We start from the raw sequence: 72,089 nt of genomic DNA, 5'->3' as shown, positions 1-72,089 counted from the left end.
GGGAAGTCTGAGACCTCCAAACTGGAAAAATAGTCAATATGTTAGTTTGTGCTGAGCCAGCTTGAGCTGTTCATAGGAGTAAAGACTTTCTAGTGTAAAGAGATTGACTTTGTTCTGGATAGCATGCCAAGGGTTATTGCAGGCATTGGGCTTAAGACCCAGAGAAAGCTTGGGATTTCTTGGGTCAAGTATTGAAAGGAAGCCAAACAAATGGATGGCGGTTTTCTTCAAATCCTTCAATGGTACATTGCACACCAAAGCCGTCAGCAGCTTTTCTGCAAGAGCTATCAACCTTAGTATAAAGCTAATTTACTCTATGGGAACTAATCTTCTTGTACGTACATAGAGCAGCTATATTCATGCGTTTACAGCTAAAGGTAAAACAGATTATTTCAATGTACTTGACTCTTTTACACCTGGTATTAGCGTTTTGGTCGATCGGATCACAAGTAGACGAGGGAGACACATACCTGTTTACACCTGACGTTTTAATCTGTCTTTTTTGTCCACTTTCAACCACTTCTGTCCTGATTTCTTCGAGGGGAGGGTCTATAGGTGGGTAAATGTATGTTTGTTTGTTTTTTCAGATATTTTGATCTAAAGGACAAAATAAGCTTGTGTAATTTACATATCAATACGCACAGAGAAGAAGGAAAACAAACGGAGAGCATCAGCTTTCGTTTCTGCTCTGAAGACCGTAAGATCACGCCGAACGCTGTGAGTGTGTGTTAGAAATCAGGAAAAGTGAGAGAATATTGTGCTTGGCTTCAGCCCAAACTTGGGTCTTCAGTCAACAAAGTTTAAATCCTGTCTGGCTAGAGCGCTTCCCATAATGTTTATGCATTAAGTCAGTTGGCGAAGAGTAGGCGGTCTTTAGTGGATGTTTGACAAGCTCAAGCTCACCCCATTTACACCTGTATTTAACGTTGTCCACTTGTGATCCCATCAAAACACATCTTAATACCAGGTGTAAACAGGGCCTCAATCAGTTGGTGTAAAAATCCCCCCGTTTGTGCTGCTGACATGAATGACACCACAAACCATGTGTCTACAAGAAACCAAGCACTTAAAAAGTGAAATGAAACCGCAGTACCCAACTGAATCAGATTCAAAGTTGTAAATAAAACAAAGATTATTGAACAATGTTTTGAAAGAAAATACTATTTATATACTATATATTATTTAATACTACTAATCCCATTTCAAAATTTCACATTTCATTTAATGTGTTACTTGCTGTTTCTGTGTAATCATTTGTAAAATTTACAAGCAATTCTTGAGTAAAAATTGATTAAAAGGTCCCCCCCCCCAGTACAGAGCAGATTTATTTCCTCACAGGCCAGTTTTATGCAGTGCTTTTCAACCTGGGCTGTGTTGCAAGAAAACAAACCAGCTTTTTACACCATACTGGAAGCCAGATAATTTAAATGACTGGGCGTTTAGCTGAACGAGTCTTTTAATCTAATAAAAAGGGTGCTCCTTGAAACTTTTAAACAAAAGGTCAGTTCCTAAAGAGCACTAAAACAGATAAGTGTCCAAAATTTCTGCTTTAAAGGAAATAAAACGAATGGAAACCACACAATGCTGCATAGAGTGCTACAGGGATGACTTATTTTTGTAGGCCAAAATCCAGAAACGAGCTCGCATTTTAGCACTTTCAGTTTCATCATCCTAAAGTCAACAACTTTTTTATTTTTATTTTTTAAATGCGTGAAATAAGGTCTGTGGTTAATATAGGCTCAATATATTTCCACACTTTATTCTATGACATACATCAGTAATACACACTAGTGATTTTTTTAAAAAGCTTTTACTTGCCTTGAAAGAGTCGATTTCTAACAAGTGTCTAAATGTGACTACAGAGGTTGTCGGGGGCATTAAACATCATCACTTTAAACAGGTGAACTTTTTGAAGTAATCCAAAATCCTATTGGGTTTTTGTCGAGGGAACCAGGGTGATATGAACTTCAAGGTTGGCCTACAAAAATACATCATTGCTACAGCAATTTATAGATCTAGAAAAGTATTCAAACTACAGAAGGCTTATGTATAAACATAAATATAATATATAATAAAAATAATCACAGAGAATATAATGTTTTAAAATCTGTAGAAACTGTAGAAGTCAAATAAACAGTTTTAAATTTTATGATATTGGACATTTTATTCATTAAACACCTCTGATGATAAAAAATAATTAAATTATTAGTGTTTGTATTTCTTAAATTCATATCATATCATTTATTAAAGTTTACATTTGTCAACCTTGGAAATACCACTTCAAAAAAATTATGAGGTCTTGAGTTTTAAAGAACACAGAATCATATTGAAGTGAAATATTAATTTTGCCCCTCTTCGCACTTTTTGGCCCCTCTTTGAAAAATCCTCGAAATGCCACCGGTAATATCCCATCGTTCTCCTCTTATGCTCTTTCTAGGCTTAATGTTGGATGGACTTTTTAACTTTTCAAAGAAGTCACAGTGTCTTTAATGTATTAAAGATCAAGCCTCACACTCCTCTCTTAGTTAAGGTAATATTTGTTTGAACTCAAGGCCAGAAATGTGTTTAATGTTAGGATTAAATGGATTAAGACAGAAGTAGGTCTTAGAAATGTGCGGTTTTTCTACCGACACTTGCTAACATCTACAGGGGCATCACATTCACATGATAGCGAAGACATCCGTTGACCAATCTAATTCTGCTTAATCATAAACTGACCTGCTCCTCAAAACACATCTTATACATTCCTATCTCCATCATTGTTTTCTCCAGTGGGGTTTTAAAGCAAAACAGATTTTAATTCAACAATTGGGACAAACAATCCCTGGCCAATCTCTTTCTGGATGACTTTTAATTCACGTAAGGATCTCTATGTCTACGTGCAGTGAGTATTGGACGATATACTTTGCCGTTTGCTTGCCAAGCTTTAATGTGAAGTCAAGTGCTGAGAGCGATGTTGTGGAACTTAATCAATGTTGATGTGGGCAATTAATGTTCACATTGCACTCGTTCAAAGATGATAGGCATGCAAAATGAGGATCATTCGGATGGATGCCTCCCCGCTGAGGTGAAGCGAGAGCTTCCGACTTTGAAGAGTTGATCCAGACACTGACGGAGAACTTCAACGTGTGCAGAATGACCCTACAACACATTATACTGTATGCTCGAGGACTGCATAAACTCACTTGAGTTGCAGGTCAAATAAGAGTCCATTTCAATATCTCAAAAGTTCAATAGCTGCAGCTTTACCTGCAGTATTTCCTTTGAAATATACCATCAGGTCAGATGAAGTAGAGTGAAGCTTCATTTTAGGGCCACCAGATTATGTCACCAATGGAGTTAAAGACTCCCTGTGGTGAAAATCAAGTTTTTAATGTTGTTTATATGTCTACGTGGTGTTTTTAATATGCTTTAAGACAAACCATGTGCGAATTCATCAGTCAATACCATTGCTGAGTATTCTCTCCTTAAAACTGCAGTCAAAAACGTACTTTGCCCGTTTCCTTCCGTCAAACATGTAACCAATCCCATCAACGTGCGGGGCGGGGCTTTTGGGACTTTCTATGATGTTCAAAGTATTTCTAAGCATGCTGATTTTTAGAAGGCAGCTGTCTGACTCATGACAAATGGGAACATGGTTTGTGTAATGTTAGCAACACATTATTAGCTGTTTGATAATGCCAAAGGGTAATCATATGTCTGATGTTGTAGAGAGCAATACTTAAACACATTACCATTCTGATACATCAACTTGTAGGTGACCCTGATTTGCTCTTTCTCTTCTTCTTCTCAATTAGTTTCTGTTTCAAACACATATGGATGAATTAAACCAATATTTCCACTTGCCATTGTATAGCATTTACTACAGCTGATCGAGTGGGTCAGGTAGTCCTGTGTGATAGAGTGGAGGTGGGGACTAATTTGCATATTCATGGTTTTAACTCTATATCTACCTCACAGTAATATCACAGTCTTAGTAAGATGATATTTTAATGCTTTGCTCTGTTTTCATTGTCGGGGGAAAACAAAGGATGTAATGCAATAATAATTGGGAGATGAACAAATAAACGTTCCTCAAAAGCCCAATGTCTCTCACATTTTAAAATGATTTAAAAAAAAAAAAAAAAAAAAAAAAAAAAGATGTATGGATAATCAAGAAACCTAAGATTTAGAAATAGATTATTTTCAACAGTAGCCTAAAACAATGACTAAATATTTGGCTATGGGTTAACATTAACATTACTTGATAGTTCGCATGGTGTAGGTGTCATTATTCTTTAGGAGAAGACAAAAAGTTATTTGTCTAAATTTATCACCCAAAATGTACAGAATATTATATCTCACAATGCAATATGCTTGACTTGACATTGCATGATGTAATGTAAACCACAATTCTTTTTACAAAAAGTTTACACTAATCCTTTTACACAACACCAGAAACAGGTATTTGTAACATGGGTGTTGTAGAGAATGCGCACAGCACAGGAATTGAAAGACTAATCAATAGTATTTAATTACTTTAAACAGAACACTCAGGAGATAAATTTTAGAACCACCACTTAGTTACAAACAATATCGGACAAAGGAACTAGGGAAACTCAGGGCTTATATACTCAGAAAAAGTAAAAGAGAATGTATCAAAGCAGAAACAGAACAGGTGCGTGGAATCAGGAACTATGGAAACTAATTAACAAACAGGGAAACTAACTAGGAACTAAGGAGAATAGGAACAGAGCAAACAGAGTGAAAACGAAACTAAAACATAGCACGTTACAGTATTATGAAAGTAAATAGTGTGATTTTAGATTTCATTTTGAAATGTTAAAAACATAAAACAATACAAATGCCGTTAATTATTCTATACTGGGAATACAAAATGAATGCAATTTCAAAGAAATTTAGTAAATTAGTGAGTAAAGAGTCATGACTAAAGGCCCATTCATACCTTTGTTATTATATACTGTCCTTCCGTGGTGTGAATGTTTGTTAATTCCAGGAATTATTTTCAAAAGGTCTATCTTCAAAAGCAATGCTGTTGCTGCCAATGAGGTAATTGACCTTGTACATTTTACCGCCAAATATGTCATTGTTTTCTGCTGTATTTGGCACAGTGAGCACATCTAAATGACCTGTACAAGAGCATGTACAAGCACGGACGACGGGTAAACAGAACAAATCAGCATTATGTGTTTGTTTCAGAAATGTCATTACATTTAAATTAGGTTGCATGTTTCTGCCCTGAAATATAGTGAAGAAAACTATAATAAGAATGGAAAAATGTGTTTATTTTATTAAGCCCTCATCAACTGTAAAGTATTAAAATTACAAAAATGCTCATTAATCTACTGTTTTACTTAATCAGGCTTGTATACGTTATGAATTATGTATGATCATGAACCTGTTAAATGCATCCACTGGTTTGGCCAAGCGCCGCAAAGTGAATAAAATGCCACACAATCAATTATGCTGTCATTGTTTATTAATGTAAATAAGTGTAATATCTCTCGCATGAAAGAACTGTAAGAGAATATTATTGATTTATTTGATTATTTTAACATATTTAATTTTAACAGATTTGAAAGGTTGAATTTTAGCTCTCAACACTATCCTCATGCATTATTCACTATTTGTGCATGCATAACTAACCTGCCAAATATTTCAAAGTCTCATATTAATTTTCACTCAGTCTCTAGACTATGCTGGAGAAAATAGTTAAGTGCAGGACCTGGCAGAAGTCTGGATAATGGTGCATCAAGTGCAAAATGAAGGCAGAGACCCGGAGCACAGAGGCATGTTACGGAGATGGTAAAGGTCTAAGAAGTGATTCACAACGTTTATCAAATTAGCACTGCATTGTGAACTCTCGAGTTGTGCTTTTATTTGATTGACTCTCATGAAAACTGTAGGGAAATTTGCGGGCCGCATTTCACTTAAAAAATAAAAGCAAGCAAGCAAGAAATTATATTTTGCATAAAGAAAATTAGCTCTTTTTTTTTTTAAGATTTTTTTTTTTCACATGCATTTTCACATTCTTTTCATGAAAATTAAGCATAATTTCTTTATTACTGTAATGCAGAAATGAATAAATAAATTAAACAATTTTACAGTTTATATATATATACAGTATACACACACACACACACACACACACACACACACACAGTTCATATATCAGGTATAACACAGTGGGAAGACTTCTGCTTTAACAGAATTCCCTGGAGAACTATATATAATTCACAATTTTCCTGCCAATCGTCTCTGAATCAATATATCCCTAAAGACAGTGATAGGCAGACATGGAACTCTACAGATTTGCTCTTTGACTCTCTTTCGTGGAGAACAGATCGGCCTCCTTGTGTCAACCCAAACACACAGGTCCACTGGGATCTCAGTGGTATTTCATGGAATTCCTGATCCATGCAGTCAGAATTCTTATGTGCACCAGTGAACTTCATTTCATCAGCTGCTGAGTGGAGAACTCCAGTACGGCTGTGCTTCAGTTTACTGCATGTGAAGAGACTAGAAACACATGAAATACCACACTTATGACAGAAACCGTATAAATCAACTGATTAAAAAGGCAAGCTCCAGTATTGGCATCTCACAGGACTGGGTTGAGCGGCAGAGGTGAGGATGCTGAGAAAAATAAATGTAATTATGAACAATGACATGCACCCACTACATGCCTTAGAAGTGTTTCGGCTGAGCACTTTCAGTGGCAGGGTGATTCCACCAAAATGTAAGACTGAATGTCATCTTAAGTCATTCCTACCTGCTGCCATCAGGCTCTTTAATGTGCAATAACTGTTTTTAGTTTTTGTCTGTTTTATATGTATTTATAGTTTTTTTGTTCATGTTTTTGTATTATCATAGGGCAGAGTATGTTTTTGTTATTTTGTTTGCATATTAGTTTTTAGTATTACTATTATAGGGGATAGTATGTTTTAGCGTATATATTAGAGGGTATTGTATGTTTTATTGTGAATTTTTTTTGTTTGTTTTAGTTATGTAGTCTGGTAGATAGATTGTTGTTTGTGTGTGTGCCAGGATTATGTGATTGTTGCTTTGTAACAAATATAATTGGATTAATAAAATATCCATGTATGTATCTTACACTTTTATCTCAAGATAACAGATTAAATAAACATGTTTAATGAATTCATTATACAGTATATGTCTCATTAAGGGAATCATTATTGTGGTGCTTATCTGTCAATCGACAAAACGTCACGGCAATGCAATATTTACATTGTTTCCGAGGATTCTGTCAAGCCTGTGATCTACAAATGTTGTCATGTATTTGATGCAGAGACTAGTTGTTATAACAAAAACATGCAGAGATATTTTTTTTTTTTACATTTCACAGACAGCAGGTAGAATATACCAAGTAATCTAGCAACGTAATAATGAAATACGCATGAGATAAATATCCATGCTATGTGTTATAACTCTAAACAATGGTCAAATATAAATATAAACAAATTTAAATATAAAATGTCAAATTTACAGTCACAGTAATGTTACATTAAAAATATAATATAATTGACTTGAACTTTACATATGGGGAATTGTAAATATTACATACTTTACAAAAGGGAAATTGAAAATCTGTCATGAAACTCTAGATGGCGCAGGCTGATAGGTCCTTAATTCAATCTGCTTGCAATAACAATTTTCTATAGGGCACAGCTGATTGGTTCCTGCTGTACCAACCTTCAAATACTTGGTCAGCATTTGCTGTAGCTTTCAGAAGCCCTCCACCTTCCCCAGCTCCACCTGTATAAATCTGCTACAGGTCATTAACGTATGCTATATTGTACAGCAGCAGCATGTCTTACTTGCTCACAGCAGTGTGTCGTGTGTGTATATATATATATATATATATATGAAATGTCCTCATATTTCATGTTTACGTCGTAATACCAGTGTAATACCCATGTCATTATACAAATTTGTGTCCTCATAAATCACAAAAAACACGCACACACACGCACACACATACACACACACACACACACACACACACACACACACACACACACACACACACACCATCAAAAACCCTAACAATAAAATAAAAAAAATAAAATAAAAAACTACTAAAAGGTAAAAGCAAATACAATCCACATTCTATATTAAATATAAGTTCAGTTGCAGCATGGATGAACATTGTGCCGGCCACAATGTATTTTGTGTTGCCGAGATCAAATTCAAGAGGCATTTAGAAAGCAACCACTCAAACTACAAACCCAAGCCAACAGGATCTGAACACATCACAGCAAATGATTAAAAAAACACCACATTCCTGCTGTTGTTTGCATTTACATAATTGTTCATTTTCCAGTTCACTCATATCATGTTAACAATTCAGGATAATGTTGGGCTTATGCAATTCATGGTAATATTAATGAACTTTAATATTTGATTTTAAGGACATCTTTGTCCAATGTAAAATCTGGATCCTGATACAAAACCAGCAATAAGTAATATATATGAATAACAAACTTTGAAGCACAGCTTCAACACAAACACATCTAATGTATTAAAAACTTTGTTTTCATTACAAAAAAACAGAATGGCTGAGATGAAGCATGACCTGACTCACATGACTGAACCCAGCCAATAAGGTCTTATAATTTTTAAAGTGACCTAACCATATTTTAAATACTATTATTTACAGTATATAAATATATATACAACCGTACAAATGTCTGGGGTCGGTACAATTATTATTATTATTATTATCATCATTTTTTTCTTCTGCTCACCAAGGCTACATTTATTCAAAATGCAGCAAAAACAGTAATAATGTGAAATATTATTACAATATAAAATAACTGTTTTCTATTTTAATATATTATAAAATATACTTTATTTTCTGTGATGACAAAGCTGAATTTTCAGCATCATTACTCAGGTAACACTTTAGAATAGGGAACATGTATTCACTATTAACTACGACTTTTTCCTCAAAAAATTCCTAATTTACTGCTTATTAATAGTTAGTAAGTTAGTTGTTAGGTTTAGGTATTGGGTAGGATTAAGATTGTAGAATAAGGTCATACAGAATAAGGCATTAATATATGGTTAATAATTACTAATAAACAGCCAATATTCTAGTATTATGCATGCTAATAAGCAACTAGCTAAAGAACCCTAAAATAAAGTGTTACCATTACTCATCATTACATTTTTCTTCAGTGTCACTTGATCCTTCAGAAATCATTCTAATATGCTGACTATGATATGCATTTTTTTCTTTTTTTTTTTTCTAGCCAACTGCTTTATTTACTTGCCAAAGTCAATTTTATCCACATTAGGCACTTGGCAAGTATTAATTCTGGACTCTGGCTAACTTCTGATCAGATTTCCAACAGCCAGTACAACTAGCCAAGAGAGTAAATGGAAGCTGGCAATACGAAGATCTCACAATCCACTGACAATTCCTCTTCAGTACATCTGGAAGATGGAAGGAGGCATAAAACAAGCCACGGAAGTACTACAGCCAGATAGCAGATGTCGTACAGGAGATTCACAATGGCTGCACTGAAGGACAACACAGGGGCACCATGGAGTCATGACAGCATAAGAATAAACACCCGATCAATACAGACAGGTTTCTATAACATTACAAACGATCGGGATAGTGCAAGGACACTCATGACACAATGCAGCACTTAATAGCAGGATGAGGATGCATGGTGCAGACAGGAAGATCACATGTTGTACACTTGATTGAACACTGAACAGCACAATAAAGTCACCAGAACTGTGTGCACAGATATCTGCACTAAACGGGAGAAAGTCAATTTGATTTACTCTAATTAGTGCTTCTCACAATGCACATAGCTTACGAGAAAATACTGCAGTAATCTTAAATTATATAAAGTTCTTATTAGCTTCATTACAAAAATTATGCCTTAATATATTTGTCTGTAATTTTTACCATTAGAGTGGTTATACAGACTATGGACACAAAATGATGTTCAAAAACCATGTAAAAGTGAATTTTGCATAACTGGTGCCCTTTAAATCTCACAACAGCATGTCTGGGTCATGTTAAACCTCTAAAACAAAAGAGATAAATGAGAAATTATGTTTTGCAAGCTGTTTTGCATTAAGAGTGTTATGACACTGTTTTCAGTATAATGAAGCACACTTAGCCACCATATTCTATTGTAATGCATACGTTTTATTTTTTTGATTATTTCTTCCTATAATTCTAAACAATGATTCTCATTAAATGTATATTACTGTAATGCTTTTAAATAGTTTATCTTTTTCATATTACAGTAATGAGGTATCAACAGAAACTTCAGCAGACAACTTTTAGTTAAAATACTACTTTATATTACAATGTTTTCTGTAAATCAGCTCTAAAATGTAATATAATTTGACTTGACCTATTATTTTTTATTTATTTAGTTAAACTTTACAATAAGGTTCCATTAGTTAAGGTTAGTTGATGCATTAACTAATATTAACTAACAATAAGCATTGTTACAGTACTTATTAATTCATAAACATTTTAGTTCAGGTTCATTAACTAATGTTACCAGATGCAACTTTTGATTTTAATAATGTAAATGATAAGATTAACATTAACTGAGATTAATAAATGCTTCAGGAGTATTTTTCATTGTTAGCTCATGTTAACTGGTGTAGTAAATTAATGTAAGCTTATTAAGCTTATTAAGTGATACTATTTATTACATTATTTATTTATCCATTTGCTTTCAATTCATGGAAACAGAGAGAGAGAGAGAAAAAAAAAAAGAACGACATGAGGTTTTTTTTTTTTGTTTGAACTAATAAGACACAGATTTATTAAATAAATGTGAATTGTAAAACATGAATGTCACTGTATTGTGTTTCATGAAATATTTCCCAATTGTCAAGCCCTTTGCATAAACAGCTGCTCTGTTTGCATCCATCTAAACACCTCTGGTTACCTGGAGCCAAGGTTTCATTTTCAGCAAACAGAATTCTGCGGCGAAACCCCACACCGGTTGATTTCCCTGGCCGGCGTGCTGAGAGATGGCTAATAAACAAATTGACCTCGCCATGAGAGGACAGGTTGAACGAGACACACTCATGCCACATAAATCTGTCAATTAGACACAATCAGTGTAATCAAGAACAACAGCGGTAGGTGCTTCGGCCTTGTAAACAACTCACTATGGTTTGATTTGGGAAGCTCTCCTGAGAACTAATAAGTGGGAAGCTTGCATAATACCTCTTCCGTTTCCTTTTGTTTTATTTTTTTATTATTATTTTTTTAACCATGCAGACTGCATAATACAGTAATGACTGTCACTTAAAAAACATAATATCTGACAGTGATAGACATGAGAATCAGTTGGAGAGAAAAATTACAAACGAGATCTTTTAAATAACTTAAAAGTTTCACCTAGACAGCAAAGAGATTAAATGGAAAATTACATCAGCATTTTTTATTAAAAATGCATCTCATCCAGTAAGAATTTACTCAGGAATATCTGATTTATAACATTAAGGGCCCTTAACGATCTAAGCACATGGTCTGAAGCACATGGTCTGAAGCGCATGGTGCAGGTGCACTTAGGACGTGTCCGAATCCTCTTTTGCTAGTTTAACGATGGAAAAAATGGTCAGCGTGCCAGGTACATGGTATAAAAAAGGGTGGCACCTAGTCTCTTAATGAGTCATGGGTGTGTTTTGGGTGTAACGTGCAATAAACCAATCAGAGTCTCATCTCCCATTCCCTTTAAAAGCCAGGTGCGTTTGCACCATGGTGGATTCGCTGTTTACATGGCGGAATATAGACACCCTCAACCTGACGAGTCAGTTTAAATACATGTGTGTATTGCCACGATTGGTCAAATAATTAGCCAATTTCATTACTGCAAATAGGTAATTCTGATACATGCAATGACTATCCATTATGACATGGAGGCATTTTTAACTTTATGTACACAATAATAATCTTTTACATTGTAATCCTTTTATTTTTAATATTCGGCATGTTTGTGTGCTGCTGCGTTTGTAACAAGCAGAGTGTACGTGCACCTATAGGCGCATATCACTAATGTGCTCTTTAAATAACAAAAACAAATAAAAATACTTGCCTCAAAATAGCAACACGCCAACAATGCACCTGAACACACCTCGTTTTCAGACCAGCACGCCCATGGGTGAACAAATGGGTGCGAGTGCATTTTCTATTTAAACAACGTGGTGCTGGATGTAAAAATGATAACTGCGTCAGGCTGAAATTAGCAAAAAAACACTTGCATCGCAAGTTTTTGCATCGCGTTTTTTCTAAACGTGCCATCTTGAGATAAAACAATGGCAGTGACAAATTTTAAGATAAAAAAAAAAAGTTGCTTTCAGTTAAAACAGCTCCAACATTCATTTTAGTCTGGAACTAAGCTTAAGCCTAACAGGAGGAATGTAAAAGTATATAAATGTGAAAGTATGTCAAGTATGAAATTTGAATAAATAAATAAATAAAAATAAAAAAGTATTTCTTTTACAAAAGAAAACAATTTTATTAAATTGTAATAACATTTCTGATCACAGACTTTTGAATGATCTTGTATTATTACTCATACCATGATCCAAAAGACAAAGTTAACACTTAAATAAAGCAACTGAGAATTAGATTAAGACTCCTAAGGTATGAAGGAAAAAAATAAAAAAATCCTCGGGAGGTACAGCTTGGTCATTATACAAAATTAGCAGGTGATTAATACACAATTGTGATTAATACACAATTCAATCTCTGAAAAACTTGCATGGAAATAACTTAAAATGAGCATGAAAGACAGCATTCGAGAATATATAAGAAAAGTGAACAAATTCCGAAGCTAAATTATCCTTATCCTACACATTAAAATGAGCGGTGCACTTAAAAAAAAAAAAAAAAAAAAAAAAAAAAAAGGTAAAACCCAGCTAACTACGTGCCCAAAGTGTTACACATGGGAGATTTACAAAGTCTAAGAAACTTCCAAGAAAGTTCTGATGTGTGAGTAAAGTGAAACCACAAAGTGAGCCACAGGGAGAAACTTCCCAGTTTGAAAACTTCCAAAGAACAGGATTCATGCCTTATATACACTGGATATAGGACTAATTAGCAGCATGGCTTTACTTTAATTCAGTGGATTAGGGACGTAATACTCGTTTAAATAGTAGACTTCCTGTACATCATCCAACGCTTAAAGTCTCAGCGAGTTCTTAAAGTGTTTCAGGGCACTAATCTGTTCCTTTCTTGTCAGTGCTTTGGTTCATATATTTCCCCAAAGCTTATAATTTGTGACAACAGTCTGCTAACCCAAGTAGAACAGGTGCTATCTTGTATGCTTTGCAAATTAGATTTGTTGAATATTAAACAGGGGGGCAGTCAGCTCAAGGTAAACATATTGCACACATCAGTGTCTCCCTGAGGTGCTTGCACAATGACAGCGGAAAGTGTTTAAAACTTTCGTCGCCTCTAATTTGGGAAAGTGTTTGACTTTTAATCTCGAACATCACAGCAGTGTAATGCATAATGTGATTATGCATTATGCCGTGAATGCTTAATACGGCCATCCGCAAGCTGAAAGGACACAAAGTCGGATTTTGCAATAAGCTGGACCTAATATTCATTTGTAAAAGTCAACCACAGTAGCTTTATAATAACTTATTATAGATGCTGATACGGTTTAATGCCAAAAAAAGACTTTGCTGTTCAAAATGGAACTGTGGATTAATGATTTTAATTTATCCTTCCCATCTTTTCACATATACAGAAGTTCTGCACTAAAGAACAAATAAACTACACCAGACTAATAGGTTTGTTTATCGGCATGCGACACATGCATTGTTGAACACCTGATTAGCTAAGGGAATTATGCAAATCAGGCTATGACTTCATTTAAATATGCATTGTTCAGGCCCACCTAGTTAGAAAGCAGTTTGGTCACATGCATCGAAGACCATCCAAGATTGTTGTTCACATTTATCAGCCAGGTTTTATCCATGTATTTTCATGCAAATTTTGGGATATTGCATGAAAAAATGCTGGATGGATATACCAAAATGCCAACAAAGTTTCCAAAATGCTAAAAAAAAAAAAACACGTGTGAGTATACATGATATATTTGACTCTATATGTTCAAAAAAAAAAAAAAAAAATCTTGTTTTGGGAGCACAAATTAAAATGAGAGTTATTGATATTTACTATGACATAAAGAAACACATATCTGTTCAATAAGGTGAACTACATTTTTTTCTTTTTTTTTTCTGTCTTTTTGTTTGTTTTTTTGTCATGACCGAGCGTCAGTAAACAATGTCTATTAAACTTTTTAGTCGAAAATGTTTGCTGAAGGCTGCAGGTAGTATATGAGGAAGACTTTTATTCTGAAATACTGCATAGTTTACTGCATAGTTTTTTTTTTTTTTTTTTTTTTTTTTGGAGTTTGGAGATCCCAGCCTGTGTTCACCTGATCTAGTGTGGACTTTTATGTTATTTCCTGTTCTGTGCCATGTTTTGTAGTCCTTTGTGGTTTTTCTTGTTGATTAGTTCTTTGATTGTTCCCAGGTGTGTTTGCCAGTTACCCCCTGTGTATTTAAACCCCAGTGTTTCTTGTGTTCCTTGTCGAGTCTTGTCCTATATGGATGTAAGTTTGGTGTCACTCATTCTGTTCTCTGGTTTCTACTGTGGTTTTGTTATGTTTTATTATTATTATTATTATTATTATTATTAAACACTTTTGCATATGGATCCAGCTCTCCCTTTGTTTTTTGAGGTCACCCAACGTTACATGAGTATTGCGGTATTTATTATAAATGATTTATCTGTGCATCATTTTTTTTTTTTTTTTTTTTTAATTCATTTGCCCATAATCTTTAATCAAAATAACTTTCCCTCCCTCTTCTCTGGTGACGTGTTTACTGGCTTGAGGGCGGGGCAATCTGTAACTCACATGAAATCCACCAATAGCAAACCACAACCATCCAATCAATTCCCATTGGACAAAATCAAGCCCTGCCCTACATTTTTTCTTGTTCGAGAAGCCTTTTCATTCAGATATATATATCGCAATAGGAAAGAAAAGACCATCATGACTTCCGTTTAATTTCAACTTTAGTGAAATCGTCTATAGGCTTATCACTTCTACTGCAACACTTCTACATCTGTTTGGTGTCGTGAATGGTGATGGAGACACATACAGAAAGATTTCTCAGACTATCGAGTGAGTTGATGGAGTAGAGCTCAGATAACAAACACAATCCAGTGTCACTGGAAATGATGTGCTACAAAGTATGAAATGTATTTCACCATGGGAAGCGAGCATGGCACCTCACAGCTCACTATTCTGTTTCTGTTTTTACACGCCATTGAGTCACCAATGGGCCGTTGCGAACTCTGGCTCCAGTCAGATTTTCAGAAGTGAGCACTATTGTGCGGGAGACTAAACACAGACAGTGATGTATCAGAGCGTTTAGACACTATAAAAGGACACTGTTCTGTCTCAGCTGTTGAGAAAATGATGCTTTGAAACTCACTGCCATTGAGCCAAATAATCACACCATTGTTGTTCCTGGAACAACATTCCTGTTAAACAACAAAGTACTAATTTTATCCTTAACACTAGCCATTAACTACCTTTGAAACCCAGCACAACTAATACTAACATCCATCTCAGGTGTTCCAAGCAATACATGAATATGCAAATGGCCGAATAATGTATGCCAGGCAACAGCGAAGGAACGTCTACTCACCTGTCAATCATCCATTGCACTAAAACAAAGTAATTTCACTTGGCGGCCATCTTTAAAACGCCTCTCAGGCAGCTACTTCAGTCATGCAAGTACAGCTCCAATCTCTTTGAATGGGGAAACATCAAATTCTCCAAAGCCGTTCACCAAACTTACAGTTAAATTTCATATTTGATATCACCAATAAAATCTGACAACAATTGTCTCATAAATTTTGTTTTTAAATGTGCAAATACTGCATTTTTCAGGCTGGACCAGCCAATGCGCATGTGCAGTCATAAGTGTGTGTCTCAGAACACTGAGTTTCTCTAAAGTAACCGGAGCTTCTAATGGCAGCTGCAGTGATGCAATGACTTTACCAATCAGCGATTGGCTCTTTTATTTAGAAGGCGGGACTTATTCCACCATACTGTCCATTGCACTTTCTCCCATTTCTCCCAGTCTTTGACTAAAACTAGGGTTTTAAACATACTGTGACACAAAGCATTTGACAAATGCAAATCTAAATTTTTAGCATTTTACTCAACATCTATTTGCAGTGAAATTAAAATTTGGAAGCAATTTCTGCCCCCCTTTTATACTCTAATAACAAGCAGTGACATGTATTAAAAACTTGTGATCATTTGTTCAAAAGAGTGGAAAACTTTTTCTGTAACTTTATAAATCTTTATTGTCACTTTTGATCAATTTAATGCATCCTTGCTGAATAAAAATATTAATTTCTTGAAAAAAATATTTTCTAAAGAGAATTTTTTTCTTTAATTCGAATTAGAGAATTTTTTTTAAAAGAAAGTCCTTTGTAGAACTTTAAGTCAGCATGAATTCAAAACTGATGTCGTACACTTTCTGAATAATGTTATTCAAGTTATTCATGTCTACAATTCATCAATGCATATTATTGCAAATGCAATGAAACAACTCTGAAACGATTTTCTTTTTTGCTTGACATCAACAATCCCTCTTAAATTTCAACCCCTCCAAACAATCTCCAACCTTCTGACTCTCTTACCCATTTTTCATGATCCAATCAATTGCCAACGGATAAAATTGCCTCCCACAATCCATTTTTTTCATTGAATATCCTGTTGCACTTACAAATATGTCACATTACAGAAGTAAAATGGCTTACATTGAACTAAACATACGGAGATTGGTATTAGAACATCAAATTCCCATGTTTACTAGTGTATGAAAAGCTGCCAAATGAATCTCAGACAACTGTTGTCTAACATGCCTTCAGAAATCAATCCTAAAATATTGTGAGAGACATTGAAAACCAATCTCTAACAAAACCGACAAAGATTAGCAATGACAAGCGCCTGGATTTTATGAGAAAGCCTCGGTTTTATGAGGCCAGGCTGCATGTGAAAAGCAAACCATCACCTGCATGACTGAGGATCTTAACTGAGCCGAAGACAAAAGGGGAAAGCGAATGTCTGAAATGTCGGCACACACACTCCGATTGCATATCAGCTATCAGACCTCATTAGCATATCCCTGCGTGCACCAAACAAGACGAGACACTTCCAAAAGTTTCTTTGAAAGCGTGGAGCAGCTTGATTTTCTTTCAAGATTTTTTGGGGGTGAAACAGAAACAAGGCTTGGGCGAATATGAACTGCCATAACAATGCGTCTATGATCTATTATTTCTCAGAGTCAGAGAGAAGTTTCATTTACATGATGAGCACTCGCATGGTGAAATAGTATGGAACCATCTTGTTGGTGTGGAAACTTAAACTCACATTTTTGAAATGGTTATGACATGTTTTCTACATGCAAATACCTGGCATGTATTCATTTCACGAGCTGCTGCACAAAATGGCAGTGTTTCGAGAACATATTCTTCACGTTCCAAAGGGAATATCGTACCAGCCATCGGTAATGAGATCTTGGCTGTATGATCACCATCCTCTATCTATCATATGTCCTCAGGCACTGATATGCTTACTATGGGGACACTTAAAATACAACCATATGTTTACTTATAGCAGCATATGAAATGTGTGCGTTTGCAAGACCAAGTCTTGAATAATAAAACGCCCCTTAACAGATACAGCAACTTCCCGCTGCTGCAGATTGTCTAAAATTGACAATTAGAAGCATTAGGATTGCTGAAAAGTATTAAATGGCCCTACTTTGGCTTGTTTTCCCTCTTTAGATTAATTCGATTCTCGGCACAGCATGTGGTTTTTGACTGGAACAAACCTTTTCATAATTTTTTTTTTTCTTTCACAGTACAATCTTAATGATGTGAATTCTCTTCAGCAGAAGGAGTCCTTCATTTTCCGCTTGGATGGCAGCAGAAAGTATTGCTGGATGAATCTTGCTGGACTTGTTGTTTGACCTGCGGGCAAATGCAAAGATCTGCCAGCTAATTGGCACATCTGCAACACATTTTAATCGAAAGCATACACTGTAACAGAAATGCCCTTTCAAACAGAAGGGGCACGTACAGCCAACTGGATGTTGAATGCAAAAAAAAAAAAAACCAACTCAGTTAATAAAGTTGCATTAATGTAGGTAAAAAAATGGTGTCTAGTCGGCGCCAATAGCCTAGTGGGCAGCAAACTGACAGCATAGTTGCAATTTGGGTGTCCCGAATTCAAAGACAAAGGCAAAAATGCAAAAAAAAAAAAAAAAAAAAAAAAATAGTGTCTAAAAATGAATAGCAGAAACATGCTTTTGCATACATTACCTACATTAATCTATCTATCTATCTATCTATATTGACACTTGATTACCAATGAATGAATGGACTAATGAATAATAATAATAGAGATGACACAATTATTTAAGTGAACACACCTAGAAATCAGATCTAAAATCATACGGTCCATGACATTTTTACAATTTTGCCATTAAACGTTGAATTGATATTGTATATGAGAAAATAAAGCATCTCTGTCTTCACCATGTTTCCATATTCTCTTAATCTATAAGGACTGATAACAGCATATGCTGATACATTAAGACAATCCATCCAGCTACATTTTCATGCTGCTCGAGGCATTAAAATGTGGTATAAAAGAAGAAAGAACTCAGACCCTGGAACAAGAAGAATAGAAGATGCAGACATGGCTGAGAACGCTGGTTATCATTTGATCAGTGCATGGGAACACCAAATGCGACATGTCGTCCCACGGCATGCCTCTTCCCATTACAAATCCAAATAATGAGTGTCTGGTAGAAAGAAAAAAAAAGTTTGCATACAAGCATATGTAATTCTAACTTTGCAACATCTGTTGCCCTTGAATCACTTGACTTGAAATAAAGCAAGACCCCACTGAGCCAATTATTTTGGATGTCCGTGGCACAGCGGCTCCCACATTAACGACGCTTTCAGAGGATGTTTCTGCCCAGTGAAGTAAGCGTTACAACGGTTACGGGGCGAAGGAGTTCATTCGCATCACGGTCACTGTCCATGAATTTCACTGTCACTTGAAAACTCACGCAGATGTAGGAGGCAGAATCAGTGATAATGATGCCATGATTACCAGTCGCCGCAGGGGGATTCGGTCTTTTGAGAAATTACCCAATTTCATTGTACTCAAAGTTTGGCTTGGAACTTTGCAAGTCGAAGCCCTTGAACGCTACTGATTTTAAATTAGTTAGCGAGACGGCTGGATTCGATGTTAACCCGTGATGAGTGGGGACTGAAGTCTGAAGCTTTAATCAGGATGTTTTAATTCTTGAGCTGCTAAGAGACTGTGTGTTTTCATTCTTCGGGAGTCACTCTGAACAACAGTGGAGGGACATCTGCTTTAGGCCAATTTAATATTTATGATGTGGCAGATGAGAAAGAGAGAGAGAGAGAGAACGATATATATATATATATATATATATATATATATATATATATATATATATATGTATCTCTCTCAAGAATCCAGTTACATGCATGTCATCTTGACCATTTACTACAGAATGCCACTAAAAACAAGACTGCACCGGTAAAGATTAACCTTCAATAAAATGCCTTGAAAATAAGAAAATAAAATAAGTGAATGAATGAATGAATGAATCAATCAATCAATCAATCAATCAATCGAGCAATAAATCAATACATTTTGCATGAATTGATATGCTGATAAAAGCCAGGGAATCGGCCCTGTAACGATTCACTCAACTCATGATGAGATACGATTCACAAGACTGGTTTCATGACATGATTTTCTCATTTTCTGATTTTTTTTTTTTTTTTTACAAAATGAAATTTAAGACAAATTATAAATGAAAAAGTGTTCTTTTATTATTTCTAAGACAAAATGCTACATATTTCTTTGTGAAATTGAAATATCTTGGATCAAATAACAAAACTAAATTAAAATTTTAGAACTAATCCCAAAAAAGTCCCTCCAATTAGATCTTCTAATGCTGTTTTCTTGGGAGGAGGTTTGTTTGGCTCAGCTCCTGCTGTGTCTGTCGGTCAAGAGGCTGCAGCAATAAGAATTAAAATCTAAGTACAACAGTGACAGAGGTTCCACATCATTATAAAGGTAAGATTTTAATATTTGCTATAATTTGTATCTTTATACTTTCAAGAATTACTTTTGAACACATTTGGAAAAAATGTGCTATAACAATCTACATGTTATTAAAAAATCTGGTAACATTTTACATTAAAAGGTTAGTTCAAACAAAAATTAAAATTCTGTCATTAATTTCTCTGTCATTAATTTTCATGTCGTTCCACACCCGTAAGACCTTAGTTTATCTTCAGAACACAAATTAAGATATTTTTGATAAAATCTGATGGCTCAGTGATGCCTCTATTGCCAGCAAGACAATTAACACTTTCAGATGGCCAGAAAGCTACTAAAGACATAGTTCATGTGACTACAGTGGATCAACCTTAATGTTGTGAAGTGACGAGAATACTTTTTGTGTGCCAAAATAAATAAATAAATAAATAATGACTTTATTCAACAATATCTAGTGATGGGCGATTTCAAAACACTGAAGCTTCGAAGCTTTACGAATCTTTTGTTTCGAATCAGTGGTTTGGAGCGTGTATCAAACTGCCAAAGTCACGCCCCCCAGGGGTTAACCATTGTAATTCTGAAACATTTATGATGTAACGAAGCCTCATTTAATGAAATCACGTGACTTTGTATATATATATATATATATATATATATATATATATATCAAAAAAATCTTCCACATTCCCTAGAAGAAACAGCCAAGATCAGAGCAGGCAAATTATGAATTTTTATTTTGGGGTGAACTATGCCTTTAAGCATGTTTTTCTTCAAGCATTTTAATATGCTGCTTGTCCAGCACACAAATAATAAAACATCCGGGTACCTTTGGAATACTCGTTTCCTCTTACTATGATTTCAGATTTTCACATTCTAATTTTGAATACTGTTTAGGACAGATAGTATGCGAATTGAGACACAGCAAATGAAAAATCACAGAAGCTTAACAACGGCTTGGAATTGACCTCAAAACACCCTAGCATCATTGCAAGGGGTTTATCAAGGACCACTCACGCATTCTTGCAGAAAATCTAAAAATCTAGACTTTTCTTGCTTGAACTATGTATTTCTGTAGTGTTTAAAACAGAACCAAAACTGTCTTCTTACTCAAAAGAGGTATGTCCTCATTTAAACCCACCTGCTTTTTCCAGGTCTTTCAGGTGCTGCCAGACGGAGAGAAAACCCAGAGAACACATCTAAAAATGCATACAGGATCCAATTAATGGAGAGGAGGAAACCTGGAATTCTTGAAAGAGCAAAGGGACCGTCGGGAGACGAATAAGCTGAAGTTAATAGAGGTGAGCATGGTTAAACTTGACCCACAGGGCAAACAAATAAAACTGCAAAGGCTTCATTTCACAGAGCCTCTATTTATTTGCCAACATCATATGAGAGAAAGTTAGCTTATTAAAGCAATACTGAACCATTTTATATTTTGGAATTTTGGTTACTAAACTGGGCACTTTCGTTAGTCAAAATATTGGAATATCTGATTCATATATCTCATCCAAAAGTTGATGCACCTCTTGATGGAAATAACATCACAATGCAAGAGTCAATACATCCCAAAGACTTTCAATGAATTTAAGGTCTGGACTCAGAGGTGCCAATTCATGTGTGAAAATGATTATTCATGCTCCCTCCCAACCATTCTTTCACACTTTGAGCCTGATGAATCTTGCCATTGTCATCCTGGAATTGTTACAGGACAGAAGGGAGCGGAGACACAGGTAAGGATTAACAGGTTTATTTTCAGGTAAGCAGAGCGTGAGAAGAGTGCAGGTGAGTGAAGTCAGAAGAATGGGTCGATGAGCCGATGAACTGGAAACTGATACTTGTCTGTATTCTCTAGGGAGCGTGGATACCGGGAGACGAGGAGCAGACGAACACACAGGAGAAGCACAGGAGACGAGGAGACACTGGGAATCACTGAAGACGCTGGAGATAGGTAAGTAGTCGAGTAGGGAGTCCTGGAGGTAAGTAAACACTTAGCATGTGTAAACGAGACCGGACAGTGACTGAGTGAACTGACGTGACTTATATGTGGCTGTGGTGATGATAGTGAATGAGCGTCAGGTGTGGCTTGTTAGTACTCAGGAGAGGGAGTGCGATGTGATTGGGTGAGTGTTGAGCCTGGCGTGTCTGTGACAGGAATATGGCCATGATATGTCTTCCTACATGGTTGTTTAAGAAATAAAAAGCTACACACTCCATTGATTAGCGTTAGAAGAACTGTTGCCAAACATATAACATGCTAGAAACATAATAATAATGGCAATAATGATCCAATCATAGACTCTCTTGCCTCCAAACAGTGACTTTTTTTTGACAGGGCAGTAAATAATTTTAGAAGAATACTTTATTGAAATTAATATTTAATAACAGGTGCTCTCAGTCGAGCCCAATCCGATTTGACCCTCCAACCTTTCTCTTGAATTTCCCTTAGCAAGACTTTCTCTGTCCCCTTGTGCTGCATGTCCTGTTTGTCAGGCAGGTTTTAGGTTTAGCATGACTGTCACAACAACCTCCAACCATCTTTTTACCGGGGTGAACCTGAATCCCTCTGAGCATTCACAAATGGAGTGGTAGCACATCTTCCACATGCTGAGTTTGTGTTCTGGCGTGCTTACGGCTGCAGATGAACAGTGATGTAGTAATCCACCGGGATGGCGTTTGGATTGGGTCCAGCTGTCTGGAAGTAAAAGGCCATAGAGCAAGACTACAACTGCATATCCCAACAATCCCCACAGCCAGTATCAGAAATGAACTTCTTTATTAGGAGGCAATTTTTTTTTTTTTAGCTTTACGAGACCATATTGCTTTTCTAATCATGTAAACAGCATGTCACCCAATTACAGTATGTAATATAGTTTAATGAAATAACAATATTGATCCATCCATCCTGAGTTTCCAAAAACGTGCGAGTCTGCACTTTAAATTAGTTAAAGCTTTGTATTTTAAAATGATCAAAGTGCCTTTGAGACAACAGCATATATACATAATATCTACTTATATTTTTGCCCTCTTTGGAAGCAAAACATTTTCATGCACAATAGAAAAGAAGTTCTGCATGCACAAAAACACAAGGGTAAGTCTATATATGGCTAAGGATTTGAACACTATCACATTTATTTAAAAATAAAAATAAAAATCTAGTTTCTTTCACTTAACTGTTGTTTTCTTTTTTGTAACCTTGTATATACAAAGTTTACAACATAGTAGAACAATGGATGATGTTTGGAATAAGTTAATATTCCTATTACAGCTCATTAAGCTGCTATTCAAATTCAAATGTCTGCTAAATTTCTTAATTAAATCAATAAATCATCCTATATTTATTGTGCTAAACAGCAGCCTCAACTCAACTGCTTGTCTAATAACTACTTCCAGAATATGCAAAGTCAAGCCCAAAGTAGTCTTTGTATCTCGGTTAATTAACATTAAGCAAAACAAGAAACGCTCTTTAATGAACAATGTTTGTTATGATAGCTGTTTGGAGACCCATAACATTGAGCATTGTGCTTCTAATGAGAGCATATTTAGTTTGCATCATCAAAAATGTCAAAGAAAAGCTTTGGAGAAGAAAAATGGGTGGACATTCCCTGCTCAGTCCCATTCTCAAAATAGCCATTAAGAACATCAACCTCTCATGACATGCTGTTGCTTCAAAAGGCCCAAGTTGAAGTCCAGCCTGTGTCATACACTTAAACTTTTCTGTCTCTCTCCACTGTCCTATAAACAACTAAATAAGGCTAAAAAGCCAATAAACAACATTTAAAAAGAACAGAACCTTATCAAAAAGCACCAGGTATCAAAACCTGTTTCACGCTAGCATAACATGGCAGCTGTTTACAGGTTCTGCTCTCAAATCACCTTGGTGGTTGAGACATGTTTGAGTTATCAATTATTGCATAATTAAAGTATTGAATGAAGATGTCACATGTCAAAATATTACATTCCAATTTGACAGGGCTTCAAATAGCCTCTTCATTTCCTACAAAATGACATGAAGAACACAAGTATACGCCATAGAAATGGCCAAACTGGTTCACTGATAAACACTGAATGGACAAGAAAATTAGACGACATTGTGTAGGCAAAAGAATAAAGTCTAATACATTACACAGTTTAAATCAAGCTAATGAAGTGCAGTGGTTAACGCTTGGCTGGTAACCAAAATTCTGCTGGTTTGAGTCCCACAAAACAATGTCACCATTGTTGCCCTTCTGAAAGGCACTTAACCACAAGGTACCAAGAGGGCTCGGCCCTGTACTGGAAGTCACTTTGGATAAAAAAAAAAATTCTAAATAAATACTTAGTACTAGTAATTTAGCCAGCTATTGCAAAGCCCTTGACGTGAGATTACATATCCTGTATGGCTAATCTAGCCCTAGGCATGCAATAAAGCTCAGCCTGGTTCTTAAACTGGGTGATTTCCATTTGTCCCCAGATTAATAAACATCACCAATATTTAAGCACATATCAAAACTGATATATATATATATTTTTTTTACATCATTCTTTAAAGACTCATAGAGTTTCACAAGAACACACCGCACATGTCCTCTTGCTCTGAATCCTGAATCCAAATCACAAACAAATGATTTGTTGCTTAACAAAAGCAAGTTAACTTTATTTTCATGTCTATCTCAAAAGCAAACTTCTGTGCTCCTTGTTATGTTATGGGAAACTTTTAATCGCTAATTTTACTGATTTTCAGTCTTTATTTCAAGTTCTGTCCTTTTTGCATGTATAAAATACTAAAACAGTAATTCACTTTACAAATCCACAATTTCTACCGACTGCCAGCCAAAAAAGATCATTACAAAGCAATTTAAAGTCCCCCTGAAATCAAAATCTAAGTTTCTTAGCTTTTAGTATGAATATGTTAGCCTTAAGGTTATGAATAAGCTGGTGTGTTCCAAAACAGTGACAAAATTCGCATTTAGGAGATATAAGCATTCAAAACTTAGTCTCTCACTTCCATTAAAATGGATCACATATTTTTATGACATCACATCATACTTCAGCTTCTCATCAAATCTTCTGTCCAATCAAATGCTCTCTAGAATCTGAAGTCCCGACCCCACCTACACTATAAACAGACACTGAAGCTGCGGCTGAAATTGGTCATTTGCTTACACATTTACTAATTTCCACATGGTGAATGGCACATAGTGCACTATATAGAGAATAGGGAACAATTCAGACGGTGTAAATATGCTTTCCATTGACACGAATGAAGTCCGTTTTACATAAGTGTCACGTGGACGGCTGCAGTACGAGCACAGTTTGCTCTGGCCAAGGAGACACCAGAGCACAGAGCGGATCATATCCACGGACCGCGAGTCGGCTCAGACCACGAAAGGTATCGGACCCATTTGAATTCTGCACAGAATGCTGTATTTTAAAGCGATATAGAGGACGTTAGGAGGAGAAACGGTTCGAGATTAAAAGGAAACTGCGGTTTTACTGAGTTTAACGGCTCCGGCCGAGCTGTGGTATAAACAAAACGCTATTGGCTATTTTAATATGTCCCGCCCTGTCTTATTGTTTCAGTTGAAATTACGTCAACACACTGAATAATGCTGCACGTTGAATGGCAATTCACTGTGGCCTTTAAGCTAATGACATATTGCGCACAATTCTCTCTATATATATAGAATTAAATTTATTAAAACTTAAAATAAAAAAAATATAAAAAATAATATTTAATAACATTACAATACTGTGATATAATAATATTATTTTAGTAAAAAATAAATGATTTTTTTTATAATTATAATAATATGTAATATTGATCATATGAAATACTATTATTAGTTTTATTATATTTAATAATGAAATTAAACTTAAATACATAATAATAAATGTATAAAATATAATAATGATAAAATATAATAAAATATATTATTATTATTATTATTATTATTATTATTATTATTATTATTAAAAACCTATTATTAATAAATAAATAATAAATGAATAAAATGTATTCTGATTCTGGAAATGAACACAATAGTAAGTCTAATTAAAATTAACATTTTTTAACATTATTCTTATCAAGTCTGGCATTATGAATACTTCCAGTACATAATTCCAATAATTCTAGTTTCTAGTTTGTCTCAATGCATTATGGGAATGCATTCTGCCTAAGATACATGAAATATCACCTTATACTTAATAATAATTTTTTGCAGCCAATTGTTCAGAACAGAGCTCATGCACCTGTACATTTGTACCTGCATGTGGATCAATGGCATCACGTGCATGTTTTTGTGTCCAAGTGCATTATTTCCTTTAAAAAATAATTTGATAAATTCATGACATATCACTTTATTCTATAAAACCTATTTAATTTGCATTCATTTTTAGTACATTTAAATAATACATGGGTAGGTTGGAACACTTTCCATGTCATGTGGTACAACTGTAATATATATACATACAACTATTTGGTTATACCGCCTGACATAAAAAGAGTCAAAAAATGAATTTAAACATTTTGAAATATTATTTAACAACTGAAACTTGTTTAAACACTCAAAAATATGCATTACATCAATTTTGAAAAGACATTTAAAAAACACCTTTTGGAAGCTATATTTGTCAATGACCCATGTAGTGTTTGTCTGGTAAGCAAATAGCATTTTTCTCTATTTACAATCATTCAAAAGTATCCTGCTTTGCTTGAAAACCCCCTGATCAGAGTTTAGAGTGCCAAATGTTAATTCAGCCCAACACTGCATTATAATTCCAGCCATTGTGTGTGAAAGTGAGACACACACACAGATCCTGCTGTTGAAACAGGGTAAAGAAAACCACAACACACACATTAAATATGCATGAGTAGTTTTAGGGCTTGTGTGCAAGGATATTTTAACAGAACATGTTTTCAGGACAGGAGCCGATGAATGGCAATGAAACTCTTGGCTAGGTGCAGGGAGGTAAAGGAAGAAAGAAGAAAAGTGAAAGAAATTATTCCTCGCTGCCATGGAAACAAAGTGAGAGCGTATGATTGTACGAGTGCTTCCTCGGAGTGCCATTAAGAGAGACGAGAGGGTGTGAGAGTAGGTGACCTTGTGCGGGTCATTGAAGCTACCGATGTTCGCAATGTTTAAATCAAACTCATCGTGGAGTGACGGTCTGGTTTTCTCCGTGATGAAAGAGAGAAAGGGCGATTTAGGAAAGATCTGGAACATCCTTGAATGTGACACCTTTTATTCTGTGAATGAATGTACGATAGATCAATGAACATACAGGAGATGGATCATCTTATAGGAGGAGCATTAATAATCGCGTCTGTTCAACGCAAAGAGAAATAGAGGGCATGAGAAGATTTAGATTTAATATCCTACATGTTATTGGAAAAGTGCTTCACTGAGTGGAGGGTTGCCAGATCTGCAGAATAAAAGACAGCATAATGACCCAGACAGCGAAGAGAAGTTTATCTAAAAAAAAAGAAATGTAGTGCAGGGCTTCATTTTGTCCATCAGGAATCGATTGGATCATGAAAAGTGCCTTGATATGAAGCCTTATGGGAGAGGGGATGAAAATGAAGTTAGTAAATTGGTTAGTAGAATGTCTGTCTGTCTGTCTGTCTGTCTGTATCTATCTGTCTGTCTATCTATCTATCTATCTATCTATGTATCTATCTATCTATCTATCTAACTGTGACATTCTAACTAAATGTACAATATAGTCAACCCAATATGAAAGACAAAAAAGTTTTCAGTGATGAATGCATACAGCATTCTGTCATATTGAGTTATGAGCATCATAGATGTGTGCTCGCAATGTTGAGATGTATTTTTTGTGTTGTTGTTGATTTAATTGACAAAAGGCACTTTTTATATTTCCACTAGAAACTTTGTGCCAGATGGAAAACATGCTCTGAACAACTGTGTTTTCTAGCACTGTTTGATATGATAAAACAGGCAAAAAGTTCCCACAGATGTGCACTGAAAAAAGATCATATTCAAGTCATATTTTGTGTAAATATGTCCATATCCATGGATGTGTTTACAATATGTGTGCTTTCTCAAGGATAGAAAAACCTGAAATTTTTGAGCTTGTGGGGATTTTTTTTTTGGGACTGCATGGGGGAAACAGCTTATATCTCATGCTGATGTTTTGTTTGTGTGTGTGTGTGTGTGTGTGTGTGTGTGACATATCAGGTGACACACATTTGTATAATGACATAGGTAGTACAAGGAGAGGGTGACTTATGTGGACATTACCCCATGTCCCCATTTTTCAAAATCATACAGAATAATTTTTTGTTAAAAAAGTAAAAATGTGCACAGTTTTCTGTGATGGGTAGGTTTAGGGGTAGTGTGGGGCGACAGAAAATATGGTTTGTACAGTATAAAAACCATTACGCCTATGGAATGTCCCCACAATTCACAAAAACAAAATGTCCCCACAAAGATGGCAACTTCTGAAATTCTTGTCCTTGTGGGGACATTTTTTGGTCCCCATGAGGAAAACAGCTTATAAATCATACTAAGTGATGTTTTTTGAAAATGTAAAAATGCAGAAAGTATTCTTTGATGGGTAGGTTTAGGGGTAGGGAATAGAATATACAGTTTGTACAGTATAAAAATCGATATGGAAAGCCCCCATAAAACATGGAAACCCAATGTGTGTGTGTTTTGACCGTGGTAAACTCTTTAGAGCCTTTAAAAAGTAAATTCGCCTAGATGTGCAAACAGCCACACAAGCACAATAGAGGCACCGAACAAAAAAAGCTTAACCTTCACTTTCTTCTTTTTCATTCACTCTGCCTGCCTTGTAAAAAGAGATGAATGGGGTGATGTAACTGGCCATACAACCCGACGGACACAAAGAACAGCAGGCATGCAGAATAATTATCGTAAGACATGCTGCAGATGCATGGTAAGTTAAAAAGTGCTGATATTTTTGGGAATTGACGGGCTCTTCTCGCTGATCTGTATCAGTCAGCACAAGCGAGATCTGGCTCTACTGAAACACAGCAGTATATCTATCCGTATGCTGCCTTCAAGTTCTCCTAGTACGTTTCTGCTTATGAGTTTGGAAGTCATTTGTGCTTGTGCAACAAAATGAAGAGCAAATGATGTGTAGTTTATGCTTTATTAATAGGCATTTTATCTTGCTGCATTCAAATCCTCCTGGGAAATTATAAGTTTACTGTATATGCGCAAAAGTCATAATTTGGTGCTTCTTCAACTAAGAGCATTTTCATGCTGTGGATTTATAGAAAATAAACTCTCTCAGACTACACTTTTTGTCACTCTCACTATTTTATTTGTTCAGTAACAGTGTCTAACGTCTTCAGAGAACGCTGTAATATTTTCTGAAAGTCTTGAGCATTTCCACTACAATGCGATTTCTGCCATGTCTCAAATTATGTACTGTATTGTGCTTAACAACATTCAAATGACAGTGACAGGAATTGCTTTAAATACTTTTGGAATAAAATAACAACTAATTCTAATGCTAATTCCATAGCTTTTATGTTTTACAAAATTACTACTCGACTGGATATGACACGGTAAAATTTCTTTCACATATCACGTCTCATACTTCATCACAAGATCATTAATAAACAAGTATAGCCTACTAACATTTGGCAGGGGGGAAGGGAGTTTCCCAGTGGCGTTTACAACATTGTGGTGGTGTTCATGCACTCTCATCTTTTAAATACAAACACACTGACATGACTTGAACACAGAGAAGGTTGAGGTTGATTCAGGGCGATTCTCAGCAGGTAGCAGAACAGTGCAAGACTGATATAATTAGCTGTGTGAAGAACTTTTGCTTCTGAAGTGAGCTTTTTTTTTTTTTTTTTTTTTTTTCCCACAAAGCACCCTAGAAATCAGGTCAATCAAGAACAACATTCTTCTGTGCTGGATTAGAGTTGGAGTATTTGAAATCTGGAATCAAAAGCACTTTATCACTAGAAAGTCTCAACAACCCTGTAAGGAGACCGTGGAAAAACAGGTATCATGCCTAATTTTGTTTTGGAGTCTCCTACAATAGGTTTACATGCATCCATGGATAAAAATACTTTATTTTTCTCATAATATACGTTGCTGCATCAGCTCTTTTCTCACAGTGTCTGAAACAGTTTGATCAATAATCTGGCCTGTCTAAACCCCGCCTTACCAAGAGCCCACTCTGCTCTGATTGGTCAGATGGCCCAGTCTGTTGTGATTGGTCTACTTTGCTCTGATTGGTCACATGGCACAGTCTGTTGTGATTGGTCTACTCTGCTCTGATTGGTCAGATGGCCCAGTCTGTTGTGTATTGCTTACAGTGCGTGTCGGAAAACAAACGTCCATTACCATATCTGAATTTCGGCTCCAGATCTTCCTCAGAGCTTGATCCACAGTTATACGTACAGTAACGATGGTAATGACTGCATCAAAGTGGATTTGCTTTCACAGCACAGAAAATACTGTCGACAACACAAATCAAACTCTCCCAGTCTCAGCTATAACTACAGTGTTTGAGGGGGAGGCAAAATAGACATTGTTCACGGACAGCCAATGAAGAACTTTGGCGGGCATTATGCAAATTCTGTGCAGGAAGTAGGACTGGAATTAATGACGACTGGTTTCAAGCGGTTCAGAATTGGTTCTTTCTTTTAGGAAACAGAATGTTTGAGGTCAGTTTCTTTAGTATCTTGGCAACTCAGTTTGAGACGTTGTTGAAACTGTATTGATGACGTGAGATTGTTGAGGTCTTTTGCTCAGGAGAAACATCAGAGAAGCCAAAGACGAAACAGAAGTCACTATTTGTTGTCCGTTTAAATTCTCTTTAATTCATTTTTGAGGACTATGAAATAAAGAGATCCTATGTTAAGGTACTTACAGTATTCTCTGTTAGAGGACAAAATGGACAATTAACTCTCTGTAGTCTGAGGCTGATTTGGGGTCCTGGTGTAGTTTTGACATGACTTGACATTTGTGCTTTTCTGAGTTGTTTATAAACATATTAATGACAAAAGTCTCATTACACTGTATTCAGCACAAACTAGGCCACAATAATATGTGAGCAACAAGTATGTACATGTTTGTATTTTTGAGAGAATTACGTATTACGTATATGTGTGGTTTTTGAAAAAATTAAAAAAAAAAAAAAAAAAAAGTAACTGAAATAAGGCCTCAAAATACACACTAAATATTTTTTCACAAGCCTTTTGGGAACTGTATATTTTAGTCTAGAGTTAAGTCTATACATTATCCTGCCTACTCGGACACATAAAACATTGTATTGATTTTAAATTTCTAGATTTTTCACAGGCTTTCTAGTTTACACAGGCCACATGCGAAGATGCGTGAATCTTCATGAATAATGCTGTGATTCAGATTATGACCCTGCCCCTAATGAGACGCATGAGCCATTCAGTCAGGAATGTGACTGAATGAACTAAGAAAGAATGCAATGACAAAAGAAATATATAATTTTTTTTGTTTGAAGTTGATTTAAAATATAGTTAAATGAGATATAAATGAGAGTCAAAGACACATTTTGAGTGCATAGTTATACCTGGAAATAAACCCTGTTCAAAGATACAAGTGAACATCACATACCTGGCATTTGGTGTTTCTGCACTTGGCACTGTTTTTTTTTCTTTTTTTTCTTCTTCTTCTTCTTCTTCTTCTTCTTCTTCTTCTTTCCCATTGCACTTGTGGCATTGAACGTGTGCTTGCCGCAGCCAAATGCTTGATACAGTTTTGGCTGATGCTATAAACTGCAATGCTTAGAGCTAATCACTTCCACCACCTGTTTTGCTTGTTTTGTCGGTGGGTTTGCACATCTCTCGCCTTTTAAAGGACGTTGCTTGAGTAGTCGGATAATCATTCGCACCTGCTGTGTTTGGTTGAAGCTTTTCATACACTGTCGAGTTACCTGATAAATTCTGATAGCCTCACCTACGTCGGATGTGTTTCTCTTGGTAGACTCGCTCTCTGACCTTTTCATTATAGGAGACCAAATGCAGTCTGGTCATGGGTCCTAGTGTTTTTTAGCATGAAAAAATAAATGTTGCATTTTTATCGTCATAAAAATGTCTTCTGCTGTCAGTTTTCACTTTTAGGTCAAATGCATGGCGAAGAAACAGTTTGAATAGAATTTGTTGGGTAAATTAATAAGTTAAGCTAGTTAGAGTGCCCCTGTTGTGTTTTTTGAATATTGCCTTTCATGTAGAGTGTAATAGGCCCTTTAGCTGTTTGTGAATGTAAAAGGTCTGCAAATCTTCAATGATCAAAGTACAGGATAAATGGGAAATAAATAAATACTAAAAATAAAATATATAAATAAAGAAACAGGTAATTGTGAGATAATCATTTTAAAAATAGTCACATTTTAAGACAAAGTTGCAATTAAGAAATAATGTCAGTTTTAACAAGTCACAAAGTCAAAATGTGAGTCACTCTACTGTTCAAAATTTTTTTATAAATGTATCATTGTTGAGCATAATTAATTACAAAAACAATAAAAATAATACAGATAAAGTTTAAAAAAGTCAGTTATGAAACAGTCAAATTGTGTGATATAAAAAAATATTGTATGATATAAAGTCACAATTTAAAATGACAAATCTAAGCTGTAAAGTTGTAATTACAAGTTACCGTAATAATTACCCTTTTATTTTATTTTATTTTATTTTATTTTATTTTATTTTATTTTATTTTATTTTATTTTATAAGCAATCAGACTTCAATATATTACAGACTTTTCTATTATGTATATTATTAATTGTGTTTATTTTTTTATTTTTATTTTTATTTTTTTTTTAGGAATTTTAGGAAAATTTAGGAGAAGTCTGAGCTATGAAAGAACAACATTTGAGCAATAAAATTAAACTGGGAACAAACAAACTTAAAGCTAGACTTCAACTTTGCAAATGCAAACCTTCTTGATATTTCTCAAGGATATAATTCACTTTTTTAAAATGATTTAGAAGATTTGAAACTTGTCAAAAGACTCACATTCTAGCAGTGAATGCACTCGGTGACTACAGATTCAACAGAACGGAGCTTCTCAGACCTCTTTAAAGGCTCTAAGGTGTTACCATTTACAAAATCCAGCTTAAAGAAAATTCAAAGCCATCCAGCATTCAGAGTCCCGCTCTGAGCTCCACTGCCAGAGGAACCGGTCTGAAATCACAGAGACAGCTGAGAAACCTTCAGAGCAGCTGCATTTATATGAACTATTTTGAATCAGCAAAAATGTCAGTCAAGAATAATTCAGAGTATTTAACAAAGCCAGAAATTCACAAGACTCAAGGCAGCTGATGATGATCTGACAATCTACAGAAGTTCATAATGTGTCGTTCTTGCAGTATAAAGGCTCTTTGTAGACAGGTGAGAAAGTTTTTTAGCATTGAAAAGTTATAGTTTTTACCTCAAAAAAAAAAAAAAAAAATCGATCAGGCTACTTCAGTTAAATCTGTTTTCACTTCAGAGTAAAAAAAAATGAAATGGTAATTATGATATTGATTCTTACAACTTTGCATCTCACAACTGCGATTTTATTACATTAAACTTGTCTTTCATATCACACAATTTGACTGTTTCATAATTGTGACTTTATTTCTTAAACTTTTCTCAGTTACCTGCATGATTTATTGACTTTATATCAACTTTTTCTTACAATGACTATCTTTTTTTTTTCTTTTTTTTCCCTCACAATTACCAGTTTTATTTTTATGATGATCTGCAGAAGTTCAGAATGAACTTTCACTTTATCACGATTGTGATTTTATTAAATTAAATGACTTTATTTTGTAACCTTTCTTAGTTTAAATCTCTTGTGACTTCATACTGTATCTCACATTTGCAACTTTTCTCACAAATAAAGTGCTAGCTTTATTTTGATGATGATCTGCAGAAGTTCAGAACGAGTTGTTCATGTAGTTCAGTTTTCAAAAGGCCCTTTGTGGACTGGTGAGAAAGTTTTAAGCACTGAAGGTTACAGTCATCTAACTCAAAAGATCAAGGAAACTTTGATTACTCATGATACAACCCCTTTATATGACACATTGCCTTTGTTCGATTACTTCTCTGTATTCTTTCTTTCTGTGTTATGAATAATAAATAAAAAAATGTTAGTTGACCTTGTGGTTACTACTCTGTCTTATTCTAAAAATGTATCATGTTCTGCTGGTATGTATGTAGGCTTCAGAAATCCTTGACATTGTAATGGCACACACAATTCAAAAACATCTTTGGCCAACAGATGAGCTATAGCTCAAATTGCTCAAGAAGTTAATGCTGGTTCTGATAGAAAGGTGTCAGAATACATAGTGCATCACAGTTTATTGCATATGGGGCTGCATAGCCGCAGACCAGTCAGGGTGCCCATGCTGACCCCTGCCCACCGCAAAAAAAGCCAACAGTGGACACGTGAGCATCAGAACTGGACCACGGAGCAATGGAAGAAGGAGGCCTGGTCTGATGAATCACATTTTCTTTTACATCACGTGGATGGCCGGGTGTGTGTGCGTCACTTACCTGGGGAACACATGGCACCAGGATGCACTATGGGACGAGGCAAGCCGGCAGAGGCAGTGTGATGCTTTGGCCAATATTCTGCTGGGAAACCTTGGGTCCTGCCATCCATATGGATGTTACTTTGACATGTACCACCTACCTAAGCATTGCTGCAGACCATGTACACCCTTTCATGGAAACGGTATTCCCTGGTGGCTGTGGCCTCTTTTAGCAGGATAATGCACCCTGCCACAAAGCAAAAATGGTTGAGGAATGGTTTGAGGAGCACAACAACGAGTTTGAGGTGTTGACTTGTTCTCCAAATTCCCCAGATCTCAATCCAATCGAGCATCTGTGGGATGTGCTGAACAAACGATTCCGATCCATGGAGACTCCACCTCAAAACTTACAGGACTTAAAGGATCTCCTGCTAACATATTGGTACCAGATACCACAGCACACCTTCAGGGGTCTAGTGGAGTCCATGCCTCGACGGGTCAGGGCTGTTTTGGCAGCAAAAGGGGGTGGTCATAATGTTATGCCTGATCGGTGTATATGTATATGTAACTGCAAATGCATCTACTAACCCTAACAGTATATGTGCTAAATCTATTAATGTTAATGTAAAATTCCTTTGAAACATTTTGCATGCATTGTAGGAGTTGTTTACTGACCAAAGAAATTTATGGGTCAAGCAATCAAACCAAGCATAGTAAAGTCTAGATTTTGTCCTACATCTGTCCAAAAAACATCCCCACTTTGATTTAGTCCCACAAAATAAATCTCTGCGCATTTTTAGATTGCTTTCAATTCCTGAAACAGTATGTGGAGTGTTTTGTCTTGATACTATAAGAAATTGCATTCTGCACAGTGGATCAAGCCATTAAAGCGGCAAGACACTCCAAAACTAAAAGAACAAAAGTATGAGAGAGGACTGTATTATTATGATGAAGTAAACACACACGACTCAGCATTAAGCTGTTTGTTGGATCTGTTGACTGTCCATTCAGAGTGTCACCGTGTAAAAAAGAGTTTTCGGCACAAAGAAGAAACAATACACAAAAACACAATGTATCTTTGTAGGCTGGGACTAACCAACAAAACATTGCAGAATTCCCCAAGGCTCTCAATTGAAGTGCAATAAAAGTCAGCTTTGTAATAAATTGCTTCAGTTCGCCAGAAGCTTGAAGTTGGAGAGAGAAATAAATAAATAAATACGCAAAACCTCTCTCTCAAAGGCCACTGGCAGTTATCGAGCTCAAACACAAATACATTTTTCATTATATTTAGGCAGCCACTTCAAATTAGTGCCCTCCCTTCACCTGACACGCTAGCCTTATTGGCACGCTTAATAAACATAATACCATCAGCGCTGAAGTCATGTTGAGAACCGAGCACCCTAAAAAGTCTTGGAGGACACAAGAAGAACACTTACATTTTTGTTAACGGACATAAAGGACACTCTTAATTATAAAGGTTCTTTGGGGAACCCAAAATGGTACCTCTATGGTATTGCTTGCGAAAACCCCTTTTTGGAACCTTTATATGATAACAGGTCTAGGATGATGGGCTACTTTTTCCTGTTACCAGCATCTCTCCTCCACAAGAAACATCTAATTCCCAACCAGTGTGGTGGTGGGTGTCCCCCAGAGCGCCAACGTGAAATATCACCACCAGTCCCACCATTTCCCAAGCTCATTTTGTTTATTACGGGAAGTGTCTGCAGTCAGGGAGGGAATAAATGAAAGGGCTAGAGAAAAGAAAAACAGGAAAAACAAAGCACCTCTATAAATCTCTCCGAAGCCATTTTTACTGTTCAAGCCGCCTTCTAGAAGAGGGAAAGTCATTGTAATTGCAATGGAGGATGTCAGCTGACAAAACGAGAAGACACAGAAATCAAGCTCGAGTGAAGACTTGAGCTCTTTCTCTTCATCTCACTCGCTCCGTTTGACACAAAACCCTTTGTCTTTTTCGCCTACGGTTGCCAGAGTTAATGTGTTGAAGGAATAATAGTCATTTGCAGTCTTTGTATGATGGAATTTAACTGTTATTGAAGCTCAACAAGTCTGAGATATCACCTACGATAGTGCTGTCATGATACCTTACAGTAATTGTGTCTCACAGCAGGATGCTGTGTTGTTACTAAGGGGCTAAATGTCGTGTCTGTTGTTGCATTCATTCTTTACAGTTGTGAATATTTGAAAATTAATACACAATTCCTTCATTTTGTTAGTTAAACCCTCAAGAACTGCTTAAGTTATGTCTTAAAATTAAGCATCCCATAAATTCTACGCTCTGTTTCTTTATTTTATGGTAAGGTAAGTTACAATTAGCTAATTAATATTTTTACCAAATATTTTTTGCATTTCCATAAAAAATACTAACTTCTCCAAATTTACCACCAAAAATCCAGTACTATGTGCCAGTGAAATGTGCAATCTGTGGTAAATGTTAAAAACTGCTGTAGCATCAGTAAAACATCTGTTATTATATAATTTATCATATATCATCCCTAAAAGAGGATTTTATTTATTTATTTATTTATTTATTTATTTATTTATTTATTTATTTATTTTTTCAGGATTCATAGATAAATAGAAAGTTCAAAAGAACAGCATTTATTAATGCCATATAAAAACATCTTTTTAATTTATTTAGGTATTAACTTTGTACAAGATGTTTCCCCTTTAATGATAGATAGATAGTTGATATACAGAGAGTATGGAGCTAACATTGGCAACAAAATACTTAAATTAAAGGATTAGTTCACTTCAGAATTAAAATTGCCTGATAATTTACTCACCCCCATGCCATCCAAGATGTTTAAGGCGAAAAATTCCATCTCATTTTCTCCTCCAACTTCAAAATCGTCCGACGTCGTTGTTTTACCTTTTTTTGTTTAAAGGGTGTTTGGCTTAGTCTTTGCACATTCGCTTTGTAGACACTGGATCAGTACTTCTGCCTACGTCACGTGTGACCTTTCTAACATGATTACGTAATGCGTGGCACATCGCAGAGCTAGTGCAAGACGAGCATTTGTGGTTAAAAAAGTATATAATTTATTTTATTTTTTTTTAGAAAATGACCAATCGTTTCACTAGATAAGACCCTTATTCCTTGTCTGGGATCATGTAGAGCCCTTTGAAGCTGCACTGAAACTGCAGTTTGGACCCATTGGTAGCCGTTGAAGTCCTGGAATGTTTTTCCTCAAAAACCTTAATTTCTTTTCGACTGAAGAAAGAAAGACATGAACATCTTGGGTGACATGGGGGTGAGTAAATTATCAGGAAATTTTAATTCAGAAGTGAACTAATCCTTTAACCTAAGCAACCTAAACTTAAATTAAACATTACTAAAACTCTTTTCAAAGTCTCGTGAGCTATTAAAAAGCAATCTCTGAGCAATAAAACTTTCCTTTGGGTTAAGAAGACAAAAGCAAACATGTGAATAAAATGAATTTATCATTAATATTATTCTATAAAATTTTCATTCAGAGATATAAAATTCAGACTTTTGATTGCAAACTGATACATGATTAACTTCTGATCAACGATGAGATCTCTTCTGAAACTGTAGAGGAGACACATAAGATTTTATGTAGATTTTTTTTTTTTTTTTTTTTGCCTCAGAAGAAACATCTAAAATGATGGAATTTGTGTTTCAATTCGTGTTCCTATTGGTTGACAACAATTTGGAACAAAATAAGAGTCACTAAATAATTCCTAACCCGTGACAATATGTTTCAGTGCCATTATACTCATCAAGTCCAGTGCACACTTTGTAGTGTGCGCTCTGATGTTCACAGAGAACTCCAGTGAGCGCACTCAGCATAATGTTCCGTTAGGGTTAAGTGCTCATACATAAACCCTCTTTTTCTTTCAAAGGTAATCGAACGTTGGTTGCTCCCAAGCCCTTAATGAGCACAGTCTGGAAGCTCCATTCAAAAAAAATTAAATGTCAAATGAAAACCCATGGCTTAAACTACATAAGAAAAAAGTCAAGGGGCACATTAAATGCTTTGAGGGCTTCCGTGGAGCCCTGTCCACAAATCCTATTAAATGCAGCTATCTGCCGATATGATACCCCATAATGAATGTATTTAGTTTGAGTGGCGGACTTACCCTCGTCAAGAAAGGGGTCATTAATGTTATGCACATGGCCTAAATCCACTCTCTAAGTAGAAAACGCAAATATCTCAAAGCTTATCCGTGACTATTATGATTTCTTTAGCTGTTGTGGGTGAACAGCTTTGTAATGTTAGCATGAAGACATGCTTTGGCTGCTGTTAAATTTGATGAAATGCTCAATTTGTCATTTCAATACAGATTTCTGGGCAAGGACACTTGCTTGATGTTTATTTTAGAGTGTCTCGTAATGCATGTTTACTCACTTGATGTCCAGAACATCAGCATCATGCCCTTTCAAACCTCAGATTTTTCAGCCACTTGAAAATCCACTTGAAAGAGTGTTTTTTTTTTTTTTTTTTTTTTTTTTTTAAATGCAATGCAAATGCAGAAATGATCCAAGGTGCCCTTGCATGGCATACTAAAATTGTATCACTACAATTATCATATCTTACACTTAATAAGCTATTAAATATTAAAAATAAATAAATAAATAAAATAACCATATTTTATATCACACCTTGTTCCCCCTCAATCAATCAATCAATCAACCAATCAATCAATGGCTCATCTGTATTATTATTGTATTATTCTAGGGGCTGTACATTTACATTTTGTAGTGATTAGGGGTCACCAAATGGAGATAATATATTTCAAGCACTGAAATACATCATAACTTGATGCCTATTGAAAAAAAAGAAAAAGAAAACATGTAGGTGTTTAATTTGCCAAAGGAAGCAAGCAATAGGTACACTTATACAATATAAAAGTAATGAAATGAGGACAAATGCAATTTGCTATTTTGCTATGGGCTTTGTTAGACTTAATCAGCAACTTGTTCATCTGGAAATGTATAATGAACACAACACTGACAAACGTTTGTAATGCTAAAACTAATTCTGGCACAAGTACCTTGCTGCTATGTTGGTTAAAACACACACACGCACACATGCACACATGCACGCACGCACACACACACACACACACACACACAATGTAATTTTCTTAAGTGCATTTAGATTGAGGAAATGTTCCCCACTGGCAACCAGGTGAAAACAGAATCAATGACGACAAATAATAATTTGGAAATAATGATTCGTTAATTTGGTTTGGCATTTACCTTCAAAACCATATAGCAGTTGAATTAAAGCTGTGTATACAGGAAAAAACAACAAAAAAAAAAACAAAAAAAAAAAAACAAAAAAAAAAAGATAAATTGGTGTCATTGCTTGATGCATTGACATTACTCATGTCATTATTTGTGATTAGCAACAAGTATAGGATATATAGCTATTTATAACAAATTTAACAAAACAGTAGGTGGCGCTGTGACAAAACTTTACAGGCATGCTGAGATCATTGTGGCAATGGCACCCACCAATCGTTGCTTCAAAAGATCAAAATGTTGTCAAGATGAACGTGGCTAGACCACTTTTACTTGGGCTCCAGTGAAATACTGCTGCACCCCAGTAAAATATTACAGATAAATCCTCGTCTGATGGTGGAGATTACCAGATACCAACCTGAAACCATTTTCCCTGATAATATTTCAAGTCAAGTCAAGTCACCTTTATTTATATAGCGCTTTTTACAATGCAGATTGTGTCAAAGCAGCTTTACAGTGATAACTGGTGAATCATTTTGTCCAGCTTAAGTAAATTCAGTATTGATTAATTCGGTTGTAAAAATCAATAATTAGTTCATTTATCTATATATCAGCACTGGAGAAAACAGTGATGTCATCGTCCAGCTCCGTTCTGTTTGCATACAATGGTGTCAATGCAGGCAGATCAAAAACATTGTTGAATATCAAGTGTCCCCTACTAAGCAAGCCAAAGGCGACAGCGGCAAGGAATCCAAACTCCATCAGATGACAAACAGTGATAAGAATGGAGAAAAAAACCTTGGAAAAAAACAGGCTCAGTCAGGGTGCCAGTTCTCCTCTGGCCAAAAGGGAACAGTGCATGATTATGATTCAGGCAATGTTACAGGTCATAAGTACGATTGGGATTGCAACAGTCAAAAAAATTTTGGTCCAGTTCCATCTGCATTTCAGCAATCATGTCCTGTGTATCTAGCAGCTGCTTGGACTTAGCGTCAGCAATGCCAGATTTGTAAATGAATTACTCTTTTGATCTAATCTGTCAATAAAGTTTGCAAAAAGATGTGAAATTGTTCACGATTCAGTTTGATTTATTCAGACAGACTCACACACTGGTTTTTCACACCGTGAAGAGATACTTTATATGACAGAAAACAAAAAGAGTGCTGGCTAAAATGGATATTTACCTATAATCCATTGTAGGAAGCGAAACTTGCAGATCATTTGTCAGTGATAAAGCAGATCTTTATTGCGTGTGCAGCTTGTGAATAACTACTACAGGTAAAGATAAATTATATATCCATATATAACAGTATCAAAAAAGAAGAGTATCAACATATGGGGACCTTTTTTTTTTTTTTTCTGTGCCCCATTACTATTTAAAAAGGCTAGAAATAGCCCTGGATACAGTCTGACTTACAGTTTTATGTCACCATTATCAATTTTGTTAAGTCCACACAACAGAACAAATATGAATAATGTTTTTTCAAGACTTTGGGCCCTATTTTAACAATCTAAGCACATGGTCTAAAGCGCATGGCGCAGGTGCACATAGGGAGTGTCCGAATTCTCTTTTGCTAGTTTAATGACGGAAAAAATGGTCGGTGCATCAGGCGCATGGTCCAAACGGGTTGTACCTAGTCTCTTAATGAGTAATGGGTGTGTTTTGGGCGTAAAGTGCAATAAGCCAATCATAGTTTCATCTCCCATTCCCTTTAAAGAGTTAGTTCACCCAAAAATGAAAATTCTGTCATTAATTACTCACCCTCATGTCGTTCCACACCTGTAAGACCTTTGTTTATCTTCAGGACACAAATTAAGACAAAATCTGGGAGGTATATAACCACCACTTTGGACCAGTTTTAACCACCATGCTGTTTACATTCAACGCTTCCAGGCCGGCTCCTGTGTCAGCATCACACACATGCGTCATGCTGCTCACGTGACCAACATCGGCCAATACTGAGCTGCCGTAGAACCTGGAAGCGCTGATCGTAAACAGTGTACAAGTATGACACAGAAGAGAAGATATTGTTGAATAAAGAACATCAGCATTTTTTGTTTTGTTTTTTCGCACAAAAAGTATTCTCGTCACTTCATAACATTAAGGTTGAACCACTGCGGATGTCTTTAGTATCTTTCTGGAGCTTGAAATTGGTGGTTAAATTGCTGTCCATGGAGGAGTCATATACTTCTCGGATTTCATCAAAAATATCTTAATTTGTGTTCCGAAGATGAACGAAGGTCTTACAGGTGTGGAACGACATGAGCATGAGTAATTAATGACAGAATTTTCATTTTTGGGTGAACTAACCCTTTAAAAGCCAGTTGCGCTTGCACCATGGCGGATTTGCTATTTACATGGTAGAATTTGCAAGCGGAAAGACTGAATGCTTCTCCAGAGAGGAATCCTTTTATTCAAAAAAATTTTGTGTGCTGCTGTGTGTGTAACAAGCCAAGTGTATGAGTGTTGTGCACCCGCCTATAGGCGCATATTACTAACACGCCCTTTAAATAACAAATACTGTGCCAAAAAATAAATAAATAAAAATACTGCTCCATTGACTTTAGACCAGGTTTTTGTTGATCAATGAAAGCGCAGTCATTTTCAGTTACCTCAAAATAGCAACACGCCAACAATGCACCTCGTTTTCAGACCAGCACGCCCATGGGTGAACAGATGGGCGCGAGTGCATTTGCTATTTAAACAACTTGGCACTGGACATGAAAATGGAAACTGTGTCGGGCTGAAACTAGCAAAAACACTTGTGTTGTGCCTGGCATCGCATTGCGGTATGTGTATGATAGGGCCCCAAAGTTTTAAAGTAAAATTTTGAGACACAAAAAGGATTTGCTCATACTATGAGACTAAACCCAATCAGTGTGCCAAATTTTCGCCCTGCTACGAAAGAAGCAGAAAAGTACGAAAACAAAATAAGGGCTGATAATAAGTAAGCAGTGACAGATTGCTTTGTGAACGTCCATCAAAAACACAGGCACCATCAGGGTTGGATTAAATGGATCACCCTCCTGACCTTTACCAACTCGCTCTGCTGCGCTGATCCACAACCTGCTTCACACACTCCAATCTCAGTCTTACTAATTCTGATGCTTTGAGAACGATCCCAAATCCACATAGAAACACACATTCTCCCAGCAACTGCTCAACGAGTCCGACAGCTGTGGCGAGAGCTCCTGCCTGCCTGTCTGTAAGCTTTAGCTTCTACCATCATGTCAGCTATGCTGTTGTTGTATACATGATCTCTGTTACAACAACCTAGTGAGCTGCATCACCGTCTGCTGTAGGAGGCATCCTGACTAAAATGGAAGCTCATAAGTCACTGTAAGAACAAAATCCATAGAAAAATGGAAAAGGTGCTGGTAATTTTCTGCTAGTACATTATCTGTAAGGATTACAGAGAAAAAAAAAAAACTGCATAATTCAGAAAAAAAAAGAAGTGAAAAATCAATACGAATGTGCACTATTTTTATGGATTTTTCTTAGAGTGTACAGTTTATTCAGTGTAGAATCTAAAATATTTGTGAATATGTAATAAACATGTAAAGGGTGTGATATGTTTAAATGTGACTGTAAAAAAATGGTCTAGAGGAGACTTGAAAGTCAATTTCAGTAGTCATTTATCTGAAACTAATCAAGTCATCATAATCCAAACAACGTACACAAAGTCAACTTCATTGATCAAGCTGGCAAACTATATTTTGCTTAAATGTTATAACACATTGACCATCTGTGCAATTCATTTTATTCAGAATCACAACCCCTACCAGAGCTGATTTACAGCTACAAATAAGCAGTCTTTCAGATCTCAGAGGAAGTGAACTGTGAGACTGGAGCTGCCCAGCCGTGACCATAATTCAGTAATGCAAACAAAGCAAGCTTCAAAATATGACAGCTGGGAATTACTGACATTTCCTGGGAAATGGCTCCTAAACCTCATTACCCATTACCAACATTTACAGTGTTTTTTTGTTTTGTTTTGTTTTTTTCTTCCATGTAAACACATTATTCCCACAATATAGAGGATGCGAGTGGAATGGAAGATATTGTGTGGTGTTTTTCATTGGTACCTCGGCCATATGTATGACATTCAAACAGGTCTGAATCTCAATAATATGAGACTCAGTTTAGGTATTGCTGGAAGCATGATTGGCCTTATTTCCAGATGGGTCTTTTTGGTTTCTATAAGCAGCTCTTATATTCACATGAATCAGAAATGTCAGTTAAAGTTCTTAACTTTATGTCTTTAAAAGCAAATTACACACATTTTTTCAAGATTTAGAAATGTTATATATTTCAGTCCAAAATCAAAATAAATAAATTAAAAATTTGCCCAAAGAAAATGTAAAAGCCACAAGTTATTTATTATACAGATGCAGATTTAATAATTGTGAATGTAATTTGTATCTGAAAACTTTGAAACTGAAGCTCCAATAATATCGCTCAAGGATGGTGACATAATTTCCTTCAATGGCCTTTAGTTTTATGAAATATAAGATTGGAGTGATGCAGTTTTTTGACCATGTAACATTTTGTTTCTAGTTCATTCATAAACGTTCTTAAAATAAGTTAATAGAAAATTGGATGTTATCGACATCCATGTTCAGTTCATGCTCACATATCACAGAGGTGCAAAGAAATGATATTTGGATGGATTGCTACCAAAGAAAATATATGTTTTAAGATCATTAAAATTTTAATTTTTTATTTCAACATTTTTATGACAATTAAGCATATTTTCCTCCACAACACTTGCTCTGCAAAGAATGATTCAAATTCAAACATTATATTAGCGAATTATTTAATGCAACACAATAAAAAAACAGTTTTGAATTTGTCGAAATGAGCTTAATTGCAAGAAACAAACAAACATATTAATTTTATTCATTTTTTTTTTTTCTTTCTTTTTTTTTTTTTTTTTTTTTGATTTCTTTTGACATTGAGATGTTTTTACAGTATGAGATTCCACTTGGGACAAAACAAGGTAAAAACATCTTAAGTCATTCCAACTTGAGAAATGAAAATTAACATCTTAACTCATTTGTTAATTTAGATGATCAAAAGCAGACCAGATGATCAAAGACAAACTCAGGAAAAAAAAAAAAAAAAAATCTCTCTTATGGTAAAGCATTCTGACAATTTGGCAGCTAAGCATGGAAATGTATTAAAATTGGTCATTTCCAAAAACATATTTTTCTCAAGTCAGTGTCAATATCAGAGAAATGTGGAGTAATCAAATGCGACAACTAGCCTGGACCTATACAAATCCATGGTGTCACCAGGAAACTTGTATAAGCGTATAATCTAGTAAGAGGAAAAAACCCAACCCATATTTCAGCAGACGTATGACAGACAGATGTCTACTGGTGCTCAGATGGCCTCTGTGAAGCGAGCCAGCCTGTAATAGGCACCCTGTTACTCTCCACACTCTGATGTTCAAAGAAGCTCAGTGAAAACGCTCTTCTATCACACTGTCTGGCCTTAGAATGAGGTCAAAAGCACATCTATCTTTTGTCAGTGAAGGCTAATGCAATATAATGACTTCAAAGAGGTCCAAGGCAGTAAAAAAGAGAGAAAAGTAAAGTACATACTGTTCAAGACAGACAAACAGTGCATGAAGGCTGGATATCCTTTCAGAGGGTCAAGCAAAAGCTTGACTAAAAGTGTTTTAAATCTTTAAAAATGAATACAAATAAATCTACTGAAAATCTAATCTTGTTACAATGTTACAATGTTACAATAAAGAATGGAAAAATATTAATGAGTTGTCAAAAAAAAAAAAAGAGATTACTATTCGTGACTGCAGCCACAAAACGAATATTAAATAAATAAATAAATATATATATAAAAACATACTACAAACAAAGTTCAACAAAACAGTGGTGGAATGAGTCATTAACATAAAAAGCACGATTATCTAAATGATTTTAATATAAAATCTGTGTTTTAATATAAAACCTTGCTCTAAATATATGTAAAAAGCTCAAAAAATGATTTATATGCATATACATACATACATACACAGACCAAAAACACCATGCACTGTCAAAGCCAACCAAACAGTAAGGGGCCGAATCAATGACATGCTGGAATTAAACACATTATCACTTTAAAAGCAGCAATGGGGCAAGAGCCCCACGGGGAGGACAGCGATGGGGGACCCTATATGCCATGCAAAATCTATTTGAAAATGAGTCAGGGTGGACTTTTAACACAGAACACCAGCTTGCCTAATGAAAAGGTCCCCATGAAATGATAAGAATGGGTCTGTGTGCTCGATATTGACGTGCCCCATGGTGCTCTCTGAAGCTCAGGCCTCCGCTATCAATCAAAGTAGAGTGGAAACCCGTAATGTTCCCTTGATGTGATTTTGGGAATACTGTGTACATCCAAATGTCCATGGCTAGAATCCATTTAATGAAAAATAGGGGGTTGGATAGCAGATAAAACATATGACTGGAAATCTAAGTGAGTCAAAAGACTTAAAATGAAATTTAATTAATGGAATAGTAAAAAAAAAAAAAAAAGTACTTAATGTAAACCATCTCATTCATTTCCTTCCTTAGCATCCATTTTCTAAATGACATAGAATGGAAATACTATCAATTCACCGATAAGATTGATGTAACTGCCAAATGGTAATGGGAACAGTGTGATCATACACCATGTGCCAATCTGAGATTACAAATTCTCTCTCCTCAACTCCTCTTTATTTTATTATTTCTGTTTGAAACTCTCCTTCTGAGCCATCTCTTAAAGGAAAGGTCACTTTAGACCACCAAACAGAATCCTGTCATATTATCATGTGTTTAAATTATGCAAAACACCTGCAAACTGAACATTCAGGGTTGACCCCCAACCCTACGTCAGTTTTCTTATTTCAGACACATAATATGACTCTTTTCGCCAATGTTAGATATTTTTAGTCACAGTAATGTATAAATTAACTAATGTATACTATGTCAGACACTGTAATTTGTTCTGGACCCCTTCCTGTTCGTCGGACTGTGGGTTTCTTTCTTTCTTTCTTTCTTTCTTTCTTTCTTTCTTTCTTTCTTTCTTTTTCTTTCTTTCTTTCTTTCTTTCTTTCTTTCTTTCTTTCTTTCATCTAAACATATGAACAGTATAGCATGTTAAATAAATCAGTAACACTTACCGTAAGGTTCCATGAAATAACAAAGAGAAACACTTCTCAAACATTTATTTATCTTAGTTAATGTTAATTTTAACATTTAATAATACATTATAAAATAAAATGGTAACACTTTACAATAAGGTTCATTAGTTAACATAAACTAATAATGAACTGCACTTATACAGCATTTATTAATCTTTGTTAATGTTAATTTCAACATTTACTAATATATTATTAAAATCTTGTTAACATTAGTTAATGCACTGTGAACTAACATGAACAACGAAGATTAGTAAATACAGTAACAAATGTATTGCTCATGGTTAGTTCATGTTAGTTAATACATTAACTAATGTTTAACTAATGAACCTTATTGTAAAGTGTTACCAATACAATAAAAAAGTATCTGTTAATATTATTTAATGGGCCTGAGCTAACATGAACTAACAAAGAACAGTTGTATTTTTATTAACTAATATTAACAAAAATTTATAAATACTGTAACAAATGTGCTCATTGTTAGTTAATACATTAATAACATTAACTAATGGGACCTTATAGTAAAGTATTACCAATAAATCTTAAACCAATGACATACTCTCTACTTCAACAAATGGAAAATATAGGAAAGTGAACGTTACTGCATTGCTAACATATACATTGCCATCTGAAACTAGTCTAAAAGCTCGCTGTGCTGGTCTTATAGTGAAGCGAGTTGAATGCTGATTCCTTAATAAGTGAGAGGTTGAGTATTCTCAATGGGTTGAAATAATAATTCAACCCAAAGGTGCTCATGTGTCACTAATGCTTCAATACTCTGACCTTCCTTTCTTCAGAATTATGCTTGATTCTCTGAAAAGAGTCTGCTGAGATTATCATTATCATTCCTGTGTTTCCTACAGTCCTGGATTTACAGCTAATGCCTGGGATTGCTTTCACCCTGACGGGATCAAGACGCACCAGGGGAGTGAAACGGACCTCACTCAGTGCATGTTTAAATCATCCCCCTCAACCGGCTGAACGATGTTCCAGGATCAAGTTAAGCAGAGTTCATATTAGCGATTAAAACACTAAATTCTAATGGTTCGCTAGGGAAGTGTGAGATTCAGAGAAAATGCGGTCTACTGAAGATGAAGAACTTTAACAGGTGATTTTCAGGCCACAGACTGAAATTTTGTTTAAAGTCCATTGTAAAGCAAGTCAGAGAATTTGCTTCTGTAAAGGGTGAAATTAATCAGGAAGGAGATAAAAACAATCTCTGGTGGTTTAAATGATTTATTTATATAGGGCAATTTAAACTGTAAAAGTGACAAACATTGCTCACAAATATTCTTTTAGTGGTGCAAGCAAGCAAGAAATAAAATAAAATAAAATAAAATAAAATAAAATAAATAAAATAAAATAAAATAAAATAAAATAAAATAAAATAAAATAAAATAAAATAAAATAAAATAAAATAAAATGAATAAATAACATTCATTAATATTATATTCTTCATTCAGAGGCATATACTCATCTAAATTATGATGATGCACATTTCTGGAAATTCAATCTGTTATTCAAACTGAGCAATGTTGAATTATTATAAATTTATATAAAACACTAATTAAATTCCAATAATAAAAAATAAAGCATCGACAAATATTGCCGTAAAAGTTACACATTTTATGTTGTAAGTCATTCATTCATTCATTCATTCATTCATTCGTTATGTTTTTTTTTTATTTAGTTTGCTGCAGATAGATAGATAGATAGATAGATAGATAGATAGATAGATAAAATGAAAATGAAATGAAACAAATGAAACATGCCAAATATGCCCATATTTATGATGATTTTCATTCAAATTGCAGCAAAATAAATCAATCAATAAATAAATACAAACATTCTTCATTTAGAGGCATATTATCATCTAAATTATGATGGGGAACATTTATGGAAAGCTATAGATGATCTGTTATTCAAACTGAGCAATGTTGAATGTTTATAAATGTATATAAAAAATAATTCAATTCAAACAATAAAACAATTAAACAATTCTCAGAATTTTGCCCTCAGAGTTACACATGTTTTTCTTATAAGTTATTTCTCTTTATTTATCTATTTTTGGAGAACGCTGGGCTTGATATGAGCTGGGAGATGAGGTCACATCTTTTGCCCCAGTATTTTGTTCTTGTGGTTCTTCAGCGCTGGCACAAATTCTCGCTGAGACGAGCTGATTGTTGCGCACACGAGGTCACAACGGTTCACACAAGCACTGGAATTACATTACAGCTTATTTCAAGGCCAAGGAGCTCCTCCTTGATTCATCCATCTTGGTTTAATGCTGTAGGGCAAGTGCACGAGTCAATACTGCTAAGTTTGCACAGCTTCTACGTTGGAATGGTCACTAAAGGAGATATCCAGCTTTGACTGCTACGTAGCCTCAGGCCGCAGACAATGCAATAAAATGTGCTGTCAGGGGAGTAAGAATATACGCAGTACTGGCTTGACATAACACTTAAAAGATTACTTGCCTTATGGGCATCATGAACCGGAAACAGACGTAGGCCGATCCAGAGATCAAGAAGTCTTTAATGATATTTTGGGGGGCACTTAACCTCTTTGCCTCTTTTATGCTAAATGTAAGTCATTCACATTCACTAGCTGTAATGCAGTTATATGGTGATGGCTAACTAAAAAAAGCTTCATTTCAATTTATCTACATGCAGATGCACCAGAAGAATTTGAAATCTTTGCTAATGGATCCACTTTTTGAGCCAATCATTTGAAGCGTTTCACTCAAGATGTCATGTGACTAATCAATCTAGAGCCACAGGAAAATGTTGTCATGACTGATGATGCACACACATAATCTCTTGAATGGAATTATGCATTTGTAAAATAAATAAAATAAAATAATAAAAACACGTGAAATAAAATAGAAGAAAAAAAAACATTGGTAAAATAAATAAATATAAACAAACAAACAAACTTTCATATACCAATCAATGAAGAAAGATGCTAATTTTAGGAGCAGAGGGTGTAGTTACAGAAGAGGTTATGCTAACCAGTCAAACCTTGATACATTGTCATAACTTGATATAATATATGAACATAGCAATATAATGTCAATAATAGAAGTATACTGTTAGAAAATATACAATAGTACAGCTGATGTGATAAAATGGTCTGGCAGTTGCTTTGTGCATCACTTGTTTTCGAACAGCTTGTTAGCATAACTGCAGAACAGTGTGTGAGCTCCACTGACAGCTGCCTATCTCACATATTGCTCCAGACATATTCCATCGTGTTTTTGCCAGATTGAAACAAAGTAATAATAATAATAATAAAGTAACATTCAGTTCCAGCTGTGAACAGGTCCATAGATGTACTGGTTGCATGCGACAAACAGCTTGAATCAAGGCCTAAAATTAACACTCACCAAATGCCAAATGCGAGTAAAAATTGGCGTTGGTGAGTATATGAAACTGTGTCACTCGCCAGTTGGCCAGTAACATTTTAATGAATTCTAAAATGTATGAATGTACACAAAAGCCACAATGCTCGGGACAGTTGACAGGCCAGCACTGCATTGTCATGAAAGTTTAAGCATTGACAATTTAAATATTCAAGTGCAAGAAGACGCAAAATGGAGCTCATTCTGTTACTCGCTACTCATCCAAAGCGCACGCCCAGAAAGTAGCGTCTCAGACAGCGCTTGAATACTAAACTGAGCTCTCTTTCACATCTTGCACTTGAGCAACAGATCCTCACAAAATTGTCAAAAAATAGTGAGTATATTAGTAAACATAGTCAGTTATGTTTTAAGAGAACATAAACAGCTGACAAAGTAAACGCATGTACAGTATCAGTATATTACATCCGTGCATTCGCTCTTAAAGTGAAAGTGACATGTGAAGGCCAAGTATGGTAACCCATACTCAGAATTTGTCCTCTACATTTAACCCATTCAAGTTGGTGCACACAGATTAGGAGTAGTGAGTAGTGAACACACACACACTGTAAACCGTGGACACACAAACCCAGAGCAGCAACCTTCGGGATACCAGTCTGACTTACTAAGCGTTAGGCCACGACTGCCCGCTAAAGTGACAGCAGCCTAGTATTCCTGCTGCTGTCTGTTTTTAATGTTAATCAAACAACAAAGGACAAAGAAAAAAAATCACTCACTGCTCTTGACTGAATAACTTTAATAAGGATTAATTAATAATGGTGTTTAATTTGTACAGTGAAGACTATGCAATGTTATTTTACATTTGCTTAATTTATTAAATTTCTGTACCTGAAAACTACTGCCAGACCTACCTGAAAAACCTGAAAAGCAGTTTATTTTATTTGTATCTTTGTTATATTGTATTTATTTGTGCTTTTGCTTGTAATTTGATTGTTTGTTCTTATTTTATTACTGACTGTTTACTTGTCTTTAATAATGTTTTAAATTTATATTAGTTAGGCTAGTAGTTTTAGCTGTGGTGTCAAAATTGGAATAGAGAATTGTGAATTGCCCTGTCATACACACAGCGCAATGCGGCGCCAGGCGCATTGCAAGTGTTTTTTGCTAGTTTCAGCCCGACGCAGATATCATTTTCACCTCCAGCACACACGTTATTTAAATAGCAAATGCACTCGCACCCATCTGTTCACCCATGGTCTGAAAACGAGGTGTGTTCAGGCGCATTGTTGATGTGTTGCTATTTTGAGGCAACTGAAAGCGACTGCACCATTGACCAACAAAAGCCTGGTCTAAAGTCAATGGAACAGTATTTTATTTATTTATTTATTTATTTATTCATTTATTTATTTATTTATTATTATTATAATTATTTTTTTAAAGGGCCATTAGTAATATACGCCTATAGGCGGATATTACACTCTTCTTGTTATACACAAAGCACACAAACATGCCAAATACTAAAAATAAAAGGATAACAATATAAAATGTAAAAAGATAAAAATGCCTACATGTCATAATGGATAGTCATTACATGTATCAGAATTACCTATTGCAGTAATGATGAATGAAATTGGCAAATTATTTGCCCAATCGTGGCAATACACACATGTATTTAAACTAACTCGTCAGTTTATACAGTTAATACAGTTAAATTCCTGTCTATGAAGGAGTCATATACCTCTCGGATTTCATCAAAAATGTCTTAATTTGTGTTCCGAAGATAAACAGGTCTTACAGGTGTGGAATGACATAATTTTCATTTTTTGGGTGAACTAACCCTTTAAAGGGAACGGGAGATGGAACTCTGATTGGTTTATTGTGCGTTATGCCCAAAACACATCCATTACTCATTAAGAGAATAGGTACAACCCTTTTAGACCAAAAGGTACAACCCTTTTGGACTATGCACCGACCATTTTTTCCGGCGTTAAACTGGCAAAAGTGGATTCGGACAGGCCCTAAGTGCATATGCACCATGTGCTTCAGACCATGTGCTTAGATAGTTAAATTAGGGCCCTTGGAGTCATTAATGCCTGTTTTTGCAAAAAAAAATATTTATGGCCGGTACATTTTCTTAAGTCACCGGCCATTGGCAGGTGTGGTTAAAAAGTTTGTTTTAGGCCCTGGCATGAATATTGCATTGTCACCAACATAGTCAAGAATCAGTCAAAAAGACACAAATTCACAAGTCTAGTCAGAGTTTTATCTCACTCAAACACTGAATTATGAAAAATGCAAAGCCCCATGAAATCTCTTGAGAGCACACTTTTCTTTCCAAGCTATGATGTTTACAACATAGCCATGAACCATGATTTGCAACTCGCCACTGCTATTTGCCAGCAGGTAGTATTAGGAGGAGGGATATTCATATTCCAGAGAGCAAACATTTGTATTTGCCCCTGCATACAAGATGATGACTCTTTTTTTTTTTTTTTTTTTTTTCTTAGAAGAAAAAGACTTAATACTGTATATGCAAAATAAATTTTAAATGCAACCACACTAGGGTATATAGTAGACGACATCAAAAGCAAACAGACAAAAAGCTACAAAGCTCTTATTTCATGGGGTCATCAGAAGGAAGCGCAAGAATCAGACCTCAAATAACAAGCATCAAGTCATGTTAAGTTCTGTGTCAGTAGTATAGTACATATAAAATCAATCTCCTTTCACAAGCTGACATTAAATTCTCCACTCTAGAGCAGCACAGCAAGAAGCCTTGTTATGTTCTGCATAGTGAAGTGAATCATTCAAGTGCTCTATACACGGCCAGGCACTTTTCATCTTTTATTTAAGCCTGATGTTGTCATTGCGAAACAGTATACCTGAAAGTGCTTGGAAATGGTCTAAAACATGGGACATTTATTTGTCCTAATGCTGATCCCTTTCTCCCTCATTTTGTCATGGCAAAGCAGCTGACAGACTTTCCTATTTCACTTTCGGCCTGACAGCAGCCAGTGGCTCAAATGACTAGTCCACTTCTAGACATCTTCGAACCTTGAATCCATCTACTTGGAGGTCAGTCAACTCCCAGTATTGCCCATCAGTACACTAGTAGACTTGCTATCACCAATGATGCTAATGAGGTCCAAAGCTTCAGCCTGCTGGCAGTCTGACCTCTTAATATGGATGAAAATGTGTTGCGGCAGAGAAAGTATTGCTGATTCTCGGGTAAAGTAATGGGGCCTACTGCATCTACACAAAAGTTGTTGACTCATTAACTGTATCCAAAATAAACAAGCAACAAACAAAAAGAAAAACAAAGAAAACTGCTACAGAAACCAGACTGCCTGCTGTTCCGATGATACAGTATCTGCAGCTTTAAAGGCTTCAAGGAGTCAATAAGCATCTTGAAATGTCGAGAACACGGCCTGCAACATCAAAAGCCAAACCAAAAAGATGCATTTGAAAAATTAATGAGCACAATTCATACAGAATGGTCTGGAGTATTCATACAGTTTGTTTGAATAAACTAAATAAGTTCACAAATACTGTACAAAGTTCAGCTCGAACTGCTATTGATCCTTTCCCCATCATGTTGACTAGGATAGTTAGTATGCAGTAAAACTTTATTTTGATAGTACACTATAAACATTCTACTAACTATAAGTAACTTTGCAACTACATGTCAACTAGCAGTCATTAGAGTATTAGTAGACTTAATTACACTTTATTTTAATGATCCCCCAGTAGATGTTCTACTGACTATAGACCTTAAGCGCTAGAGAAACAAGCCCACAGCCATCTTTAGAATTTTGTGTTTAATCTCTGTTTTTGCGGTAGCTCTGTGTGTGTGTGTGTGTGTGTGTGTGTGTGTGTATATATATATATATATATATATATTTTTTTTTTTTTTTTTTTTTTTTCAGTAAAACATTTTGCAATAAAAGAAAGAGAACTTTTTTGACCACTATTACCTCATAACCTCCACATAATAATAATAACAACAACAACAACAACAACAACAGAAGTAGTGGCTGTAGATAAAATATCCAAAATTTCCTTGACTGTAGATATCCATTTCTTCTATATAGACAAAGTTACAGGTTTAGCGTGATTAGCCCATGCAGATGACAGTTTCATATATACTGTAGTATCTCAAATAAAGAATGTAACCAATGCATGAGGAGGTTTCCAACATTGAACTAGTAGCTTCTTTGCAGCAGTCATGGCAGCTAGCCAAAATTTCTGTACCTTCTCACTTAGAGGAAATTGAGAATTGTCATTCAACAATAAAATAACAGGATCTTTGGGAAAAGAGTCCTAGTAGCCTTGTACAAAATGTAGCTGTGTCTATTTCTATGGCATCGCTGTCAAAGAGTAATTTGCTGGTGAAGTGGATTTACTTATTTCAGAGTTAAAGGTGCAATGTGTCAAATTTGGGAGGATCTATTGACAGAAATGCAATATAATATACATAACTATGTTTTCAGTGGTGCATAAAGACCTTACATAATGAACCGTTATGTTTTTATTACCTTAGAATGAGCCATTTCTATCTCATACACCGCGGATCCCCCCTCCATGTCAACCTCACTGCTAGATGCCACTAAAATTTACACATTGGACCTTTAACTAAAATTGTCATGAGCATGTTTGAAACGGATGTCATAAATATCAGTAGACCTGGATTATTTTAAAATGATTGGTTCATTCATATATACCTAAGATCTTACCTTCATGCTGTGAAATTACAAACCTGAAGACAGAAAAGGGGCGAGGATACATAAGGTTTAAAAGTATCTTTGCAAGTACATGTCAGTTTATTCTACTAACCTTAATGCAAATTACATAATGGCCTTCAGGGAGCCAGAGAGTTGGGGGGTATATGTATATATACCTACCAGTATACCACTTTCAAACACAATTGATTGACAGATAAACTGTGTGCTCCTATTTCAGTGTTGTTGTTGAGGATATTTTCAGCAGTTTGCTTTGTAGCATACATTCAGATTAACAGCATTAAAGAGGGCAAATGTTATCATTCAACTGAACTGTGTATATGCATTTTAAACACATTATGGTCTTCGGCTATGCAATAAATGCATATCCTGAACAAGCATGGTTATATAGCACATTTAATTCAACTGCTCAGGTAACGTTAATGGTATGACCCATTTCAGGGGTTGCCAAAATTACAATTTAAAATCAGTCAGAGCTAGAAATGTATTTTCATATTTACAGGTAAAGCATCATATTACTTTCTTTGACCCCCAAACATCATTTTTTATTAGAAAAAAAAAAACAAAAACTGCAATTGTTATCTTAAAGAGCCATTTCTAACTGATTAAACCCATAAAATTAATTTAGCTGGTATAAACTAATGTATTTAGGTTGATTCAGTGATGTTAAATAATATTTTTGACTTGAATAAAATGAGTTAATTTAGTTTTTTTTTCAGTGCACTAGCAATGCCTAGGCAACAAGGAGGCGACTTTTGCATGAATAGGAACAACCCAAATCTTCTAAACATGCAAAAACATACTTGAATCTACCAAGTTTCATATATTATATATAAAAAAAAAAAATGTAAGGATTAAAAAACATTTTTTTTTTTTTTTTTTTTTCAAGCTTTCTTGTTATAGGTTGCTGTAGCTTTTTATCTTGACACATTTTTTTGAAATTGTCATCTCTCAGAAACTGGTATACAGCCCAGATTCATTTCAAATGCTCAGTCTGTACTTTACAAAAGCTACAGATTGGCCAATCTTGATAAAATCAAGAAGGAGAATGTGACAGCTGCAGAAGAATTGATCCAGCAGCACAGTCGGCTACTTAGCCGTGACTGCGTCAGCCGGCCGTTCCTGGCAGTAAATTAAGGGGTGGAAACTGTTTCCCTTCTCGTGAGAGATCTGCTAAACGCTCTCATGCGTGGCTCTGTGTTGGCTGATAGATTTAAAGGCACCCACAAAAGCATCAGAGTACCAACAAAATTTACGATGGTAAAAGATGAAAATGAGACAGAGAGAGAAAGAGAGAGGGAGGTCTAGTGAAAGTCTTTTAGTCGGTGAAATTGGTGCAATAAAGGCCTAGAATAAGAAAGTGCATTATACACTTAAATATGACTACACAGGGAAATCATTTAAAGGTCATTTTGTACAGCGACACAGCAGAGAAGGAGCCACAACTTGAGTGGCAATCATCCACAAACAATTTACATTCATGCATATAAAACTCTATTAAACACTATGCGGATCATGGTTTCTGAACATGATTTCAAAATGGATAATGGATGTCGCGTTTAGCATCTCTTGTTCTGTTGTCCCCGCTTTCCTGTAGAGCCAAATGTCAGACTGATTTGTGCTCGCACGAGTCAATAAGTCGTGCGAGCACAAAATGAGGGGCCTCAATTGTATCGTTCATTAATAACACAATTAACCAGAACGGCTAATATCGTGTTAATGGCTTTGTGAGGACTTGGCATTTGCTTTTTTATTACAGTGCGTGACTGATGCAAATGTCGGGAGCAGAAATTTCCAGATCGATTTTCCAAGGATGTATGGTTTACGTTGATTGACATGAAATCCAAATCATTCATCCTTGCATGCTATTCCAACGAGGTAAAAAAAAGCCTATAAAATGACAAACCATATATTTGTCTACCTTTTTTTTTTTCAACCATCTGTAAAATAGACACTTTTTACAATCAAATCAATTCCCAATAAAATATAAAATCAAGTCACACCCTGCATTCTCATTGAGTATCCTCCGAAATCCTTCACATTACAGATGTAAAAGGGTTATGAATGTAGTTTTAAAAATGAAGGAAAAATTTAGAAACATAACAAGACACACGTCTGTAACTGCTACTTATAGAAAAAAAAAAAAAAAAAATCTTAACTGTTGGTGCAGTCAAAATGGGTCTGTTGTGATGACAGCAAAAAAAAATTAATTAATTAATTAATAATAATAATAATGTTTTTTTCTTTTTTTTTTCTGTTGACTTCAAAAGCAGACAGAAGACAAAATTTACAGGTTGCATCGCATCCCTGAAAAACATTATATTAAAGTCCCCCTGAAATCAAAATTAAATTTTTTTTAGCTTTTAATACGAATATGTTAGCCTTAAGGTTATGAATAAGCTGGTGTGTTCTAGGGATATGATGGTGAGGAATTTTCCCACTGGTTAATCAACATGTGACAACAACGGTAATACCGGTATCACGGGGTGGGGTGGACCTGGATTTTTCCCCTCCTTTTCCACCTCGCTTTTAAATCGCTTATGGTGTGTGTCCACGGGCGCAGAGCAGAGTGAGCGTTTGCAGTTAATTCCTATGGAAGCTCTATGGCTGAACACCGGTAACACCATTAACACAGACTATCACAGTGTCCCAAAACAATGACAAAATTCGCATTTAGAAGATATAAGCATTCAAAACTTACAGTCTCTCACTTCCGCTAAAATGGATCATGGATTTTCATGACATCATCGCGGACTTCAGCTTCTCATCAAATCTTCTGGAACGATTCAGACAGTGTAAATATGCTTTACACTGACACGAATGAAGTCACTGTCACTGTCACGTTAGTGTCACGTCGGTAGAGTGGGCACAGTTTGCTCCGGCCCAAAGACACGAAAGCACAGAGCGGATCATACGGCACAGACCACAAACCGTTCGGACACATTTGAATTGTACAAACTATGTTATATTTTAAAGTGATTTGGAGGAGAAACGGTTAGAGATTAAAAGGAAAATTGGGTTTTATGAGCTCAACGACTCTGGCCAAGCTGTGATCTAGGCGAAACACTATTTTGAAAAGGGGTGGAGCTTCTAGATATATCCCGCCCTGTCTTCCTGTTGTATTGGAAATTACGTCAACACAGAGAATAAAGCTGTGCTTTCCAAGGCACTTCAGTGGGCCATTAATCAACTTCATGCCCAATGTAAAATCTGGGTCCTGAAGAAAAAAGCAGATGAGAACCACTGAGCTTGTGTATAGGTGTCCTAATAAGGCCAAATCAATCTCATCAAAAATTCATATTAAAAGTGCAAAGCAAAAACTTGTACATGCATAAAAAAAAAACAAATTACTGTTAAAAAACAGATGTTTGCCACAATGATTCCAAGTCTTTTTAGCATGTAAAATGCCTTGAGATTGTTTATGAAGATGGCCTCATGAACATGCCTTCAGATATCCCTGCATTTCTGCACCCTAGTACGAGATGACATTTGAAAACACTCACGGATAGTTCTCAGTCACAACATGCCGGCAGGTTTGGAATAATCCTGATAATGCAAAAAGCCTGGAAACAATATATTAATGCTTTTGTAATGAAATCTGTAGAATAATGACTAAATGTCAATGGTCAGAATGCCTCATCTTTTCCATCCCTGTCTAATGACGTCGGTCGTCTTGTCACTACGCAACTGCTTTATGGATTTTGATTGACCTTTACGGTACTACAGTGGAGTATCTAGCACAATAGATCATACTGAAGTCAACATTTCTTTCACTCATGCACTATTGTTTTCCTCCACAGAAGAACTGAGCAAGTAGATTTTCTGAACAAAATGAAGTGTTTTTGCTCGTGCAAACAATTCTAGGGTGTTTCTTTGGCCAGAAAAACAAACACAATGGAGTGAAAATCACTGTAATTTTTTTTTTTTTTTTCATTCTGTTATTTCTTTAGTCTGATAAAATATCCTTACTTGAAGACACAGTTGTGAAAGCATGTCTCAAGTATGTTATTTTCTGATCAATAAATGATTGACCATTTTGTTCCACTCAGGTGTGTTCTGAAATTGCACACTTTTTTCACTGCCTACAAATTACGTCTTAAAATGTAGCTGGAATTGCACTTTTCTACACAATGATATTACGTTTCTTCTTTTGTGGCACTTGATAAATTTTTGGTGAGTGGCACTAAAAGTGACTTTTATTCTAAACCGATGAACACAAATCTGGCAACGTTGGTTGTTCTACATATAGCAGTTCTAAAATGAAATCTCCAGTGAGTGGTGCTAAAAAGTTAATACTCATACCCCTGGTTTCACAGACAAGGCTTAAGCTAGTCTTAGACTAAAATGCATGTTTGATCTGTTTTAACTGAAAGCAACTTGCACTGACATATCTGAAAATATGTCAGTGCCATTGTTTTGCCTCAAGATGCACACCAGTTATGTTTTTTTTTTTTTTTTTTTTTCTAGGGTACGTTTATAAATGCTACTTAAATGTCTTAATTGAACAAAGGCCTAATCCTGGCTTAGCCTAAGTCCTGTCTGTGAAACTGCGCCTATCGCATTTGAAAATAATGTACCACCCACACAAAACTTAACTGATAGTGTTAACAATTGCAAACAGGAGATTTTATCTCTTTTATCGTGATTTGATTTCGAATCCTAGTGCTTCACATCACAATCGCAATACTGTACCAAGTGAGCTCCCAAACAATTTTACTTTAGTCAGAAAAGCCGTGGTTATGTGCTGCAAATATCAAAATGTATTAGTTTACAAATCATGCACTATGGTAAAAGTCTTTTGAGGTCATAACATAACATAACAGTTGTTATTAATGGATAATCTACCCCTGTAATCATAATTTGTGTGAAAAGGAATAAAAGTTGTTGGTGTTTTACTGCCACTAGTGTTCATTTAAACTGGATACTGCAGTGAATTGTATGTATAGGTAAGTTTTTGGCATGTTTTTCCAATGAGTCTATGTAGCAACATGGACACAGACTGACAAGGAATCAAACATTTGCAGGTTGATGCATTATAGTCCATTGCTAAATATTGTTAAATGAGACCTATAATGCCCCTTTTACAAGATGAAATTTAAGTCTTTTCAGCTAAAAATACCCTACAGATCATTTATTATAGCTTATCAAATTTGCCCCTATTTGGGTGTGAGCAAAAACACGCCTTTTGTGTGTGTCCCTTTAAATGCAAATGAGCTGCTTCTCCCGGCCCGCTTTCCAAAAGTGGGCGGAGCTTTAACAGCTCGTGCTTCAGTTGCTCACCAACAACAAAGATGGAGAATCTCACACAGCCAAAATGTTTACTGTCAGTAACGATGTTCAGCCTTACATTGTTCAAACCGGACCCTGTCAGACACTGATGGAGAGATTCAGGAAAAAGTTACAACTTTTAGAATGCAACTGGACGTTTCTGAATGGTTAGTGGATAAATTTATGTAGTTGCTGTTGAGTTTATTCAACTCAACTGTTGTAGTCCTTAAAAAGCAATTTCTGTATAAAAGAAAATATCTCCCTTTGCCTTTAGCTTTGAGCGTCATAACTTTGCAGATGTTGTTTATGCTCAAACAGCAACATTACACACTAACTAAAGTTAAAAAAGTGAAATCATAATCAACCACCCCGTTAAGGACTGTGAAATCTGTTTAAAACAGCTTACTGTATTTGTGATTTTTATATATTGCTCATGATAGATAACATGTAGATCATTCTGTTATTTTACATTTCGTGAAGTAAGCATAATGTCATGATGTTAGGGTATTCTGAGTGGTTGCCAGGGTGTTGCTATTTGGTTGCTAATATGTTCAGGTAGGTTGCTAGGGCAGTCTTTTTGGTTTACTGATGTGAGTCCACCTTCAAGTCTCTGTGATATTAAAGGCTCTATGGCTTTTTCACTCATTTTATCAACTGGAAAACTCCAATCTGACAATAAAAGACAATAAAAGTATAAGAATATACTGTTTTTCACTCTCTTTGGGCTCCCCAGGCTACATAGACAAATCCAATGTCACTGCATTTTGAAGCGGGAATCAATTTCTGCAAAATATTATAAGATTAGAAAATGCATTCCCTTTAGTGTGGCAGTTAAAACATATTTCTTCATAAATATAACAATGCAACCGTTTTAGCTGTTCATAAAAGGTTCCAAGACGAACCTCTTGGGCCTTTTTTTCTGTCCATGTCCTCTTGACAAAATGGGCAACCAGTCAGACAGCAGAAATCCGACAGGTGCCCCTTGTCATCCTGTCTGGCAGCATCTAGTTCGGCGTACACTGAAGGAATTCCACAAGCTGTCACTTGCCCTTTAACAGCGCAAACTTTTAAACCAAAGTGTCAAAAACTCTCAAGCAAAGTGTGAAGCAAAAGCATCTGGTTGGCAGACAGTCAATCTGTTAGAGCAGCAGTGGAGGTCAAACACATGAAGCTCTCATGAAGATTTTATTACAAGTTGATCTAATTTCAGTTCCACCAGAAAGTCTGCACACAAATACCAAATTTGCATTTATCAATTTGCAAGATGATTTTTTCTGAATCCACACAGCTAAATATAGAAGTATAGAAAAAAGTATTTAAAGGGTTAGTTCACCAAAAAATGAAAATTCTGTAATTTATTTCTCATCCTCATGTCGTTCCACACCCTTAAGACCTTCATTCATCTTCGGAACACAAATTAAGATATTTTCGATAAAATCCGATCGCTCAGTGAGGCCTCCGTTGACAGCAAGATAATTAACACTTTCAGATTCCCAGAAAGCTACTAAAAAGCATATTTAAAACAGTTCATGTGACTAAAGTGATTCAACCTTAATGTTATGAAGTGATGAGAATACTTTTTGTGCACCAAAAAAAAAAAAAATAAATAAAAAATAACGACTTTATTCAACAATTTATGTTCCTCCGTGTCTTCTAAAAGATTCATTTGAAACTATTGATCCTAAAATTCTTGCAATTATTAATAGTAGCCTGGCCTCAGGAGTTGTACCTAAGTCTTTTAAACATGCAGCAGTGGAACCAGTAATCAAGAAATCTAATTTGGATTCATCAGTTCTTGCTCATTTTAGACCCATTTCGAAACTTCCTTTTCTTTCCAAACTACTGGAAAAGGTTGTGTTTGGACAATTGAATTCATTTCTAGATCTGCATGGTATTCATGAAGTGTTTCATTCTGGTTTTAAATCTTTACATAGTACAGAAACTGCACTGTTGAAAGTTTTTAATGACTTGTTACTGGCTACTTACTCAGGGGACTGTGCGATTTTAATTTTACTAGATCTTTCGGCTGCATTTGATACTGTTGACCATAAGATCTTGATTACACGCTTAGAACAATGTGTCAGTATTAAGGATACGGCGTTGGGATGGTTTAGATCCTATTTGTTCGAAAGAACTTTCTCAGTTCGTTTAGGAAACTTTGTCTCATCAACTGCTTCTTTCACGTGTGGGGTCCCTCAGGGCTCCATTTTGGGGCCTATTTTGTTCTCCCTGTATATGCTCCCCTTAGGACATATATTTAGGAAATTTGGTATTTCTTTTCATTGTTATGCAGATGATACGCAAATTTATCTGCCTTTGAAACAAAAAGATGCCTGCTCTTTAGTGCCCCTATTGCAGTGTCTTGAGGAAATTAAGGCCTGGATGGCACAACATTTCCTTAACTTTAATGAAAATAAAACAGAAGTTATGCTGTTTAGCCGGGAGGTACTTGTGAGTCATTAGATTTGGACCTTGGTGAATTGAATCCACTCGTGAAGCCCTATGTAAAAAAATTAGGTGTTATCATGGATTTTAAATTGGACAAACAGATTAACTCTGTAGTTAAATCTAGTTTTTTCCAACTGAGACAGCTCACCATGGTGAAATCTTTCCTGTCTTTTAATGACTTTCAAAGAATTGTTCATATTTTTATCTCAACTCGCCTGGATTATTCTAATGGCCTCTATATAGGTATTAGTCAGGCTTCTCTCTCCAGACTGCAGATGGTCCAGAATGCGGCAGTTCGCCTGCTGACAGGTACACGAAAGCAGGAACACATTACTCCCGTTCTCGCTTCTCTCCACTGGTTACCTGTCCATTTTAGGATTCATTTTAAGATTTTGGTATTTGTTTTTAAATCTCTTAATGGTTTAGCGCCTAAATATCTTTCCGATTTGATTAAGCTTTATGCTCCGCCAAGAGCGCTTCGCTGACCATTTGCTTTTAGCTGTCCCACGGGTAAAGTTGAAGAGCAGGGGTGATCGAGCATTTGCAGTGGCGACCCCGAATCTCTGGAATAGTTTGCCCATCTAAATTAGACAGGCTCAAACACTTGCTGTTTTTAAATCTAGCCTAAAAACTTATTTTATTAGTTTGGCATTTGACGCTATGTGAGAGCTGCTTTGTAATTGTTTTATTGTGTCTTATTGTGTTTTTTTGTGTTGTTGACTGTTGTATGATTTATATTTTTATTCTTTTATGTGTGTACAGCACTTTGATAAACACTTGCTGTTTTTAAAAAAGTGCTTTATAAATAAACTTTGACTTTGAACAATATCTAGTGATGGGCGATTTCAAAACACTGAAGCTTCGAAGCTTTACGAATCTTTTGTTTCGAATCAGTGGTTCGGAGCATGTATCAAACTGCCAAAGTTAAATGTTTTGTTAAGTTTCCTCAAATGTTTTGAATATACTGAACTTACTGATTTTACAGTGTAATGCAAATGATTCCGATAAGTCCATATATGAAGAATAACACCACACAGAACTGTTTCAAAGTCTTCGTCTAAATGCATTGTGATCTTTACCATGACCAACAAAATACTGCAGAGCAGAAGCCTTTGTAGCACTTTGCTTCCAGTCGGACGCAGGGAATAAGATCAATTCAACCACTGAACCATATTGTCTTATCAAAGAAGACATCAAGCCATGACAGCGAGCGAATTAAAATGAAAACAGAGTAAGCTAAACATCTTAGATTATTTAATAGAATCACTGACATCAGAGAGAATCAGTAATGTCAGTGTGAATGGGGGAGACGGAGCTACTGAGTAATTGGACTGCAGGCAACACTACAGGCCTCAGAATGCACATTTTAAATGAGTCGGCTGCAGGTGAACATATATGAAAGAAGAAAATGACACCGTAATAGCGTGAGAAGACCTGATTGGCAGGGATATGAGAATGAACTGTCAGTGATGGAAGAATCGCATCTCACGAAGCAAATCCATTTATTTACAGCGCCCCTGAGGACTGACGCTATTTGCCTGTCTTGCATCCTCTTTTGAACTAATGTGCCGACCGTAATTTCAAATTCTGCTTTTGCTCGGCTCTCTCATTTAATTAATGGCTGGTGTCACATAAAACATGCGTTCTTTTTTAACGTCTTCTTTCAGAGATGAGCTAGAGTTTGGTGAGTAATGACATCAGTTGTCAGTTTAAATTTTCTTTACTGCCACATTGGCTTATGTTGTTATATTTACTTAACTGTTTAGGATTAGTTGTTACTATTTATTCTATACATGTAGAGTACACTATAGGGTGGGCGGCATGACCAAAACATCATATCATGCTTAATATTTCCATATTAAAAAAAAAAATAAATAAATAAAGGTATAGTTCTGGAAAAAAAAAAAAATTCAGTCATCATTTACTCAACCTCATGGTCCAAAAGTTCATGTTCATCCAACATTTATGGATTTTGCAATTAAAAAGAAGAGGTTCTGTATGTAAATTCATAGTTTCCATTGTATCATATCATCTTGGATTATAAAATTAGAGGAAAAAAGACTTTTAATTAAAAAAAAGTGATAGAAGCAATTTCAATAGAGGTGTCAGACTTCTGGAGCTCTTATTGGAAAGCCATCACACATAAAATTCTTTAAGAAAAAAGCTGAACATCCACATCACAAAGCATGTATTGTATTACATTTACATATCAAAGAACTTTTAGAGGCCCTTCAAGGCCCATAAAAACAGCATGTACATTACACCCACACATGAGATGCACTTTAACTTTTGGTATGCATAATTAAGGCCAAGACTCAAAACACATGCTTAATGCACATGCAATTTCCTCAAGTAGCATAATCTTTTGACAATACTAATTGTGCAGCATATGGAGACACTGGCCTCCACCTCTTTAAAATTTCTTTCAGAGAAGCTTGTTTGTCTGCATGGTTATGCAGCATTGATAGATGTTTAGCACTAAAACAGGAATAGCTAAAGGACAAACACCAATAGTGTTGGTAGGTATGGCAACATATTATAAAATGAAAGCATGCACAGATTTCCTTTGTCAACCAAAAAAAAAAGAAAAAAAAAAAAAAAAAAAAACATGAATAAATAAATAAATTAAAACTCATGAAGAAAATATCTAAAATACTTTTTTAAAAATGTTTTAAATTAAATTTTAAGAAAAAAAAAAAAAAATCCTAAAACAAGATATGTTTAAAGCAACACTTATTAAAGCTTGTTTTCGCCATGCAATAAAAAAAAAACGTAATTGCGACATTTTCTCACAATTTTGACTTTTTCCCCGTAATTGCATGTTTTTCTGACTTTTTTTCTCAGATTTAAACTCACAATTGTGAGTTGTAAAGTCAGAATTACATGATATAAAGTCAGAATTGTGAGATATAGTCAGAATTGCATGATATAAGGTCAGAATTGTGAGATATAAAGTAAGATTTATGAGATATAAACTCCTAATTGTGTAATGTACAATTGTGAGGGGAAAAAAGACTGACATTTTTTTTTTTCTTTCTCAGAATTCTGACTTTATAACTCGCAATTCTGACTTTATAACACGGAATTCTGACTTTATAACTCACAATTCTGACTTTATAACACAATTCTGACTTTAAATCTCACAATTGCAAGTCAAATTTGTGAGATAAAGTCACAATTACTTTTTTTTTTTTTTTTTTTTTTTTTTTAGTGGTGGAAACAAGCTTCCATAAACACTACATATTATGTATCTTGAATATAAATATACATTTTTCCACCTGTTTATACTTTAAATGGAAAAAGAAAATCTGCCAGCACAGTCAAAACACACTTGTATTAAAGACAAAATCATTTATTTATTTATTTATTTTAAGGTAAAAAAGTTTTTATACCTTAACATTTAAATACTTTATGCAGTGTTCCCGTTCAAATAAATTGATCTTGTTTCAAGGATTTTTGGATAATTTTACAGGAAAATAAGACAAAAATGTTTTGCAGCTGAATGCATTGGCTCTGCTAGTCCACCAAAATATCACTAACCAACATATTTCAGCCTAAAAATGTATTCTGGTCTAAGCCAATCTTTTTCAACAGAGTAAAGTTACTATTCTTTGCTTTTTTGTTCTCTCTCTATATCCGGTACATTGTGTGTGACTTCAATATGTCTGTCTTTTTGAATGGCTAGATAAAGGTCAAAAGCAAGAGAAAGATCTTGTGGTATCCTGAAAAATCTTTAAAATTCATGTATTCATAACCTAAAACTGCACACGCACACACACAACTTCAGTCTGAATTCTGTGAAGCCTCTCAGCGGAAAGAATAATATCTGCTTTTATTTCGATCAGTGCCGAGGCAAGTTCTGGTTCGGGCGCTGCTGTTTCATTTATATTAATGTTGTTATGTGGCGAGTTAATGTGGTTGTGTTGTTGGCAGGCAGATTTTGTTATTGCGAAAACAAGCATCAGTATCACTATTCCTCATACAAAGGCTTAGGGGTTAGTTTTTTAAACACTAACACTCCATATATATATATAATTCATTCCACACATTTGTGATTGCAACCACCCAGCAACCACATAGTAACACCCTAGCAACCAGCCTAGCATTGCAGTAGTGAGTTTGCATGCATCAAAAATGATTTTAGAGAAAACCAGATTGATTTACAAAAGCTTGTGGTGTTAAGGAAAGATTTCATGACTTAAAATTGTTCCCAGACAGCCAGCAGCTCGCTAGAATGCATTTAATGCAATTTATTCTTTAATAAAATTCGGTAATAAATCCCCCGGCTCTGGATGTCAGGAAACAACCTGAACCAGAACTGCGAGGGAATTATTTGAGCTCTCGGCTTTGCAAGTGTCTTTGAGAGTCTCACCTGGGATGCTGTCAGAACCAAACACCTTTCTGCCCATAGAAAGTCAAGTGCATCATCCAAAAAAGTGTCAACATCTGAAATCCTCCCAACAATCCTCCTGCAGTTTTCAAGGGAATATCCCTAAATCTCACCATATTGCCAGCACACTCTCATAAGGACACGTCACTTTTATCCCGCATTGCCAAAATGTCGTTTCGGAGGATCCCATTAGTTTCTCCGGGGCTAAACTTTTAGGAAAGGAAGGAGAGAATGCATGCACATCCGACTTTAGACGATTGCCGGATCAAAACATCAAGCAACTCAGCGTATTAGAGAGGCAGATCCGCACAATGTAGCAGAATTATGGTTTACTGAGCAATGCGTTCTTAGAATTTAAAGTAGCTTATAAATATTATATATATATATATATATATGTTATTGTATAATTATTTTATACACTAATCAAACTAGTCATCCAACAACTGACTTCACTTATGAGAGTTCCCTGATTTGGCAACAAACATGTTTGACAAATAAAATAAATATATATTTTGTGTAATTCATCATGCTTTCTATGCATTTATTCTCTTTATAGCTCTTTTCATGGACCCATTTTATCTAGTTGGCCTTATTAAAGTGGATTTATAATATGGCAGCAAATCATATTTTCCCAGAAATACAAATGTCACTTTGGCCATTCAAATCTTTTCATGACTGATAAAGTTTCATTTACTGCTGTAGGTACTTAATCTAGTGGCTGATTGGGAACATCTGCTTGATAAATGACTTGCATAAAATTAACTGTGAAGAAACACACCGATAAACGAGGAGGGGAGGTGACTGCTCTAAAGGGAACCATTCTTTCTCACTAAATATTTGCTCAAGACCTGAAGAAAAGCTTTTCACAGCAAAACAAAAGTCAAAGAAAACAAAAGTTAAAGTCAAGTGAATACATTAGCATGCATAGTATGTCGGTTGGCTGAGAAAGAGTTTTGAGTAGTTGTCCATTGGAAAGAAATGTATGGATGTTCTTTAATCTTTAAAGTGAACCTTCAAGGGATAGTTCACCCAAAAATGAAAATTATCCCATAATTTACTCACCTTCAAGCCATCCTAGATGTATATGACTTTCTTCTTTCAGTCAAACACAATCTGAGTTATATTAAAAAATATCCTGGCTCTTCCAAGCTTTATATTGGAAGTGAATGGTACCGTAGATCTTGAAGGCCAAAAAAGCGCATCCATCCATTATAAAATTGATCCATACGGCTCCACAGGGATAATAAAAGCCTTCTGAAGTGAAGTGATGGGTTTTTGTAAGAAAACTATCTATTTTTATAACTTTATAAAGTGACGCATGACGTATTGACGAACGTGGAAGTGCAGAGGATAGGGCAAAACAAAACAGAAGTCTAGAAATGATTTTTTTTTTAAGATAAATGTCAGAGGATTTCAATATACAGTAAGAATAGAGGAGCTTGAGTTTGTTGCCCAGCCCTATTTGTTTGAACCGTGAGAGGAGTCTACTCTCACCTAAGCTTACGCTACTCCTACATCCTATGTTAAAATTTTTATTTTAATATATTTTAAAATGTAATTTATTCCTGTGATGCAAAGCTGAATTTTCAGGATCATTACTCCAGTCTTCAGTGTCACATGATCCTTCAGAAATCATTCTAATATGTTGATTTGATGCTCAAGAAACATTTCTGATTATTATACATGTTGAAAACAGATGTGCTGCTTCATATTTGCATCGTTGCTGAATAAAAGTATTAATTTGCCCCAAAACTTTTGAATGGTAGTTCAGTTTCAAAGTAAAGACTCAATATACATAAGCAATACTTACACTGTATTTCATCGTCAAATCAACACTTGTGAAGTGCTCCGTCCACAGAGATGAAACAAATGTGATGTTCAGTCTGAACAGAATGATCTTTCAAAACAGTTTTACTCTCACAGCAAGAGAGGAAGACTGTGGATAATTGCACAGCGACGCACCATTGTGGTCTGAATCAAATAATGTTTGGACAGTATAGAATATTAAAACCCATATCAAAAGCATCCAGTTAAGTGACATAGACAATCGGGCTGAACCAGATTAAAACCTCTCAAACTAACACAAACACGACTGATGTCCACTGGGTTTACATCAAGGACGTCCTTCTAAGTCAAACATCAGTGTGGTTTCTAATTAAAAGAATCACCATCAGAGCTTTAGCTCTAAGAGTGCTACAGTGCAATATGACAGCAATTTGCACAATGCATTTTAAAAGGATACGTGAAGGAGAGACCTATTATGAGAATAGAAACACACCACAATAATGTGCCCGTCTTGCTGTGGGGTTTATCTCTTGTTTACCCCCCAAGCGACCAAAATGGAGGCTAAAGTTAACTTGCTGAAGACCTTTGCCACAGTTGCGTTGTGTTCTGGCAGGCATAATTAACACTTGGTTGCACACAAACACTCACAAACAGATGTTGTCAGCCATGTCAAGGAGATTCAAACTAATTCCCCCTCACATATGAGCCTCCTGCGATGCCCACAACCTTTCACACCAATTCTTCACTTTTATTTATCCATCTGCTGTGCTGTTGCCTTTTGCACAAGCCAAAATGCAGGGGATTCAAATCCTCCAAGTCAAGTCACCTTTATTTTTACAGTGCTTTATACAGTACAGATTGTTTCAAAGCAGCCTTATGGTGATAAACAGGAAAATAACGATTCAGTGATGCAAACAGAATTCAATTCTGTGGTAAAGCAGCCCTAAAAAGACAATAGTAAACAGTCATTTTTTTTCCAGTTGAAATCAGTTCATTGTTGATTCATTTCGGTTCAATAACTGTGTAAAGTGCATCAATTATGAAATGAGTTAATTTCAGCTATAAAGCAGCTCTGCAGAAAACAATGATATCATCGTCCAGCTCAGTTCAGTTCTCATCAGATAGTGTCAGTTCAGTCAAATCAATAATATTGCTGAATATTAAGTGTCCCCAACTAAGCAAGCAAGCAGTGGCAAGGAACCCAAGCTCCATCAGGTAACAGAAATGGTGGGGGAAAAAAAACATAAAAAACAAAAACAAAACTTGGGAGAAGCCAGGCTCAGTCAGGGGACCGTTCTCCTCTGGCCAACGTGATTATGATTCAGCCTGCATCACAAGTCAGAATTCAGATTGTGTATTGGTAGCATTCAAAATATTTCATCCAGTTCCTTCTGTATGCAGGATCCAAAAGATATTGCTTGCAACTTCAGTAATACTATTTTTTCAGATATTTACTCAACATAAATATTTCACTGGCATGGAAAATAGTGTAAATACTAACTCTAAACAATGAAAATGACAACAATGATTTAAGATTTTATTATTTGCAAGAAATGAATACTTTTATTGAGTAAGGATGTAAAGTGACAGTAAAGATATTTATAATGTTACAACAGTTTTCAATCTCAAATAAATGTTGTTCTTTTGAACTTTCCAATCATCAAATAATCCTGAAAAAAGTATCATAGTGTCCACAAAAATATTCAACATTTAGCAGCAAATCAGCATATTAGAACGGTTTCTGAAGGATCATATGACACTGAAGACTGGAGTAATGATGCTGAAAATTCAGCTTTGCATCACAGGAATAAACTATATTTTAAAACATACTGAAAAAGAAAACAGTTCTTTTAAATTGTAATAATATTTCACAGTATTACTGTATTTTTGATGAAATAAATGCAGCCTTGATGAGCATAAGAGACTTCTTAAAAATAATAATAAAAAATAAATGAATAAAATTTACTGACCCCAAACTTTTAAACAGTAGTGGATATAATTGTCCTTCTAGGATAAAAACAGCATGGAGTCCAAGTACAGGATAAAATGCATAAGGTAAAAAAAAAAAAAAAAAGGAAAAAAAAAAGAGAAAGATTTGGCACATAAAATACATAATACATACACAGCTATCACTAACCTAAAAGCAGCAGAGAACGTCTGCCAGATGGTTGATGTTTTAAAAGGGCAGCAAACATCATTCGGATGAAGCTCTTTGATGGGCGATGTTGAGACTGAAAGTGAGTGCCAGCAAGGTCAGCTAGGATATTGTGTTGGTGGAAATTTGATTTGCAGATAAATCAAGTATTGATTTTGGCCAGTGAGCGGAACTCTTGTTAAATGTGTAGAGTTACCGAAAGGCCGATACAGATTTACTAAGAATCCAGACATGTGTCAACTATGCACAATGACGTTAACCATGTTGCTGGGGATTTCAGCATGTTCAAAGCGCTCCGGTTTGACCAGTCTAAAAGTTCAGAGGTTTCTGTAATAATAATAATAATAATAATAAAATACTATTTTGTAGTTTCAACTGCCATTTGTTTTTTACAAACATATACAGTAACTATAAAAACTTTCACATTTGCCAATTACATTAACATGTTTCATGGGTCATAACAGGTGTAAACCTCTCATTTTTACATTTTTATTCATATATAATTCTGATGGTTAGAAACTGTTGGAAGGATTTTTGAAAATCATTTTTGTTGCTTTTTCTTGGAATTGTATGGGCCATCTTAAAAGGGGCAAAAAGCATGTTCATGTACAAGCACAAAAAAAAAAAAAAAAAAAATCCCAAAGGAGTCTGAAAATTACAGAGCCCTGCACATGACATGCAAGAAAAAAAAAAAAAAAAAAAAAAAGTCGTGCGCACGATTTACTAATTTGTTAGCTCGATTTACTAAATCATGCGCACAATTTACTATTTTGTTCCCTCGATTTATAAATCGTGCGCACGTTTTAGTAAATCGAGGGAACA

The sequence above is a fragment of the Ctenopharyngodon idella genome, chromosome 1 (genome assembly GCF_019924925.1).
Source record: "Ctenopharyngodon idella isolate HZGC_01 chromosome 1, HZGC01, whole genome shotgun sequence".
NCBI lineage: Eukaryota > Metazoa > Chordata > Actinopteri > Cypriniformes > Xenocyprididae > Ctenopharyngodon > Ctenopharyngodon idella.
The sequence above is the reverse complement of the archived record's forward strand: the minus strand, read 5'-3'. Positions refer to the sequence as shown.